General features: G+C 40.2%; 1 protein-coding gene across 1 annotated transcript; it reads left to right on the top strand.

Moving 5' to 3' along the window:
• Positions 1–12,198: 12,198 nt before the first annotated feature.
• Positions 12,199–50,632, top strand: LOC310854340 (polyunsaturated fatty acid lipoxygenase ALOX15B-like; the record flags this gene model as incomplete). The annotated part of the gene is made up of 24 exons (XM_083758938.1): positions 12,199–12,313; positions 13,509–13,634; positions 15,535–15,591; positions 16,254–16,325; positions 16,767–16,862; positions 17,299–17,375; positions 17,537–17,594; positions 18,547–18,684; positions 20,398–20,595; positions 21,248–21,393; positions 28,419–28,586; positions 29,166–29,364; positions 31,772–31,853; positions 35,377–35,499; positions 36,784–36,878; positions 38,185–38,351; positions 39,365–39,508; positions 41,241–41,444; positions 42,778–42,864; positions 43,722–43,891; positions 45,263–45,384; positions 45,535–45,635; positions 45,822–45,992; positions 50,453–50,632. 24 exons carry the CDS (start codon positions 12,199–12,201, stop codon positions 50,630–50,632), a joined length of 3,096 nt encoding a protein of 1,031 aa, XP_083615064.1.
• Positions 50,633–72,089: the final 21,457 nt, after the last annotated feature.

Here is a 72,089-nt window from a genome sequence, read left to right as displayed (position 1 = left end):
ACCCCCAGGGTTCATTTATCATCAATTAACTACCAGTTAATTAACGTTTAGTTAAGGTTTAGTTACTAGATGCTTGTCCTCCAAAGTAAAGTCACTTTCATTTCATCATTAACTACCAGTTCATTAATGTTTAGTTACTAGATGCTTGTCCTCTAAAGTAAAGTCACATTCATTTTAGCATTAACTACTTGTTAATTAACAATTAAGTGATGTTTAGTAAATACTGAAAACACAACAAATCAAGCATATTTGTTTTTATTCCAAACTGTCTCAATGCATACCAACAAAACACAAAATGCATGAATGCACACCCACATACACACACACACTTTAGTTTTCTTGTCACAAACATGATTAACTTCTGAAATAGCTGCTTGATTATTTTGTTACTGAACAAGGCTGTAACAAGGTAACAACACAACACTACAGTGCTTGTAACAAACTGACATTCAAACAAAAAAATGGCACCACATTTTCACAAAATGCATGAATGCACACCCACATACACACACACAATTGTGTTTTTTTTAGTTGTTTTTTGTAGAGCATTAAGTTCAGAAATGGCTGCATCATTCAATATGGCATAGACTATTACCCACTACTGTAAACCAAAACTATTATTGCTTTTGTCCCTGAACAAGGCTGTAACAAGGCTGTGGTCTGTTACACACACATATACCCGATAAAAGGTTTCTTCAAATCAGTGCTTGTAACAAACTGACATAAAAAGGAATACAATTAAATAAAATACCTTTGGCTTAAAAAAACAAAACAAAAAAATGGCACAACAATTACACAAAATGCATGGATGCACACCCACATACACACACACACTTGTTTTTTGTTGTCCCAAACCGCTCAGTTTGTAGAGCATTAAGTTCAGAAATAGCTGCATAATTCAATATGGTCTAGACTATTACCCACTACTGTAAACCAAAACTATTATTTGTTTTGTTCCTGAACAAGGCTGTAACAAGGCTGTGGTCTGTTACACACACATATACCCGATAAAAGGTTTCTTCAACTCAGTGCTTGTAACAAACTGACATTAAAAGGAATACAATTAAATAAAATACCTTTGGCACAACAATTACACAAAATGCATGGATGGACACCCACATACACACACACACTTGTTTTTTGTTGTCCCAAACCGCTCAGTTTGTAGAGCATTAAGTTCAGAAATAGCTCAGTGCTTGTAACAAACTGACATTATTATTGAAAATACAATTTTTTGTACCGTGTACAAAAAATACACAGAATGCATGTATGCACACCCACATACACACACACACACACACACTTCTGTTTTTTTGTCCCAAAACGGTGCAGTTTGTACATCATCTTGAATTAAAAGACAACTTTCGTTTTTTTCAACTAAGGTTCATGTTTTAGGTTGTTATTAGAGAAACTAAAAGGTGAGTGTTCATTTTCTTTCATTTGCTGCTTTCTTTCGTTTGGGGGATTTTAGCAGTTTTTGACAGGGGGGCATTCGAGCATGGGGCTAAATATGTATTTTTTTACAAAATATTATGGCGATTTATTTTTTTATTATTTACTATAGTCCTAATAAACCACAGGAAATTACATCTGGCCACAAAAGATCACAGGATCTATTGAATGTGACAAACTGACATATTGAGCCTATACACACACAGTATAAGCCTTCCTCCAGTAGGCTACCTTCACATTCAGTAGATCCTGTGATCTGCTGTGGCCAGATGTAATTTCCTGGGGTTTATTAGGACTATAGTAAATAATAAATAAATAAAATTTGGTAAAAAAATACATATTTAGCCCCATGCTCGAATGCCCCCGCCCCCCTGTCAAAAAGAGCTAAAACTAAAGAAAGCAGCAAATGAAAGAAAATGAACACTCACCTTTTACTTTCTCTAATAACAACCTAAAACATGAACCTTGGTTGAAAAAAACTAAAGTTGTCCTTTAAGCAGCTATTCCAGAACTTAATGGTCTATTACACACTACCGGTACTGTAAAACCATTCTAATTTTTGTTCCTGCACAATGTGCGAACAAAGGGTTTTTTTCAACTACAGTGCTTGCAACAAACTGACATAATTATTAAAAGGAATAAAATTAAATAAAAATGCACTTTTGGCTTACTGGCACAAGTTCACAATAACACAAAAGAAATTACTTCTTGCTAATGCCAAGAAGTATATTCTTCTGCTTTAGATCCGCAATACTGCTGGCGTCTGGTTCGAGTGCACAGAAAGTGTGGCAGAGCTGAGCAAAGACTTTAAGACTATCGTTGGGTTTGAATTTGCTTCTTAAATTATTGTATGTTTCCGGGTTTACCATTTTAAGCTCTGCAATAGCTGCCTGACTCACGATGGTATTGCGATCAACACCAAAGGTTTCTTCAACTCAGTAGTCTGTGTTACAAAGTGGCTCACGTGTTTCATCGTCGAATCACCGTCTCCCACTTGTACTCTGAAATAATTTAAATAGCGAGTCCGGGTTCAATGTCTATAGTGTTGTCCCAAAAAGAATAAAGGTTCAGGTTCAGGTTCAGGTTTATTTGTCATTTGTATAGATACAGAGTATACATACAATGAAATTTATTTTGCTCAGAGCACTCTCCGTCTTACATACACAGGACATAAACAAACATCTATAGTGCAAGAAAAGACAAAAAACAGTAAAAGAAAGTGCAAGTGAAGTGAAGTGCAATACAGTTCAAGGTCAGCTGTTCAGCAGCCTGACTGCCTGGGGGTAAAAACTGTTACTGAGACGGGTGGTACGAGATTTGATGCTCTGGTAGCGTTTTTTGGAGGGGAGTAGTTTGAACAGGGTATTTGCGGGGTGGCTGGTGTCTTCCATGATGTTATGGGCTTTTTTCATACAGCGAGTGGTGTAGATGTTATGGAGACTGGGTAATTCTGTAGTGCCGATGATTTTAGCTGCTGTTTTAATGGTCCTCTGCAACCTGTTGCAGTCCTGAGCGGTCGTGTTACCGTACCACACTGTGATACAGCCAGTTAAGACACTTTCAATTATACAGCGATAAAAGTTCACTAGTCCTTTTGTACTTAAGCCAAATTTTTTAAGGCGCCTCAGAAAGTACAGTCGCTGCTGCGCCTTCTTGAGGATGTACTCGTTGTTGAGTGACCATGTGAATGTGTCTGTGATATGTATGCCCAGGAATTTAAAGTTATCAACTATGTCGACAGATGACCCTTTGATGGAAATGGGGGTGTGGATGCCTTTGGACTTCCTAAAGTCTACAATGATTTCTTTGGTCTTATTGGTGTTAAGTGAGAGGTTATTGTTATCGCACCATAGAGTTAGATCCTCTATCTCCCTCCTATAGGCCCTCTCATCACCGTCGGTTATTAGTCCGATCACTGTGGTATCATCCGCAAATTTAATTATGATGTTATTCTCGTATCTGGCGACACAATCAAACGTAAACAAGCTGTACAGCAGAGGACTGAGGCAGCAGCCTTGGGGCGCACCGGTTCTGGTGAGAATTGTGGATGAGCTTCTCTCTCCTATGCGAACACACTGGGGCCTACCCGTCAGAAAATCAAATAGCCAGTTACAGATGGAGCTGCCCACACCAAGTCCACTGAGTTTCAACACTAATTTAGATGGTACAATAGTGTTAAATGCGGAACTATAGTCTATGAACAGTAGTCTGACATAAGAGCTTTTCTTGTCTAGATGTACCAGGGCAGTGTGTAAAGCAAGAGAGATTGCATCATCCACAGATCTATTTGCACAGTAAGCAAACTGTAAAGGATCAATACTAGCAGGAATTATGCTCTTGATATAAGAGATAACCATTTTCTCCAGGCATTTCATGAGAACAGATGTCAAAGCAACAGGTCGATAATCATTGAGACAGGTAACAGGTTTTTTCTTGGCAATGGGTACAATTATTGTTTTTTTAAAACACAATGGCACCACGCACAATGACAGGGACAGGTTAAATATGTCTGTGTATACCCATGACAGCTGGTTATAGCATGTCTTAAGGACACGAGAGGCTATCCCGTCTGGCCCTGCAGCTTTATGAGCATTAACTTTTTGGAACGCTTTACTCACAGACCTCTGCGTCACCTGCAGGTCCACCGCCTCCGGTGCGCTCTGCGCAGTGGCTGGGTCCGAGTTGTGAGCCTCGAAGCGGGCAAAAAAGTTGTTCAGCTCGTCTGGTAAAGACGCGGAGGTGTCAGTGATATTACCTGACTTGGGTTTATAGCCCGTAACCGCCTGCAGTCCGCTCCACATTCGCCGCGAGTCACAGCCGCTGTAGTCGAGTTCTAATTTGACTCTGTACTGTCTCTTTGCGGCTTTGATAGCCTTTCTCAGTTCATATCTGGATCGCTTGTATAGTTCCACATCCCCGGATTTGAAAGCGACGGTGCGCTCCCTCAGTTTGATGCGAATGTCACTGTTAATCCATGGCTTCTGGTTCGGATAGGAGCGAACTGAACGTACTGGAATGCAGATATCCACACAGAACTTGACGTAGTCGGCGACAGAATCCGCATATTCATCCAGACTCGTGGCAGAGTCCTTGAAAATGGTCCAATCTGTCGCATCAAGACAGCCCTGGAGTTTAGTAACGTGATCTGTGGACCAGCTCTGTACCGATCTCACTGTGGGCTGCTCACACTTCACCTTCTGCTTAAAGGCAGGGAGTAGAAGCACGGCCAGGTGGTCGGATTTCCCAAAGTGAGGGCGCGGTAGCGCTCTATAAGCAGCCTTGATGGTGGAGTAACAGTGATCGAGAGTTTTATTCCCTCTGGTTGGGCATTTGACATGTTGGTAGTATTTTGGTAACACAGTTTTCATGTTACAGTGGTTAAAGTCCCCCGCCACAATTGATACGGCCTCCGGGTGTATAGTCTCCTGTTTGCTAATAACGCCATACAGCTCATCCAACGCCTCGTCTGCCTTGACTTCTGGCGGGATGTAAACAGCCGTTAGCAATACACAGGGGAACTCCCTGGGGAGATAGAATGGCCTGCACCTTAGTGTGAGATGTTCTAGTACTGGCGAGCAGTACTGTGAGGCAATAACCACGTCTGTGCACCATTTGTCATTTATGAGGAAACAAACACCACCTCCCTTCGACTTGCCCGTGACCGTCCTAGAACGGTCGGTGCGGAACACAGAGAACCCCTCCGGTTGTATCGCCCTGTCGGGTGTGTTTGAGCTCAACCACGACTCTGTGAAGCAAAACACACAGCAGTTCTTTATATCCCGCTGTGAACGTAAGCGGCTGTGGAGGTCATCCAGCTTGTTCTCATCGAGAGACTGAACGTTAGCGAGCAGCATACTGGGGATCGGGGGTCTGGTAGGTCGTCCTCGTAACCTCGCTAGGACGCCACCTCTCTTTCCCCGTCTGTGTTTGTTGCTGCTCCGTGGCGGGGTATCCGCGTTGTTGTTGTTGTAGAGTTCTCTCGGTAAATACCGCGGCTTCCAATCGCTGGGAACATCCAATCTTATGTCCAGTAGTGTCTTACGGTCATAAACAACAATGCACGAAGAGACAGAGACATAAAACATGAAGACAAACAATAAGACGAGAGCTGCTCTGAGCGTGTCGCCATAGTACGGCGCCATCGAGCTGTCAGCTGTCAGACCACGTCACCGCCACGTCAGACAGCCAGTCAACCTGCACAGGTGGTTAAACTGTTGTGTTTTACCACCATGTGTCTTTAGCTCATTTATTATTATTACAATACTTCTATTCCTGCGTCGCATAACTCACATTGTGTGAAACTCAACCCAGCTGCTTGCAGTATTGTGATTATGGATCCTATTATTATTGAAAGGAATACAATTAAATAAAATACCTCTGGTTCCAAAAAAAAGCAAAGAAAAAGGCACAAAAAATACACAGAATGCATGGATGCACACCCACATACACCCACACACACTTGTTTTTTTGTCCCAAAACAATAAATAAGTAATCTAATGACACATTACACCCTTTTCGTCTTTCTTTCCTCATTTAATTCTAAACTTTTGGCGGATATCCTTAATTAAACGGCCCAAGGGACCATACTTATGCCTCCTGCCTAGCCAATATGTCCATTCGATAAAGGTCAAATGCTCCTTTAAAAGACCTTCATTTCTGTTTCCTCTCTGTCGCCACACTTGGGCTTTATAAATCCCCCATGCCCTTTCAATATTCTGAGTGTGTGCTCCACTTTCAGGTTCAACAAAGGTCCTACTATGGTTAACCGAGTAATGATTGTACCCTGCAGCAGAAAGAGCTCCTACATAGGCCCTCCACTGATCACTGATTATTGATGCTCCTGGACGTACATGCCTGGTGATGATTGGCAATAGATGGCGCCTGGAACGTTTCTTGACCAGTCTCAGAACTGGCAGGCGTCTCTCTCGTTTGATGCCCAGCATTCCAAAGACCCACTTGCGTCTCCTCCATGTGCTGCCAAACCGTCCTCGTCCATACTGTTGACATATTAAACAATAAGAGCATGTCAGAACCAAAAGCATAGGCTACATTTCATTTACTGCTCATCAATACAAAGAAAGTACTAGATAATGATTGGACTTTGACTCTTCACCATGTCAATATGATGAAGTGAGGACATTTGTACACTATGGGCCTGATTCTTCAACGTGTTTCCGCTGATATATTGCCGTGACGCTGGCGGAAAGGCATTTACGTGGATTTCCCACATTAATTTGGAATTCATGGAAATGGCCGTGGACTTGACGCTTACTTTGGTTCGTCGGAAACTCCGCTAAATCCTCCGCCACCTCTTTAGGTGGCGGAGAAATTTGCGGAAGCATACACTTGCATATAGATTTATTCAGAAGGCTTTAGTCTTCATGCTGAATCAATAAATAGTCCCCAAATCTCAGATAAAATATGTAGGCATGTGCCCCCAACATATTGGTCGATCAGCACATAAAAAAACGATATATATATATATATATATATATATAAAAGCCGAGTGCACTTGTATGCCTAATGCATGCATTCTAGAGGCAAGTTAGCCTATAGAGTCCCATAAGGAAACTGCCCCTGCAAGCCCCGACACCTTTTTTATTTGTGCTGCCGATCCGATTCACATTGGAAAATGAATAGGGCTAATTAGCCCTATATAAAAAATAGAAGACCACATTTATAGCCTAATGAATGCAGCGTGTTTGAAAGTCGGCCAGTCATATCAGTTTTAAACCAGCTCACCTCCACTCGTGAACATGACGGACAGACAGACAGAATTTATAATAATGTATATTGATATTGATCACATGGATGCCACACACAGAATAGTTTAACTCACTGGATAAACTCACTGGATTATAATTTCTTCAGACAAGAGGATCCCAGGCCTACGAGGTAGGCCTATAATATATTTACTTATGAATGTATGGGGCTATGGGCTACTGTTCTTTATCGCGCAACAGTGTCGAGGGCCCATGTGCAGCCCCCTCCCTCTCTCGTCTCTCTCTCTCTCTCGCTCTCTCTGAAAAGACGACTTTTGCATTGACATATCAGATATTTTAAATATCGGATATGTTTTACCTCTGCATAGAGAGCACCCGCCTTGGTCCCGAACTTAATTAAATAAATTATAATTATATTGCTTCAGCGGAGCACGCACCGTTGCAAGCTTCGATAGCAGTGACCGCGGCTGTGATCTCAGACAAACTGCTGTCTGCTGAGTCATGCTTGAAGCCTTTTATGGTATGAAATTGGGCGTGGATCAATGCAGATGAGGTTGTCGGGTGCTTTTCCGATCACTTTGCACCCGCTGCATTCAGTATGACATACACCTGCGATACACCTGCGCACCTGTGGTACACACCACTCTCTGAATAACACGTCATCTCAACGTAGCTTGATCGGACGGATAAATACGATATCTGTTTCCGCCACCGTTACACTCTGGCGCATTTCGTTTTTGAAGAATCAGGACCTATGTTTGCACAGCCCTGATAACAATATCAATGTAGTGGCAAGTCTGACAGAGAGAACCCCAATTACCTTCCGTTTGTGGCAGAAGTAGCTCTCATCTATCATGACGAACTCATGAGGCCCACCTAGTTGCTGTCCTGTCTTCCTCCTCTCTCTCCTCATGGCACGGAAGCAGATACTGCGCAGTTTGGAGTTCATCTTTGTAAGGGTGAGTGTACTGCCTGCAATGCCATCGTCCATCATGTCAATTTGCCGCAGCCTCAGCCCCTGGACAAATCTGAAGAAGAAAAGTGTAAAAAGCATTAGTTGTTTATTAGCCTTTGAATTAAAAGCAACTTTAATGTGTTTGTACTTTGTGTTGAAGGCAAATGCAAAATGCATCCACATTTGACGTACATACTTGATTTGAATTGTATGTAGTACATGAGATCAAAAATATAAATTAAAGTAAAACAAATGTGGCCCTATTACCTGTACATGAAAGTTAAAGAAGATTTTAAGGGTCGTCTAGACCCCTCAAAAAAGGATCCAGATCTGATAGACGTGTATGTCTGATGTCCTCTGTGGCGACACTGCCTGGAGGAATATTAAAACAGAGTAATCACAATGTAGGATGCTGTCTGGGTTACATTAAAACCTTTTGGTTTTTAAAATTGTATTAAAATAAAGTGATATTTGACTTTTAAAAAATAACTTTTTGATCGTCTAATCATGCAGGCTTGTGGGAACACATGGGACAGTTTTTATGTTGCTTGATTCAGTGTTTAGATATTTGATATTCACCCCCTTCCTATACCAAACCCATTTTAATTTCGATCTCCATTTTGAACCATGATAGATTCATCTAAAACACCAGTCCTTGGTTCTGGTGACTCGTAAAGTCTAGGACCTGATATGTATGAACTTCATTTAGGAGAGAATATCTCAACTGTTCTTAGCGAATTTGACTCAAAGGAACATCATAAGAACTTTGAGAAATTCACTATCCAGGACAAAATACCCTAACATTTGTCCCAGATGTAACCCAGGGTACACTAATGATTACACTAAAGTTTCCCAGCAACTCTTCAGGCTCATCATAGTGGCCAAATCCAAAAAGGTTTTTTCTAGACTAGATGATATATAAATGTGAACTTGGTGTCTATTTTGTATTTTTTGACCATTGTAAATGGTAAATGGTAAATGGTGCATTTATATAGCGCCTTTATCCAAGGCGCTTTACAGAGATTGTGCATTACATTCACCCATTCATACACCGATGGCAGCAGTAACCATGCAAGGCACCAACTAGCACATCGGGAGCAATTAGGGGTTCAGTGTCTTGCTCAAGGACACTTCGACAGTAACTCTGGGGGAGCCCGGGTTCGAACTGGCAACCTTACGGTTACCATCCAGGCACTCTACCCCTGAGCCACCGCCGCTCCGTAAACAAACATGTTGGAATGCTTATCTTTATGATTGAGTGTGTCCGGATTTGCATATCTCAGAGACAGTGATCATAGTATATAAAAATTAGTTTTATCAATCAAATTAATCAACTTGATGTTTGTCATTTTGTTTACAAATGCTCTCCTTATTTGTTTTATTTTTTGAAAAACCATGTACTCCTCACGTATTAGGAGGGCAGTGTGAGTCATCAGAACCAAGGACAGGGGTTTGATGAATCTAAGGGCGCTTTCACACCCAAAGTTCGCTTAGAAGGTCCGGATCAAGGACCAAGGACCAAATATTAGCATTTTGATTTTGGTCCGTTTGGCGTTCACACTGGACTTTGTAAAGCGTACCAAATATGTAAACAAATGACACGTGGACATGTTAAGCGAACCAAATAGTGAGGGGGAAAAGAACATGAGGGGAAATCACTGTCTACAAATTTTGGGGCAACCTTCAGTCACACAGAGAGAAGAGAACAGCAACATGACAGGCAGCAACAACTTGCTATTGCATTCATTCATATTAATTATTTTATTAGCCAAATAAGAGCAACAGATGAACAGAGGAGTAGGTGTTTGAACAATAATGTGCTTGCTGACAATTCACGGAGATGTATAGCCTACAACAAGGTATCCCTGATAAAAAGGACTTTTCTTCCATGTACCTTAACCCGATTAGATATATATTTCTGCGCATCAAATCGGCGGGCATTTCCATGTCATCTTATGGTTTAAACTTGAAGGTGGTCAGTTAGTATTGAGCTTCAAGTCAGAACAGCTCCGCTGCAGCTAATTGAGTAATTGAGTTGACCTAGTTTTACGTCTTTTGCTATAGTGATCGTGATGTAATCAATGAATCATTTGGGACCACCTGTGTATAGCCTATTTAACATTAAATATTTCTCTGTCTCTCCCCCTCATGTACACACACACACACACACATGAAGACTCACATGCTTTGTCATAACTTGCGTGGCGGCGGCACATGCTTAAAATAAAACAGCCTGTCGGAGTGGACCAATAGCAGCTAGCTGCAGCCTCGCCAAAAGCCAAAAACAACGAAGCCTGTTTAGCAGAAAACACCTCCCGAGGCAACAGAACAGAGAAGACAAAAAAATATATATAGTTTGATTCACACCGTCAGCTTGTTATTTTGTTGTTCTCACTGTCTTTGTCATTGCATCGCTTTGATTACGTTAATGGACTTCTGGTATCGTCGCATTATTATTAGTAGTCTATTTGAGAAAGCCCATCAAGTCAAGGGTTGCCTTTAGTCTTAAAGAAAGAGAATAATGACTGTGCTGGCATTATATAGCCTACTGTATAGCCTAGGCTATACAAGTCAAGCATTATAGCCTAGGCAATACTATTTTGATCAACTCACATCAATAATACCGGGTGAAAGAAATATGTCACATATTGTACAATAGCCTATGAAGTTAATATAGGCTATATTTAATGGTTTGCACTGCAATGACATGACAATGATCTGAAAAATGAATGAAAATATATTGTGCCGTGCCGTCGCCCCGGATCGCACACAAATAAAATAAATTGCCAAGACCACTAACATTTTATTTAGGCATATCTCGCTCATTTCTTATGCGATTTTTAAAATTTAAATATCACCATAATCCTTGGGAACTCTACTTTCAATTGGTGTTGTCAGCCAAGACTGTATTGTCTTCCAATCTAACGATATAGTCACATTACGCACAGGTGCGCACAGGGGCTGCATGCGTCTTCCTGTGCTGTCATTACGAGAGCGAGAGAGCGAGAGAGCGAGAGAGCGAGAGAGCATAGTCTGATATAGGCTATATTAAAGGCCTGTAGATATAATTGCTTGCATGCGCTGAGAGAGAGATGCGCTCCAAATTTACCATACCGTACATACCATTCCGTGTACATCTGTACAACTTGTACATCTGTTATTTTTGCGCATGTGAACCACGCTGCCATTACATTTGCGCTGCGCAGTGCGCCTCGACATATATGCGTCTACTATTAAAATCGGACTGTCAGCTCAATAGTGATCCCCGTAAAAAAGACATGCTTTTATAACTAATTATTAATGCAGCCTCACAACTGCCGACGCCCGGCGGCTATTTTGGCTATCGTACTGTATTTGGTCCTCTATAAAGTCCGAATGCGTTCACACCAGTAACGAACCGCACCGTGGTTCGTTTGGAAGCGAACCGAGTTCGGCCTTTTTTAGCGGACCATGGTTCGTTTCTTTGAACCGCACCAGAGTTCGTATGCACGTTCACACCAACCGAACCAAAGGGGTAAGCGGACCATGGTTCGTTTAAAACGAACCAAACATGTCCGGTGTGAAAGCGCCCTAACATTCAGGAAGGGGGCTTGTCTGATAATATGAATATAAAATATCCAATTATTAAATCAAGCAACTTAAAAAATAACCCAGACGTTTTTATTTCCAGGGAGAGAAAACAAAGTCTGGGACCGAGTCCACTTCAATTCGGCATAGAGTAGCGCAAACGTTGATTACTCTGCTGATTTCTGATCATCTGCACCTTTGTTAAATTGACGCGCACGCACACTCCTCTCTCTCGGTCTAATTAATAAGTCTCATGTTGCGCAGCTGCGTCTAGATTCTCCCGGCAGGATTGCTTATGCCATAGAAAGCATAGGTGGACCCCAGGCTACTTAAAAACTGTCCCGGGTGTTCCCGAAAGCCTAAGTAGACGATAAAATATCAAAGTGTTTTTTTTTTTTAAGTGAAATATCCCTTTTAAGAAATATTGATTTCATCAGTAAGTTAGAGGAATTAATGCTGAATTAATTTTAAACTAATAGTTAATTAACAAGCATTAACTACATGTATGTTTCTTTGATACTCGGGATCAACAAACAGTGCGGGACACCCTGGCCCGGGGCGAGCGCAGCCGCCTGCGCCTCGCCAGCCCGAGTCCAGAGAGGCCTCCCACATCCCGGTGCGACCCACGGTCCCGGAGCTATACGGCCGTTTAAGCGCTCGAAAATAGCTGATGTACATTCGCTTTTTCAGGGGTGTATGGCCGGCCACGGCGTGGTCCGGGGACATATATTTTTATTCAGGTGCCAGACAATTAAATATAATCACGAAACATGATGAATAGAAATTATAATCATGAAACATGATGAACAGAAATTATAATAACGAAACATGAATAGAAATTATTTCCTTCATCCTTCTTCTCTTAGCATGCATATGCTAATGTTGTGTAGCTTACCATCGTACCCCGTCCACGCCTGTTGTTGCTTGTAGTTTCATTTTTGATTTGCAAATGTTGCATCTGACCTGGTTTCTTAAAAGCCTTTTCTCCATTAGCCACTTAACGACCTCTTTGGTTGGTTTTCCAACACTGCTTAATAATAAAAACTTTTTTTCTAAAGTCGAGAACATGTCTAGCTGTTTCCGCAGATGAAACCATGCAAGCAGACGGCAACGCTAGTTGTTGGGCGGAAAGGGAAGTAGTCAAGATGACACTGTGAACCGGAAGTTCTCGGACTGTTACCTCTCGCAAATTTCCGCCTGCTTTCATCATATCTCAAAAATACAAATAATGTAAAATGTTTAACTTGTTCACTACAGATAGAATAACGAAATATATTTTGCCCCTAATAATTAAATACAACCGCCAGCATGGCTCGAACTGTTAATTTAACAAAAATATAAATAATTATTTAATACAAATAAATAAATAAACATTAATAAACAATGAACATTATTTTTATCTAAAATAGTATGTCAAAAAGGTGACATTGTGTGATCCTATAGCACGGTTAGTGTTGTTTACATTTTCATATTATTTGTTCTTTTTTTCGTGTAACATTAAAGTGTGTGGTGATTTGTGCTCTTACACTCTGGCCAATCACAGCCTGAGCCTTAGAGTACTCTAAGATCACAGCGCGGTAGTCCCGGAAGTGATGTAGGATCCATAATCACAATACTGCAAGCAGCTGGGTAAGCTCCATGGGTTGAGTTTGACACAATGCAAGTTATGCGACGCAGGAATAGAAGTATTGTAATAATATTAAATGAGCTAAAGACACATGGTGGTAAAACACAACAGTTTAATCACCTTTATTCTTTTTGGGACAACACTTTAGACATTGAACCCGGACCCGCTATTGAAATTCTTTCAGAGTACAAGTGGGAGACGGTGATTCCTGAAACACGTGAGCCACTTTGTAACTCAGACTACGAGGCCAGGATGCGTCCACGGACTAGCAGGCGTACCCGCCGGCAACCAAAGAGACTCATTACCGAAGGTAATTCTATTTTAATTTAATTACGTATTTGCTGTTTACCTTCGTGTTTGGAACATATATCCTTCACGAGATGCGTTTATTACAGAGCGCACAACATTACCTAAAGCTAGTACATTTAGCTAGATAGCTAAATGTATTAGCTTTAGCAGCTAGTTAGAGTCTAACTAGAATCATACTAGCCTCGGAAACCCAGAAGTTTTTATTTCCAGGGAGAAAAAGGCGCAAACGTCGATCACTCTCTGCTGATTTCTGATCGTATGCACCTTTGTTAAATTCACGCACACACTCCTCTCTCTCTCTCTCTCTCTATCGCTCTAATGAATTAGTCTCATGCGCACAGTTTCTCCCGGCAAATCCCTATGCCATAGAAAGCATAGGTGAGTTCCAGGCTAGCATCATACTTACCATAGAAAATGGTAGCAGAGTAGATGTATTTTCCAGTATTCTGCTGGATTTTGTGAGGTTGAAACTTTTACCAACTTTTACTTTACTATGGGACCCATTACAAAGCTAAAAGAGGCCTGTTTGATCATAAACGCATAACTTAAAAGTGACTCTCTGGTCAGAATCAATGTGTAACACTATCCTAAGCGGTCATTTCATACAGGTAATTAAGCTTAGTTCATGATTTCTTTTTTTTTTTTTTTTTTTTAAGATATTTTTTTGCGGCTTACGCCTTTTATTGATTTTTTAAGGGACAGATAGTAGGCTGACAGGAAACGGGAGAGAGATGGGGGGATGACATGCGGTAAAGGCCGTGTCGGGTTCGGGAGTCGAACCCGCGGCACACCGCGACTGGATCACCAGTCCGGTGCCCAGACCGTTACGCTACGGCCTGGGCCTAGTTCATGATTAACTAATACATCACATAATCATTAATTTATGATTAATTAATTGTCTTAATTGTCTTCAATCAATTAATGCTTAATTAACCATTACTTAACCATTATTTAATCTATCACTAGTTAAAACTAGTTAAGCCTGTTATTTCATATGCGCTCATATTATGGTTTGCAGATCTGTTATCAGGCATTCTGGTAGTTGGAGTATATGCAGTCGAACACAGCATGACATTGGATACTAAAATATCTAAAAACAACCCAGGATTGTGTTTATTGTGTTGCAAACAACATTAAAATAAGATGTTGTTGTCTCTGGGGTAAAGTGTCCCTTTAAATACTGCCATGGCAATTTGCATTATCACGTGGGCCTTTGACACATGAGTTGCCACGCAAAAAGGGTGAAAATCCCCCAGGAGAAATGCCCCAAAAGTAGACTCCTGCAAAAAGCAGGAGACTTGACAGGCATGAACACTGCTCTAGCAGCCTGCTGAGTTAATCACTGTACTAGCTCAAATAATTGTTGAAATGTAACTAGATGCCACAATTAACATTTTACATTTTGCATGCATGCTTTGTATCTTTCTCTACAGACAATGCTGCAGCTGGGAGAACTGACCATGAAGGCAAGTCAATAGCATTTTACCAATTATGTTGCCTTATTTATTTTTGCTTTTGTGCTGCCTACAGTATGTGAATTTGCCATTCTACATATCTTTAATTGCCATGCATAATGACTGTAAAAAATAAAACAATTAAATGTATTTTGTCAGGGGAGGTAAGGATTTGATTCAAAGCCTATCCTTTTTTTGTATAGTACTGTATTTGTCTGGCATTTAATGTTTGTATGAATTGAGTACCTAATGACCCCAATGTAAACAAGCCATCATGCTTTTAATGTGGTTTAAATCCTATTAGTAGACCGTATATTTGATCTGTACTGTCCTGTACTTTTCCTATGCAAACTTCTAAGAAAGTATTCAATCAAGTATTCAATCAATCAAAAGCTATCATATTCTAATCTAGAATAATAATGTATACGTTTGTATTTCTCTTCATAGACATAGCTGGCGAAGATAATGGATCAGATAGTGGATCACTAATGGTGCATCGTGCAGGCAAGTCAATCTCCTTAACACACAGGTGCAGTGTTACTAATGCAGCAGAGACACCCATATAAGAAGACTTTTACAACTATAGCAGTACATATCTACCATTTTAACCCCCAGTTTGATATGCATTAGGCCAGGGGTTCTCAACCTGTGTGTTCCCACATGATTTGGAGGGGGGGTTAAATTAAATGAAAATAGGCCTTTACTGCATCAAAAGTAATCAACAAACTATACTATGAAACTGGTCAAACATTGGACAAATTGTCAAATAGCTCACAGTTGCGAGGCATTATGAGCTTGTAGATAGGCTATTTTCACAATATTTATCTGTGACCGAATCAAACTAAATGTAATGCCTCAATTTCAAGTGCTTGCCAGCGTAGGGGGTCTCCAGTTCAAATATGATTTATTTTGCGTGTTCACGACCTGAAAAGGTTGAGAACGACTGCATTAGGCCATGATTTGATGGTTTGGTTTTAAAAAAAAATTGGGGGGCAACTTATAACAATTAGGTTTCTTTTATTAGCAGATCTACAAGCTACATTTAATTCATAATTATGTATGTTAATTGTAAAATGGGAAATTATGCATATTTTTGTTTTGGAGCCCACACAAATGGTTGGATAAACAATGTAGTCAGTGCATATTTGTTTGTGTTTTCATTACAGAGACTGTCGGTTCAGACAGTGATTTCGAACAGGATGGACCCAGAACCCATATTTCCGGCAAGAATCGAAAGGGTATGCTTGCCCAAGTTGTTGACTGAATCAAGCCACATTACGTAGAATAAAATCATTCTAGACTTTTGCTATGTATTGATGAGTTGCTCAAACATCACTGTGAAGTTATAGCCTTTATAATGTATTTAAATTTGGATGGTTTATACGAACTTATAGCTATTGATTAATAGCTTTAAACAGAATAGGCTGTTATTGCAAAGACATACTTGCAAAGCTGAAGTGAGTCAAATAGATCAATATTGACGTGTCAATTTGACTGTTTCTCAAGCAGAAGTGTGCTTCTCAAATTCCACCAGTTTCAAAAGTGGACTTTCATTAGGTGAGTCTCCAGGTGACAAGATTAACACATTTTCAATCATGTAGCCTAATATGCATCAGGCTCTGTGCATCACAGAATTCATGTATGTTGATGTGACCCGCATCTTCTAATTTGTTTTTCAGTCACAGAGTCCTCAAGCGTTCAACACGAAACTGTCAGCTCATCAGAGGCAGAAATGGCAGAGACAACTGTTGAGACTGCAGGATACCACAACAGCGGTGTGTTGATTTACTGAATGATACAGAAAGTAAAAACAAGTTATTGATGAAAAATACTTTGGAAAGTTGCTGAAACATCACTATCTATAAGGTTAAAACCACATGATTTAATATATTTTGGGGGGATGATGAAGACCTCTCCCTCCTTTAAAAAATAATAATAATGGGGTTTAAAAAAAGTCTTAACATAATAGTGAAATGGTCTACAATGTACTTCATTACTTCCAATGTAATACTTGGAATGTTAATGCCCACACCCAAACAATATAGAACAAAGAAGAATAAAATCTGCACTCTCAGCAGCAGCAGTCCTAACAGACAAACACGTTTCGGCACGCAGGCCTTCGCCAGTGTCTGAAGCACACCCGAATTGTATTGTCAAACAATTGCATTTACTCAATTAACACATCACAATAAATTTTTCTTTCAATTACAGGGGTTTCATCGGTAACTGTTGAAATGGTCTCGTCATCGGAGACAGAGGCTGTCCGCCGTCCAGTCCAGAAACGGACTGTAAAGCGCGGGACACCTAAGTACTGTATTGCCAGCAGATAAATCCATAGTGTTGTGGGACAACTCAACCCCCTGTGATAAATGCATGACAGAAAGTGTACAACATTTATGTACAGTAGCTAGCATGTTGTGATTTATGTTTGCATCTCATTGTCTTTCAGCAACAGCACATGATACACCTGTGCATGGAAGTCCCCATGGACCAAAACTCCATAAGAGGTGTTCATCTGAGAAGAAAGGTATTGTATTTGTAGGATGTGCTGCCACAATAGTCTGTATCAATTAAAATCAAATACTTTAAAAAAAGCAGTGGAAAGTCTTGAAAATTGCAAACCATGAACTACACTATTTTTATAGCCACATATGTTTTTCTAGATATTTGTCAGCACCAATAAGATGAAGTTTGCGTTCTCATTAGCAAATAGTACATTTTGATACATTTTGTTTAGATTCACTACTTTTACCATAATGTAAACAGTTTGGAAGAGCATGTTATTATAAAAATAGACCATTATTGTCTCCACCAGGGAGAGAGTATGTTTTGCACTCCGTCTGTGTGTGTGTGTGTGTGTGTGTGTGTGTGTGTGTGTGTGTGTGTGTGTGTGTGTGTGAGTGTGTGTGTGTGTGTGTGTGTGTGTGTGTGTGTGTGTGTGTGTGTGTGTGTGTGTGTGTGTGTGTGTGTGTGTGTGTGTGTGTGTGTGTGTGTGTGTGTGTGTGCGCGTCCGTCCGTCCGTCCGTCCGTCCGTCCGTCCGTTACCAACTAATCTCCAGCACCGTTGGCCCGATCCATGCCAAACTGCACACACACTCCCTGGATGCCAACGACGAACCTCTGCCCCAAATATTACAACGGCCTGTTATAGCGCCACCATGAGGCCGATTTAGGCAAAACACATATATGTAGATTACTCATACACATTTTATCCATACATCACACAATTCGTAATAACACCAGATGGTACAGATTCAATTCAGCATGTTTTCAAAAATAAATTGTGAATTGAAATGTGCTCTACCAATTGGCTGACCAGACTGTTGGGTTCGTGAAACATGCATAAAGGTGTAGGTAATTTGTAAATTACAGAGCATATGCTTGGTAGAATAGCTTTAGACCAGGCAGGTGGTCAACACTTATGTGTAATTTAATTGTTACTTTCTTGGCTTGTTCCAGCTGCTCCCACTTTGGAGATGGCCCTGCAGAAAGCACGATCGACTGTACAGCTTCAAGAACAACAGATCCAGCACTTGAAGACTATGCTGAAAGAAGTCAAGGATGACAAAGACTACTTGAAGGACCAGCTTAAGAGTGGTAATTCAGATTCAGATGTTGCATTATAATCATTATCAGAATTCAAAAAAGCTAGCGAGGAAGTCCAAGGAAGCTTGTGCTTATGCTGAACTTATTTAAATTGGAGATCCTCAAAATCATTCACTTCATCATATCATAATACTGTATATACAGATCCATCTCAGAAAAATACAATATTGTGAAAATGTTTCATTTTCTTCCATAATATCATTTTCAAAAGTGAGATTTTCGTATATTCTAGATTCATCAAACTTTTTTATTTTATTTTTATGGCAAACAGCTAAAAGAACTTCATAAATGGGGCGTGGCATGAAAGTGATCAGCCTATGGTGCTGTAGCCTCGTGTCGCCAGACTACATCACTGCTTCTGGTACTTCTATATGGACGTTTCGGTATAGCACTTTATAATAACTATACATTATTAACCATTAGTTGATGCTTAATGAATCATGAATTCATCAATACTAAGCATTAGTGAACACACTTATAAGCATTTCATCTGTACACTATTAAGCATTTGTTAGGCATTAATAGAATACTTCAGTCATCATTAGTAAAGCATTATTCATACATTACTAAGCATTGTATTGCACACTGAACCTACTCGTGAATGTGCTTAATCATTCTATTCTCATATTTTTGTAAATCAATTTGTATCAATTTACAAACCAGTTATTTATGAGTTAACACAGATTTATACATGGTTAGCACATTCACGAGTATTATCAGTGTGCAATACAATGCTTAGTAATGTATGAATAATGCTTTACTAATGGAAGTTTAATATTGTATTAATGCTTAACTAATGATTAATTGTGTGCAGTTGAAATGCTTACAACTGTGTTTACTAATGCTTAGTAATGTATGAATCATGCATTAACTAATGCTTAACTATAGTGTGTAACTATAATAACTAACTATAACTGAACTATAATAGTGTATATTTATTATAATGTTTTTTCAATTTACAAACCAGTTATTTATGAGTTAACACATATATTTATACATGGTTAGCACATTCACGAGTAGTATCAGTGTGCAATACAATGCTTAGTAATGTATGAATAATGCTTTACTAATGGAAATTTAGTATTTTATGAATGCTTAACTAATGATTAATTGTGTGCAGTTGAAATGCTTACAACTGTGTTTACTAATGCTTAGTAATGTATGAATCATGCATTAACTAATGCTTAACTATAGTGTGTAACTATAATAACTAACTATACTAACTATAATAGTGTATATTTATTATAAAGTGCTACTGAAGTTTATTTTCCAAGGCATGGGTTAAAATGGCTCTGGACACAATTAGTTAGACCAGAACAATACTGAGCCCTGATTAGACTCGAATCAGTTATCATTTCCGGGTGTGAGTTCCGGTCAGGAGCGGAAATAACCTACGTCATGTTGTAGCTGGAACAACCCAACCGGAACCAGTTTTTACACTAAATAATTAAAATAGTAATTGTAGGGCTCATCATCCTCTTGACGATACAACTGTGAGGTTCAGGTCACTAAAGCACAGTAACGCAATGTTTAGTACACCAGGTACTGGTAGTTTTCACTCTGTTTTAATTATATTGCAGAAGAAAATTAACTTTTCCACAATATTCACATTTTCTGATTGATCTGTATATATTATGTTTTTTATGCTTGCAGTGGACTGCAATTATGCATACTTATTTTAATAAAAATATTGTATTATTGCAGCCCTGAGTAAGAGACCTGGCGATGCACCCTCAACATCGGATCAAGCACCAAAGAAGACTGAAAAGACAGCTCCAGTCTCCTACACTGTGTCCACCTCAGTCTCTTCGACTTCTTACTCCTCATCCGAGGGAGAGAAGAAGAAGAAGAAGAAGAAAAAGAGAAAACACAAGTCATCAAAACAGGTGTCTAAGCACAGAGGTATTAGCCTTAGACAAAGTTAATTGATACGTAGATTATGGCATTTGTGTATATAACCTGCCCACAAAAAGTTCGGAAACTTAACTTCGGTCCATTTTTCATTGAATGAGGTCCCAAGCTGTTGTGGCTGAGTCGGAATCTTCCACTCGCTACTGAGGTCAATGACACTGCAGTGTAAAAATGGCCAATATGTGTTTTTCATTTTCTTTATTGCAATATATATTATGTATAATTGAATGCACCAAGCAAAAAAGGTGAATACCACCAGAACAGCATTGCAGGCCATTTTGACGTTTAGATGTGCTGCTATTTCCACGAATGCCCGATGCTTACAATAATTAATTCAAAGAAGTTAAATTGAAAAAGAAAAAAAAAGTCACTGTGAGCTTGTAGATCTGCTATTTTCAAATAGCTGATGTAAAGTGGTAAAACATCCTAGTTGCTTATTTTGGGCTTTTTTTCATAGACCTTGACACTTGTTTCTCTTACAAAATATGGTGCTGTAACACTGGTTACAGCACAGGAAATGGATGTGATGTGCAACTTTCATGCAAAGGCTCATATGGGACACTGGAAACTTGTGGATACAAAAACGTTGGAGGCATGAGGGCTTGGCGACAAGTTGTACTGAATGTGTGCTTTCTTTTCACAGTGAAAACCCCAGAAGCATCCATTGAGCGGTACCGGGCGGTGTTGGAGCTTGTTCAGAAGGGAAGAAACATGGCAGAGGCTTACCAGAGAACAAATGTTGATCGCAATACCATCGTGAGTCAGGCAGCTATTGCAGAGCTTAAAATGGTAAACCCGGAAACATACAATAATTTAAGAAGCAAATTCAAACCCAATGATAGTCTTAAAGTCTTTGCTCAGCTCTGCCACACTTTCTGTGCACTCGAACCAGACGCCAGCAGTATTGCGGATCTAAAGCAGAAGAATATACTTCTTGGCATTAGCAAGAAGTAATTTATTTTGTGTTATTGTGAACTTGTGCCAGTAAGCCAAAAGTGCATTTTTATTTAATTTTATTCCTTTTAATAATTATGTCAGTTTGTTGCAAGCACTGTAGTTGAAAAAAAACCTTTGTTCGCACATTGTGCAGGAACAAAAATTAGAATGGTTTTACAGTACCGGTAGTGTGTAATAGACCATTAAGTTCTGGAATAGCTGCTTAACCCTTGGCCTACAATTCATGGAAAAAACGGAATTAATCAAAAAATCTAAACCTCCCGTTAACGGAAAAAACGGAATGACAATCAATATCAGTTATCGGGGGGTCAAAAGATCAAAAATTAATATTTTTTCGCTAATATTAATATTTTTGGATGTAATTTACTAAAAAACGGCCGAAATCCGCGTGATCGTGCGCTATCGTGCACGCGCGCCGTCTCTATGTGCGTCGCTGTAAAAAATGTGATATTTTGCGATCTTTTGGGGTTGATTTGAGGTTAATTTGACTTCGTTATGAAAAATATAGCATTAGCTTAGCAATCCGGACCAGCCAAGCTATTGACTAGGGTCAAAATACTACAGGATGTTGTTGATCGTTCAACCGGAAGTGATTTAGGAAGATTCGTCTATTTTGGCCAAAATCAGCATCATGGTGCTTTCCCGCCATCTGGTGGCGAATCGAGAGAATTAACCTTCAATGAACAAAAAATGAAAAAACATCTTTTCAAGCCACCAGATCTTTCTTGTATGTTAAAACGATGAATTAAAAATATGCCAATTTGTTACCCAAACAAAAGAATTGGGACTGGTAGTCCAAGGGTTAAAGGACAACTTTAGTTTTTTTCAACCAAGGTTCATGTTTTAGGTTGTTATTAGAGAAAGTAAAAGGTGAGTGTTAATTTTCTTTCATTTGCTGCTTTCTTTAGTTTCATCTGGCCACAGCAGATCACAGGATCTACTGAATGTGAAGGTAGCCTACTGGAGGAAGGCTTATACTGTGTGTGTATAGGCTCAATATGTCAGTTTGTCACATTCAATAGATCCTGTGATCTTTTGTGGCCAGATGTAATTTCCTGGGGTTTATTAGGACTATAGTAAATAATAAAAAAATAAATCGCCATAATATTTTGTAAAAAAATACATATTTAGCCCCATGCTCGAATGCCCCCCTGTCAAAAACTGCTAAAATCCCCAAAACGAAAGAAAGCAGCAAATGAAAGAAAATGAACACTCACCTTTTATTTTCTCTAATAACAACCTAAAACATGAACCTTGGTTGAAAAAAACTAAAGTTGTCCTTTAATTCAAGATGATGTACAAACTGCACCGTTTTGGGACAAAAAAAACACAAGTGTGTGTGTGTGTGTGTGTGTGTGTGTGTGTGTGTGTATGTGGGTGTGCATACATGCATTCTGTGTATTTTTTGTACACGGTACAAAAAATTGTATTTTCAATAATAATGTCAGTTTGTTACAAGCACTGAGTTGAAGAAACCTTTTATCGGGTATATGTGTGTGTAACAGACCACAGCCTTGTTACAGCCTTGTTCAGGAACAAAACAAATAATAGTTTTGGTTTACAGTAGTGGGTAATAGTCTAGACCATATTGAATTATGCAGCTATTTCTGAACTTAATGCTCTACAAACTGAGCGGTTTGGGACAACAAAAAACAAGTGTGTGTGTGTATGTGGGTGTGCATCCATGCATTTGGTGTAATTGTTGTGCCATTTTTTTGTTTTGTTTTTTTAAGCCAAAGGTATTTTATTTAATTGTATTCCTTTTTATGTCAGTTTGTTACAAGCACTGAGTTGAAGAAACCTTTTATCGGGTATATGTGTGTGTAACAGACCACAGCCTTGTTACAGCCTTGTTCAGGAACAAAAGCAATAATAGTTTTGGTTTACAGTAGTGGGTAATAGTCTATGCCATATTGAATGATGCAGCTATTTCTGAACTTAATGCTCTACAAAAAACAATAAAAAAACACAATTGTGTGTGTGTATGTGGGTGTGCATTCATGCATTTTGTGAAAATTTGGTGCAATTTTTTTGTTTGAATGTCAGTTTGTTACAAGCACTGTAGTTTTGTGTGTTGTTACCTTGTTACAGCCTTGTTCAGTAACAAAATAATCAAGCAGCTATTTCAGAAGTTAATCCTGTTTGCGACAAGAAAACTAAAGTGTGTGTGTGTATGTGGGTGTGCATCCATGCATTTTGTGTAATTGTTGTGCCATTTTTTTGTTTTGTTTTTTTAAGCCAAAGGTATTTTATTTAATTGTATTCCTTTTAATGTCAGTTTGTTACAAGCACTGATTTGAAGAAACCTTTTATCGGGTATATGTGTGTGTAACAGACCACAGCCTTGTTACAGCCTTGTTCAGGAACAAAAGCAATAATAGTTTTGGTTTACAGTAGTGGGTAATAGTCTATGCCATATTGAATGATGCAGCTATTTCTGAACTTAATGCTCTACAAAAAACAACTAAAAAAAACACAATTGTGTGTGTGTATGTGGGTGTGCATTCATGCATTTTGTGAAAATTTGGTGCCATTTTTTGTTTGAATGTCAGTTTGTTACAAGCACTGTAGTGTTGTGTTGTTACCTTGTTACAGCCTTGTTCAGTAACAAAATAATCAAGCAGCTATTTCAGAAGTTAATCCTGTTTGTGACAAGAAAACTAAAGTGTGTGTGTGTATGTGGGTGTGCATTCATGCATTTTGTGTTTTGTTGGTATGCATTGAGACAGTTTGGAATAAAAACAAATATGCTTGATTTGTTGTGTTTTCAGTATTTACTAAACATCACTTAATTGTTAATTAACAAGTAGTTAATGCTAAAATGAATGTGACTTTACTTTAGAGGACAAGCATCTAGTAACTAAACATTAATGAACTGGTAGTTAATGATGAAATGAAAGTGACTTTACTTTGGAGGACAAGCATCTAGTAACTAAACCTTAACTAAACGTCAATTAACTGGTAGTTAATTGATGATAAATGAACCCTGGGGGTCCTCCTGCGACCCCCAGGTGAGCCAGTCCAACATGTGAAACCCCCGGGAGTTTTAGAACCAGTTTCGGAGACCGAGTCAACTCACTAATCCTACCCGCATATGAGCACTCATCCTGGGCATAGAACTGACCGATAATAACAGATCTACAAACACACCACATTAAGTAACAGGCTTAACTACTGATAGATTAACGGAGGTTAAGTAATGGTTAAGTAATGGGTTACTTAAACATTAATGGATTGAAGAAGACAAGGAATTAATGATGATTTAATGATAGTTCATGATAACTAATGAATCACCAAAGGCTTAATCAAGCCTTAATTAACCCTTAATCAAGCCTTAATTACGTGTATGAGTTCGTCCCTTAAAGTAAAGTGTTACCGATTTGTTAAGTGTGTGGCAGTTCAGTGCAAATTATTTGACAATGCATCTCAGGCGATTTTATGGAGTAACGCAAAAGTAATGTAACGAGTAATGTAACTAGTTACTTTCTCCAGGGAGTAATAAAGTAATGTAAGGCATTACTTTTTTCAAAAGTAATATGTAATATGTAGTGCCTTACTTTTAAGAGTAACGGACCCCAACTCTGTGTACTGTATAATGATATTTAGAATCAAAGCACTAACCCACATATCTCCCAGACAGAAGCCAGGGTGTACTTTGGTTATAAATGTGAGTGGACTAAATGTCTAAACGTTTTGTACAGTATAGCGTTTTTGTATATAAAAACTCTTATCACACTTCTGCTGTTCTTATCTCCTGAGGGCTGAGTCATTCCCCCTTTAAACATTGACGTGTGTGTGCATGCGTGTGCGTGCGCGTGTGTGTGTGCGTGTGTGTGTGTGTGTGTGTCAGGTCAAAGTACCACATGGATGTATACGTTCGTCATAATGTACACCACCTCCAGTATGATTATTATTTACACATTAGTAACACCAGTACTCAACATTCATGTATAAAATATAAAAGTCTGAAATACAATAAAAAAAATGTAAAAACCACAAATTGTATATTAATGAAATCAACTATAACTGAAATAAATTTTAAAAAATACAAATAAATAAATAAATGGGTAAATAAAGATGAAAGGGGGGGGGGGGGGGGGGGCAATGACTACGTAGAAAATACTACGGTTGCCAAACTGGTATATTTCTTTTTTTTTAATATATATTTTGTATCCCACGATTTTGTAACCCATTTTTCATCCCTGTGTCAATCATCTAATGTGATCCTGGGCTCTACACACCCTCCGCCAACCTGGGGAGAGCAACGGACTTAACTCATGCTTCCTTCATGCTTGAGTGTCCAAGTTGCTCCTTTACACCTGACAGGGGGGAGTTTCCCTGGTTGGACGTAGCACGTGGAAGGAACACGTTATTCCAACCAGTTCCTTTCCCCTCCATCAGGCAGTTTAGAGACCAGGATTACTGCATGTTTTTGTGAGGGTACCTACCCTAGGGGACACGGGGAGAACATGCAAACTCCACACAGAAAGGCCCTTTCGCCAACCCCGCCTTCGGGTATGGGCACTGATGACGCGGAGGAGGAAACACGCCGCCAGCGCCCACAGCTCCCCGAGCGGGAATCGAAACCAGGAACTTCTAGCTGTGAGGCGACAGCACTACCAACTGTGCCACCGTGCCCCTAAACTGGTATATTTCTGAGTGGAGCCCCTGATTGTATATTTAAGTTCTTCGAGTTTGAGATGTGACGTCACACCTCCAGTATGACAGAACTACAAGTGTGTAGATTCACAGTCAGCTGAAGCGTCTGGACTCCAGTATGACGGTATTATAGTCACACCTCCAGTATGACAGAACTGTAAGTGTGTAGATTCACAGTCAGCTGAAGCGTCTGGACTCCAGTATGACGGTATTAGTCACACCTCCAGTATGACAGAACTGTAAGTGTGTAGATTCACAGTCAACTGAAGCGTCTGGACTCTATTTTGTTTTGTCACGTCGGATCCATTAAAGCATAAAGATTATTGCAGGGTAAGTGATTTTAAACCATTCACTGTAGCAATAATCTCTCTAGTCTGGTGTTAAAGGGATAGGGATAGGGAGGGATTTATTTATATTGCTTCGGAGTCACCTGCATGCATTGTGCAGTGACATGCGTGCATGTGCGTGCATGTTGGTGCAAAGCTGTCCGTGCGTGTCCTATGTTATACAGGGTGAACAAGTTAGTATGTTAATGAGTATCTATGTGTTGATCCTGAGACAAAGGGAAAATGGGGCTATAGGCAGTAATCTGCCCAACAACAGTATAACAGGCCTTTATTCCCATATGTAGACATTTATGCCTCGTATCATACACATAAGACATCATGTATATAAAATCCCCTATAGTTCCCAGATTGACAGCCACCATATATGCCGGAGACACTGTTACTCTTACCCATGGAGTGCTGAGTGACATGCCTATTGTATCATGAAAACGCATGCCATGAGTTTGTGAATGTAACTGTAGTGGCAGACCGTATCAAACTAACTTTTCGCCACTCGGCTGGTCACATAGAAACCGTTTGTGTTTCAAATAACCAACTGTCCAGACTTCAAACTGTTGTTGGGTGTGTTTCCCATTCATTGCACCTGCCCTTATCAACCTGCATATTGCTATACCACACCCTCCTCCACCCCTCTTATCACAATGTGATAAGAATGAAGGATAAGATATGACTGACTCTCTCTCTCCTTGGGCTGTCTCTGTCTCTCTCTCTCTCTCTGGTTCTATCCATCCCTCTGTCTGTCTCTCTCCCTCTCTCCCTCTGTCCCTGATTTTGATTGATTGATTGATTGATTGATGGACCCTTACAGGACTAACTCTGAGAGGGTACAAATGGAGCCACATGGACCCTTACAAGAAATTGAAATTAAAACGTTTGAGAACCACCAATATTGTAATTGTGTATACAGTAGCAGACGTATAATATAATATATAATATAACCAGCTCTGACAGTGTCAATCAATCTCGGAACCGGGTCTGAAAAAGAACCGGTTTCCGGGACCCTCCTGTTGAAGACCCATGGTGGTTTGACATTTTTCGACCGCGGTCGAGATCATAGATTTCACAATGCCACGGCAGACAGCCCGGTCCTTCATTGCCATCCCCAGTTCCTGCTGATTCCTGTTGATTTCGTCGACTAAAACTAAGACGAAAAATGTTCGTCGACTACCTTTTTTCTCTGACAAAAACTAAATGGAAACTACATGAAAACTAAGCCATGATGACTAAAACTCAGTCTAAATATATTGACGATTTTGTCAACAAATAAAAACTAGACTAAAATGTTAGGAAGGGACTAGTGGAAAAGAGATCCAATATAAGTCATTTTACACTTGGTTGCATGCTGAAAATGGCAGATCTACAAGATCGGCTATTATCAGCAAGTATGTAAAAACAGTCATTATGACAGCATCAAGGCCCGCCAAAACACATCTTAGTCGACTAAATCACCTGTACATTTAGTCGACTAAAATCTAATGATATTTAGTCGACTAAAACTACACTAACACTAAAACATTTCGGGTGACTAAAATGTGACTAAAACGAAATAAAAGCCATTAAGAGACTATGACTAATACTAAAATAGAAATTTGCTGCCAAAAACAACACTGCTACTGATGCATGTGTCCCTAGCGATGACAGAAGAAGGGAAGATATAACCTCATGATCAGCTCTGTAGCAGTGGCCGACAAACTGTGTTCTTCTGGATCGGACTATAGTGAAGAAACACAGGGAAGGTTGCCGTATATTAGAGAAATCGATGGGTGGCTCTTCCAAGAGAGAGATTGACATCATCGGAGCGACATAAGATGGGTTTGTCTAAGGCCCTCCTTCTTCTGCTCCCCCAGACAGAACATGGTGAAATACAAAGTGACAGTGTCCACTGCTGGCACCACTATGGCGTTCACCACCAACACTGTTTTCATCAAGCTGGTGGGAAGGGAGGGTGAGAGCAAACGCACCAAGCTCACTAGCATCATTGGAGCAGTCATTGGAGCTGTCGACTTCTTCCAAGGCACTGTAAGTCTGACGTCTGTCTGAATTAAAGGGGGGGGGGGAGGGGGGGGAGTAGTTCAGCCATTTTTGATAAATCTATCTATAAATAAATGCACTCTGTCTCTCCGTACGAATGTCTGTACGTGTGTACGGCTGTAATGCACGTAACTCGAGAACCGTTCGCCTCCACCCCACGGACTTTACATTCGACACACGCCGTTCCACACCCCCACAGGGAGTGTAGTGCCCGGTGTCGAGTCGGTCGGACCCACGGTTGTCCAGAACCGCCACAAAAGGCCTCTGCCCAGGCTCTGCCCAGGCTCTGGACAGGTCCATATATGAGCTGGCCTTTTCTGACATCACAACACTCCATATTTGGCGATGCCTGACATATAGGAATAAAAGGACACAGAGAGACAGATACAGAAATCTCCATATATGGGCATAAGAGGGACACAGACAGATGGGTGGAACGTGTACTCTGACACGGGTACAACGGGTATCGCATAGCCGGGTGGGGCATGGATCTCCAACTTCCATCGTTACCGACTCGGTGCGCTACAGCCGGTCACCGGTCTAGTATTTCTCAATGTGTGTTTTCAGGCCTCCACCTTCTCAGTGGATTGTCCTGTAAGCCTTGGTGAGCTGGTGCTGATAGAGCTGGAGAAGAAGGCCCTCCTCATGTCGGTCGACTGGTTCCCCACTAAGATTGAAATCGAGTCTCCAGAAGGAGACATTTACCACTTCCCCATCTACCGCTTGATCGCCAATGGACAGACACACCTGTTCAAAGAGGCGAAAGGTTAGTGGGGGTTTACTTACTTACTTACTTACTTACTTAGGCTACTTACTTACTTAGTTAAGACGTCTGGAATTCAAAATGTACTTCAAAACTTCAATGTATGTAAAAAAAATATATTTTTTGAATTAATAACCCAAATCTACAACTGGTAACTAGTAACTAAAGTTTTCAAATACATGTATTGGAGTCGAAGTACAATATTTGACTCTGAGATGTAGTGCACTAGAAGTACAATTATTGGAAATACACTTTCCACCACTGCCTCTAAATTCCATTTGGAATATAGGCCATTGAGGAGTCATTTCCACCCTCGCCTGCATGGGCCATCCACTCCAGCTGTTTCCGTGTCAGTCCCTTTTGTTTAACATCTGGCTCCGTGCTCCTCCTCCTCCGTGTGGCAGCGGTGGCCGAACGGATTGCGGAGCGGTCTTGATACCGGAAGGTCGCCAGTTCGAATCAGCGGTCCGACACGTTAAAAATTACCACTGCTGAAGTTCCCTTGGACAAGGCATTGAACCACTACCATGAAATGTTCTATGAAATAAGCAGGGCCTGGCTGTAAACAAGTATCTGATGCTTAGTCCAGTTACCCTGGGTAAACATAGTACCTTTCCTTTCCTTTTCCTCCAGGTGTTTTGGGGTCTCTCTCTGCTCCGTTTTGCCTTGTGGGTTCTGATCCGTTAGTACTGGGGTTCAAATAAAGTCCAATAAAAGGCTGTAGACGTAAACTCTATGGGACCTTAAGAAATGGCATCTTTAATGATTACAAAATGGGACCACGTGATATGAATAGACAGCAAATGAATAAAAGCAGATACGACCTGTTATTTTGCGAGTCCATCGATTCGCTCCATATCAGTCCGTTGGCCGGGCGGGGCCGCCCCTTGAAGCGCATGGCCAGCGCTGTCGTTGCCTGTCCTGGAGACTGGAGAGCTCTGAACGTGTCTTTACTTTTTCAGACACTATATATAAATCTTTCTGTCTCTCTGTGACCTTGATAAGCACAAAGTAATGGTTGTTGCTCCCAACGCGGTACACCAAAGGTCTACTTTTTACCATCAGTGCCATGTTAGTGCCTGTTTGGATATTGCCGTGTAGCTTTTTCGTAATGTGTGCCCAACCCAGCTCCATTTTCTCCTCATCAGCTGTACCTCTACTGGTTCTTGTTTGGTGCGTGGGGGCTGTAAAAATGATTTGGCTTCAACGTGAACTGTCTTGTCACGGGTGTATTCCTGACGAAGACCCGCAAGGGTCGAAACGTTCTACCAAATAAAAATTGCCTGGGTGCAGAGAAACAGTGTGCGGACATCCCTTCCTTTTCATGTTTACTCCCACCACCACCCCAGCACCACCGGTGGGCTCTGTTATTTATGTTCCCCAGGATACGTTTAAAAAAAAACTTTATTTGGGAGTGATGGATAATTTAGCCTCTTATGTAGGCCTACAATAATGAGTCAGACTGACTAAGGGCTTTAGAAGCTATTAGTGACACCCTACCAGGGGTGTCAAACTGGTGAGCCCGCTTGCCTTTTTTTTTTTTTTTTGTATTAGCTAAAATTTAGGCTAATAAGTAAGGCTGCATGATATATCGAACATGTACCTTCATCAAAGTGGAGAATATAAGTATAAATCAAGTTGAGCAAAGCCACTCTTCTCTGCCCCTCTCTCTAACAGACACAGTTAACGATCGCTTGTTAAAGGACCACTTCACCACTTTTCAACCTATCTTCATATAATAGGTCCTCACTAATAATCATGAAAAAATTGCGCAATTTTTTTCTACTCGGTCTGTGTCTCATAGGAGGACTGTGGGCAGATCAGAAACCGTCTTCCAGTGACATCATCGATGGGGAATACAAGCTAATAAAAATGGCAGGCTTTCTAGTCCTGACAAGTTGCAATGCGAAAATGGAAGCCATCATTCTCACGATAATGAAAATCTAAACATTTTTGTAAAAAAATCTTGTTTAAAAAATAATCTGCCTAATGATGATGTCACTGGAAGACATAAGTTCTTCTTTTATTTTCTGTTACTTAGTTTCATATTTCGTTTGTTTAAGATGGAACTATAAAGATATTTGAATGTAGAACATTGAATAGTTACTTTCATTTTCTTTGCCTATACCCTATTTTGAATTAGTCTTAAAGCAAGATTCAGTTAACATGCACCTTATTTCTTAATTATTATTGTATTGTAAACTGAGTGCCTTTTTATCAATACAACTTTGATACAACATAAGACTGGAAAAAACTCCCCGCCTGGATTCGTTGAAGAGCAAGACAGAACCGTTGATTCAGATATGACCCCCTGCAGGTCTAAATGGGTTGAGGTTCTAAACCTACATATTATCAACACTGAATATCAGATTTAAATCTATTCTTATCTTTTTTTTAATTTTTCTTTCAGCTTTGAGACACTTTGAGGATGAACATCCTTTGTCCAAATTATGCAGAGAAAAAGAACTGGAGAAGAGAGCAAAGGACTATCCGTGAGTCTGATCTGTAGCATACTAGTTCTATCAACGTTGGGTCTGCGTCGGAATGCCACTCTGTTCCCGTGCAGCAGGTGCTCCGAGGGTTTGATTAGGCATCGGTCTGTTATAGAGCGGAGTGGTCATTATCAACAAATAACAGACCACCGAATGCTGCGATTGACCAATCAGAATCAAGCATTCAACCAAGCCATGTAATAAAAAGACATATCAGACATTTTTTTCCCAGCAGTTGTGGGGAAAAGTACTCAAATGTTAAGTAAGAGTATCAATAGGCCTACTGCAATGTATGCAATGCTATACTCCCTTACAAGTAAAAGTCCGGAATTCAAAATGTACTTGGTTAAAAGTACGAAAGTATTGGCATCAAAATGTACTTTAAGTAACAAAAGTAGTCATTGTGCAGAATGTCTCATTTCAAGTTTTCAAATGTATAACAATCTTTTGAAAATTGCAGATCTACAAGCTCACAATGCGACGCATTCTAAGCTTGTAGATCGGTTATTTTCAAGTGGCTGAAATGTTTAAAGGACTGAAGTGGTTAATGTATGTTTTGAAATAATAATAAAAATCTACAACTAGTAACTAAAGTGTTCAAATAAATGTATTGGAGTAAAGTAAAAGTAGAAGTAAAAGTGCTGGAAATTGGAAGTACTAGTAGAGTCCACATTATCTCAAAATTGAACTGAAGTAGCACTTAATTAAATCTACATAGTTACTTTCCATCACTGTCAAATATGGGTCCATATGGCCTGGCTACACACGTCAAACTCAAACTGGGGTGTCCTGGAAATGAAGAACAGGACACAGGAAAAAAATGGTTTGTCTGCATGGTGTACGTCTCTAAATGTTTTGATGAATTGAACATGGTGTTGTAAACAAGTGTAATGCTTAATTGGGTCGTCCACTCACAGTTAACAGTCTTTGTATTGAGTTTGTGCTTGAAATGTACTGTAATTCTGCAAACTGTTAATAAATATTTCAATCAATCAATCACATTACCCAAGTTCAAAATACTACACACTAAACCCAAGCGTTTAGGTTATAAACAGTATTAAACACTTATTTGTAACACTTTTGAAACGTGTCACAGTGTTTGGATTATAAACAGAAGAACATGTTTAATCGCCTGTAACACTTTTTAAACACATAAACGTGTTTAGTTTTTACAATCAAAGTCAGTCATAGGTATTTAGAATTTGAACACTAGGGGGTCGATTATGCAAGTGGAACAATATTACATATAATATTACAGTTTTAAGAGGTGGGGGCGTGTGGAATGTCATAATAGCAATTATGCAATTAGCAATGGTAAGAAGCGCTTTCGACACCCCGTGGAGTGCGCAAAACGGCCTTGAATTAGTCATGGGAGTGTTTAAGGAGTGTTTGAGACGTACCCAATCAACATGTCCGTACTATTCTCTTTACCAGTCAGCTGATGTCACATACGGAATGCGCCCTTTGGGGATCGTGGTATTACATTTCTTCAGGCTGGCACCATAGAAGACATGACATGCCTTTGTCACATTTGGGTTAATTATTCCTATTGCACTGCATGCTATCACCTTTATGCCTCAAAAGAACAGACCCACCTATACCTTTCAGATCGGAATGGAACTGCGAGTAGATAGCAGCATATTGGCAAATTGGCAATCCATGCGTAATGTTCCCAGAATCGTCTAACCCCCGAACATGCAAGTTAGTTTGATATTGTTTAATTCGATAACGATAGAACCATGTACCATACAGCGAATGAAAGCAAGATTCCTAAGGAATATGGAGATTTTTACATTTAATAAAACTGTTGAGAAATGAGAGAACCATGTGTGTTTATAGGCTAATATCAACGTTTTTTTATGAAAGACAAAAGGGCTGTGAACTTAATTGGAAGAGCTCAATCACCATCCCGACACGGAAGAAATATAGCCTAGTGCATGCATTTATATGCACTGTTGCACTTGCACACAGTAGCCTACACACGCTCTTTATTTGTTTCTATTGAAAAACACCAGTAAAATAACGTTTATTATATTTTATTTCATTCAAGTCACGACGAAGGAATGAGTTGAATGCGTGCTGCGTAATGCTGTGGCCCCGATGGTATGGTCTTCGCTGAGTTCGCTCGTAGCATTTTATTGAAGAAGACTTGAATCGGGTGTGATACAGCGTATGAAAGCAAACTTCCCAAGGATTATGGAGATGTTTTTATTTTTTTGAAAGGTTGAGAAATGTAAGAATTATGGCCGTTTCTAATCTCAACATTTTACCAAAGAAAGCCTCTCTCTTTGACGCAGCAGAGAGCTCTGTTGCCATGTCCCATAGAAACAACTAAATAGGTCTATAAAAATAATCCCAAAAGAAGCGCATATAACAGGGGTCTGTAACCTATTTTAAATGAAGTGCCATGTTTTTATTTTCTAGATAGTGAGTCTGCCATATCCAGATTAATTTTAATGACACCACATTAAAATAAAAAAACATATTTTGATTGTCCACAAATATAAAGTTCTTCCTTCTTTTTAAATATTTTCTTGCACATTGTTATAATGATCATTATATATCCCCCTGCAGTCAGAGTTCATAGTTTTAATGAATGAATGTGATGCATTGTGAGCTGGTAGATCTGCTATTTTCAAAAGTAATCTTGGAAAAAAGTGACAATTGTGGAATATTTTTTAAACATTGTATTGAAACATTTTAAAACACAAATCTGTCATGGGGGTCACTGGCCCAAAATATTTTTGGATTAGCCGTCCTTAGTTGGGCAAATGCATTCATCTGGGGGTCCTTGACATGGGAATGTGCTGTGTGAGGATCACTGGTTTAAACAACATTAGGAGAAAAGCCCAAATAATCACTTTAGAAACAAGAAAAGCAACCAAACTACCAATATTTACAAGCAACTTTACAGAAAAAGAAGCCGCTTATAATAAACAGACATGGCAACACTCTAGCAGCCTCCCAGAGCCGCTCAAGTGTACAATCAAACAGTGCTTTTTGCGTTTATGAGGTGGTCAGACCCACGTCTAATCGTTATGCGCTGAGTGTTTTTAGGTCAAGGGGCTTAATAGCAAATTGCGCAAAGCAAAAATAATTAACATATGGACACTCCCACAATGCTAAAATATTCAGGAACGCCGTATGCCATAATGTGTGTGCGTTCAACACGGGCCGAGTGCGTTCAACACGGGCCGATATGCCTTTCATAATACGAATGTGCACAGAGCGAGGGCAAATTATGTATTACCCCATTGTAAAACGCATCTTCAAAATCTGGGCCTAGGTGTTCTCGTGAGGTGAACTCGTGTTCTACTGTATTTTATGAACATTAATAAACATTTGGTATTTTATTATTACACACTGGCGTTTATGTTTTAAACGTGTCACATGTTCCAGGGATTTACAGTGTAAGTTGGTCACATTACCCAAGTTCAAAATACTAAGTGAAGTTGGTTTGCCGGTTTGGTCATTACCCAAGTTCTTCCAAGCCAATTGACTGCTTTCTATTCTTCCTCCATAGGTGGGATATAGCTGAAGAAGGCATTCCTCACTGCATGAAGGCTGGTAATCCTCTGGACCTGCCGTACGAAGTCCGTTTCACCGTCACCAAGAGCACAGAGTTTCTCTTCACATTATCTACAGGGTGAACCAGTTACTATTGTATGAGGGGCCATGAGGCCATTGTTAAAGGAGAATTCCATACTAAAAGGCTTTCTTACCTTTCTTTTGTAGTTGTTACGTCCCCACCAAAGAGGTCCAGGTGCTATTTTTTCCATCGCTCAAAATTATAATTTCTTTGTATATATACTCTCTTCATAATGTAAATAATATCCCAAGCGGCACACTTTACTACTTATTTCGATGGAAAAACCTGGACCTCTTTGGTGGGGACGTAACAACTACAAAGAAAGGTAAGAAAGATAAGAAATCATTCTAGCATGGAATTCTCCTTTAATGCTGCATTACAATAATAATTTGATGTGAATATTTTTTAATGTTAACCCATTCCGTGCTATCCTCGAGATATCTCGTGGAAAGTTATTAATTCCATCTGAGCCATCCACGAGATACACGAGATTTGATTACAAATTATTTTAAACATTTTACCCTTTTTTTTGGGCCTCCATTACTTACATGCATGTGCACACGCACAGACAGGGTTATTAGTGGTATTTATGCTCAGAATGGCATACAATGCCCTGTTTACTAACTCCATGCCACATGACGCCTGTCCCGTATAAGATTAATCCCAGCCGCGCTAATCATGCTGCTGCTCTGGGGGGGCGATAGAATGTCCGTTCCCATGGTCTACACTACAGATCCAGACTACATCACTTCCGGCTCGGGCAGAAGTGACCCTTTATCTCTGCTTATTTAGCAGAGAGGATTTCACCATGATCTTGCCTATGGCTGGGCAGTAATGTTTAAAGGGATATTTCACTTTCAAACATGGGGTCATTTTAAAATCTAAATGTAATGGCTAATGGTGCATTTTTTTTATCCAAAGCACACCCATTGTAACTTCAAACTCCATTTTAATCATGTTCATCAAAAATACCCTCATCTGGAAACTATTAAATTCTATACATATTTTAATTAACTGTAAAAAAATAAATCCAGCTTACTATGGACACGTATGCTTGTACTTCAAGCATACACTTTGTAGATGATGTTTTATAGTTTGCTTTTTAATATTTAACTTTTAAAACCTAAGTGATAAAACTTTGAAACCTCCCAATTCCTCCATACTTTCACACAGAAACTCGATTCACAATACATAAATACAAATCCACGTTACTGGTGGAAATGCACACTTATGAGATTTTTACTTTGAAATAGGTACCAGTATTTAATTCAATATGCTAATTGACAGTCCTCTCCTCTATGTTAAACTGTCTTGTGTTCGTCTCACTGATTCACTCCCCAGTCTGGTAGAGCTGAACCTGAAATGTCTGGCAAACTCCAAGGACACGTGGAAGACCATTAACGACATTGCCTATGTCAAAAGCACTGACATTTCAGGTTGGCAATTCCAGTGGTTCTCAAAGTGTGGTCTGGGTGGGGGGGGGGGTCACTATTAACCGTCTGGCCGCCAGGATTAATTAATCTATCTATCGCTCATTGCCAAGGTTTTATCGTTCGTAAACCCTTATTTTGAAGAGCCAAACCGGATGTTACAATGACAAAATGCTGTGTGTGTGTAGCTTCAGGGCTCTATACTAGTATATAGTATAGTATAGTATATACTATAGTACTGTAGTATAATAGTATATATTCTATTGTGTGTGTGGTGTGTGGTGCTTCAGGGCTCTATACTAATAGTGTCTTTTCTGTTTTATAGTTCTCTGAAAATAGCAGATCGACAAGAGCTTGAATTGCCCATCTGCTATGTTAATTATTATTATTATTATTAATTATTATTATTATTATCTGCTATGTTCTGCGAAAGCTTTCCTTATGCTTTGCCCATGCTAGGGACAAAGTTATTTTCAAATGGAGGTCCCACAGCATTTAATTATCAATTTGAGAGTTTTCAAAAAGTTTGAGAACCACTTATTGAAAACCAAGTGTGTCAATCATGGAGTATAATGAAGTTAGACACAAATAATACAAATTCACATAATCAGGGCCCGAGCACTGCACCAGTGTGAAGCCCTATTGAAATTGCAATGCTTATTATTATTCTTCCCGATAATGAATCACATTTGTGAGGCGCTAAACATACTGAAAAAGGTGCACAACTTTGCACAAACAAACAATACAAAATGGATGCCTCTTGGCTGAACAGTTCACGTAAACCTAGGGAGTGCAACAAACCATGTACAACCCAGATTCGGCACAAACAAGGGACTAAATTATTTTCGCTCCTATGCCACCAAAATGTGGAATGCCCTACCAACAGTCATTAAGACATGTGAATCCCTTGACTCCTTCAAAACTGCTCTCAAAGGGCACCTACGGACGGCTGCAATTCGAATACTGCATGGCCCCTGTAAAATCTGAATCCCCTCCCACCCCCCTTTTCCCCTCACTGTATAATGTATCTTTTCCCTTTTTGCTTCCTTTATGATGAATTCCTGTTCTGTTCATTAACTATATAGAAGTGTCTATTTGTATGTCTCTAAATGTTTTGATGAATTGAACATGGTGGACCCTGTTGTAAACAAGTGTAATGCTTAATTGGGTCGTCCACTCACAGTTAACAGTCTTTGTATTGAGTTTGTGCTTGACATGTACTGTAATTCTACAAACTGTTAATACATATTTCAATCTATCAATGAATCAAACATAAAGCAGAGAACAAAGCAAAGCTCTATCTGTCTTGCAGACTACGTGCGGGAACACTGGAAAGAGGACGCTTTCTTCGGCTACCAGTACCTGAATGGTGTCAACCCCATCCTGATCCGCCGCTGTACAGCCCCGCCGGACAACTTCCCTGTGACCAATGACATGCTGAGCATCCATGGTGGGCGGAGCTTAGAAGAGGAAATTAAGGTGCTTTGTGTTTTTTTTTGGTTTTAAATTGAATACTTTAATGGCAGAAATGTAATCAGTGCAGGGTACAGTCAAACACACGTCCAATGGGATCACCGGAAAAAAGTCCTTGCGGTCTTGTTTCCATTGAGGTCCTGGGTATTCAATTCATAATCATGACATGAAAAATAACAACAATAAGAAATCATAAAAAAGTGGTTATTAGGAGCGGAGGTATAGTGAAGTGATACTTTATTCATTGAGACACCAATAGTGTGGGAACTGCTACAACCTAGCCTGGCTCCAGCCCTTGAATTGCTGGCACTCGGAGCTTGTAGATCTGCTATTTTTGAAAAATCATGGAAATGTGGTGCAAGAATGAATATATATTCTTTCAGAGCGAACTCAAATATTTGCCTCTGGGGGGAGGGGGGTGTTCCCTGAAATGGGGTCGGCGACTCGCCGACCAAATACAGGGGGTCCTTGACATGAAAAAGGTTGAGCACCACTGACATAGAAACATAGGTTTTTAAGAAAAGGTTTTTTTGTTTAGAAGCCTTTTTTGTAATCGACCTCAGTCCAAAATGGGGTTCTGGCTATTCAGGGTCTGGTGACGTACACTGTCCGGCGGGGTAGGACTCGTTTGAAAATCTACTGCCAATCAGCGCCGTTTCAACTCGGTGACGTCAAAACAAAAGCGCTGGACACTGCAGTAACTTGTGACCGTGTCTATCTGGCTATTAAATCGCCCTATATGATACAGTAAATAGTTCTTTACAGAAACAACAGGTTTTAGAAACATCAAACACATAATATACATTCATCATCCAACATATTTTACCGTGTTTGTTTACATGCTATAGCACTCGTTGACCGTGTGTTTGTTTGGTTAGCCACATTGACAAAGACGTAATTTGCTTTGCTACAGTTTTGATTGGTTGGTGTGAACCGATCGTTGAAGACTGCCGCTTTGGCAACGATGTATGTATGTATGTATAACTCTGTAATTCTAACATAGCTAATGTTTCCAACAGAATGGCAACATGTTCCTGTTGGACTATAAGAATTTGGACGGAGTGGAAGCAAACATCATCAATGGTAAGCAGCAATACCTGATGGCTCCACTGGTGCTGCTGAACTTAACACCTGAACGCAAACTGAGGCCCATCGCCATCCAGGTGAGAACAATTAAGCTTCCAGACTGACACATTAAACCAATAGAAGCCATTGCGCATGACATCATCCAGAGGTTTTCGTGTAAAACTAATGCTTGGAATTCAGAGTCATGAAAACCCCCTAGTTTGATTTGGAAAATGTTGCCTTTATAGGTTGTCTATGGTGTGGTATACAAAAATGGCAATAGCTTTCTTTCCCGGTGTTTCCGGCAGAGCAGGCCTCTCATTCTGTGGACCTTAATGACCAAATGAATAGACATAGAGAAAACACAAATAAAAAGTACGGCATGACATCACAGGTTAAACTCTATTCCTTGAGCTTTTGGTCCTGTGGCCCCCGGCCTGGCTTTAATGTAAAATAAATAAATAAATAAATTCCATGCGCGACCAAAAGCCTCTCTTAGCAGGTGTCTCTTCCTGGTTTTTAGACAGCTGGTGGATGGAAATGAAGCTCAACCCATGCGGCAGAATACCGTGTGGTAAAAAAGCTTGCCCCCGTGGCATTTCCATCCATCAGCTGTCTAAAAATCCGGAAGAGACGCCGGCCACGAGCGGCTTTTGGCATCTTCGTGACGCTCAGGTGTGCCTGCGCTGTATGTTAGCCCCTGTTAGTAGTTGTGGTGGGTGTGTCTTTTATTACCCTGATTATCCTCATTGCAAAGACAGCTGGTTGACTTCACACGCCTACATTGTTGTATACTCATTCCTGAAGAAGACCCGGAAGGGTCGAAACGTTGATTCTCATCTCATCCCTTAAAGATGGAGTGCCACGATTTTTGTCCACCCTAAAACATGATCATCAGTATTATTACAATATAAGGGGGAAGAAACTTTTCCAAAAACTGTACAGTATTTGTTAAAAGCATGCTTTTATGTGGACACGCCCACCAGTTCATTAAGTATGCCTGGTTTACCTGGTGGGTGGTGGTGGGTGGTGATCCACCTGAACTGAAGCCACACCCACAGCTGTAGTTGTATGATAAAGGGGCTGATAGTGTGGTGTCACTATATCACTGTTTATTTCATTGGCCTGCTTGACTGTCACTATATCACTGTTTATTTCATTGGCCTGTTTGACTGTCAAGGGTTCAGCCTCCAGGAAGAAACCCAAAATACAACCACACCATTGCACATAAAAACAACTCCAGGGTGTCTAATGAAGTAGTGTCACCACATAGACACATGAAAAACTGGAGAAAAAAAAATATATATATGTTTAATAAACATACTGGGAGCATAACAGACGGTGTGCGGAATCCTACCTTCTTCTGTACTAATGCTGCGTTCACAGATACAAACGATTACCAAAATAAACATATATAACTTTGTATAACTTATAGCTGAAGATAGAAACTAGCTCAATGTTTATTGTAGCTGTTGCAGCTTTTGTAGCAACTACAAACATTGGATGTGTGTTTGTATCTTCATGTTGGCTTCCATTGAAAAATAATGGTAGAAGCCCTATCTTAATAAAATAATAATAAAATAATGGTAGACTTAGGGGCCCTATCTTTATAAAAAATTATAATAATAATGGTAGACTTAGGGCCCTATCTTTAAAATAATGGTAGACTTGCTGATCTACATCGACATGTTGTGAGCTTGTAGATCAGCTATCGAACTATTTAAAAATAGTAAAACATGACAAAATAGTTTAGGGATAAGGCCGGGAGATATATGGCCCTTATTAGTCTGTATCTGTATGTATAGTAGTAAATTGTTGTTCCTTATACAGTTGAAGCAAAAGCCATCAGAGGACAATCCAATCTTCTTGCCCACTGACTCCGAGTATGACTGGCTGATGGCCAAGATCTATGTGAGATGTGCCGATTTCAGTGACCACCAGCTCAACTTTCACCTGCTACGCACTCACCTACTGGCAGAGGTCTTTACACTGTCACTGCTAAGGAATGTCCCCATGGTCCACCCCCTGTACAAGGTAACTGTCACTGTCATTGCTATAAAGGAACAACCTAACCCTATCTCTAACCCATCAGAATTCAATCAAAAAAATTGTTTCAACACAACCAATAAATGCTATCATATCCAGTTCACATTATGAATACATTACCTCATGTCATATTCACGTATGAATACAATTATAAGAGGTTTAACATTGACAGTTATTATCGACTTTTCAACCTATCCTACTATTAATGTGCCACCTCACGTGTGTGTGTGTGTGTGTGTGTCTGCGTGTGTGTATGGTTGTAATGCACCGCGTAACTCGAGAATCCTTCGCCCCACCGTCAAATTCAACACACGCGTTCCACACCCCCACAGGGAGTGCAGTGCCCGGTATCGAGTCGGTCGGAACCACGGTTCTCCAGAACCACCACAAAGGGCTCTGGTCAGGCTCTGCCAGTGGGCCTAATGAGCCCAGGTCCCCTCACCTGTGCAATGTCCAGCCTCTGCCTCAGCCAATTGATTGCCATGGCAACCCCACAACTGCCAATTGATTACTTAACCAGTCCACTTGTGCAGTCTTCAGGCACAGGCAGACAGACAGATACAGAGATCTCCATATACAGTATGGGCACAAATACAGAGATCTCCATATACAGTATGGGCACAAAAGGGACACAGACTAAAACGGGTGCTATGACAAGTTGACAACGGGCATTATTAGGTTTCCAAGTTGCATCGTTCTCAAGCTTGGCCGACGGGCACGTACAGGTCTAGTTAAGTATAATCTTAGATGTGCTGTCATGGACATTTTCTGTCCTGGAAATCTACATTTGCGCACGGGCATTGACCATTAGCTTAATATGCAAGGGCGTCTCAAAGCCCTTTTTCACTTTGTAGTTTGTACACTATTAGTGTTGTTGTGAAACTATGACCGTGGGTTGCCTGGTTCGACAGAAACAAGCAACTCATGGGTCAGTGTTTCTAGCTTGCCAAAACAAGCAACTGGGTCAGCACTTTTACATAGAAACAAGCTACGAAAACAAGCCCAAGCCCTTTGCACATAATATAGTGTCTATTTGAAAATGACAGATCAACAACCTCACGACGTGCCGGCACGCACTTGCCTGCACGTACAGTATGTGTAGCATACTAGTATGTGAGTGGCTTCACATACAGGGATGTGTCATATAGTCATATAGGGATATCCCTTTGGGTGGTTAAGATGTTTGCTTTCCACTCGGGAGACCCACGGGTACGAATTTCCAGGCATTACATGTGTTACTGTGGCTATTGTTAACCAACGGGTATGGACTAGTAAGAACTCATTTCAAATTCTGCCAATCTCTCTATTTTTGCCCCCTCAGCTCCTGATTCCTCACACCCGCTTCACTCTGCAGATCAACAACCTGGCCCGAGGATTCCTGATTTCTAAGAAGGGATTTTTCAATAATGTAGGAAACGCTGATTAACAGCTTTCAATCTCTTTCACTCTTAACTTGACTTTCCCGTACTATTGATAAAGACCTCTTTCCCTGCTTTTGGTTTATTTGTTTTATTGGCCAATTTTGATAACTTGTAATAAGACATACAAGGTTTTATGTTTGGATCACATGACAGGAACAAAACCACTAACTGGGTTTTCGCCGCATGCTCTGCTGCGACGGCACGATCTCTTCACACTGATCATCCTCAGTATCGACTCTTTAACCTCATGCCATCTGGACAAAGCCATTGAAAAAGGTCCGTTTTAGTAGGAGTTTTGTTAAACAAACTGCCGTGCCCATAGGATGGTTCTGTATACTGTGGGATCCTCATGTTTCTGTATGGTCTTGGTGTTATGTGTTGTTTTTGATGTGGGTGTTTGAACAGACTGTGAAGACGAATATCCTTTGGGACAATAGAGATCTTTTTCATTTTATTATTATTATTATCAACAATGTAAAACTTTATTTTAGTTTTTCTCTCAACACAGTTTGAGAACCACTGATATAGAAACAAGGATTTAGAAGACAGTATTTTGTAGAGTCGGCCTGCAGGTCTTAATGGGTTAAACCCTACAATACTTTGCTGACAGGGGTCCCGCAGGGGTCTATACTTGGTCCCATCCTTTCCCCCCCTCCTATCTCTACATAAAATCCTATTAGCTGAAAACAGCCTACATATCTACAAGCATGTTTGCAGCCCCATCTACAGCCTATCAAGTTGCACCATTTAGATCTACCATGAAGTTGTTGGGAACTTGTCTTTTACTAAATGCTCTGTATTTTTGCTGAATGCTTTCCTATTTCTCCATGTGATTCTCTTCCAGTATGCAGCTTCAGGTGGAAAGGCTATGAAGACGATCCTGCAGAGGTCCACGGCCTCCTTGACCTACAGCTCTCTGTGTCCTCCTGATGACATCAAGGAGCGTGGCATGGACTCTGTACCAGGATACTACTACAGGGACGATGCACTCCAACTGTGGGCCATCATTTACAGGTATATAGGGATATCTGATGATTCTGCTTTACTAATGGCACATTATCGCATACATATCAAGCCACTCTGGAGCAGTTGTTCCCAAACTTTTTCATGTCAAGGACCCCCAAATTGACACTAATTTAGCTTGCGGACCCCCATTTGAAGAGATATGCCATGCAGGGACATTCTCAACCCGTTTAATTTCAAGGACCCCCAGTTACTTTTATTACATTATGAGCTGCTATGTGTCCGTTAATAATGTTACACATTATTACATTATTACTATATTATAGTACTATTATTATAGAAAAATCTGTTATTACGTTATGCGCTCACTTTCTTATATGAGCTGAATATCACATTATGAGTTTCTATTACATTTAAATGATTACATTATGAGTTTTTATTACATTTAAATGGTTACATTATGAGCCGTAATTGAGTTGCTACACATGCATTAGTCTATGGACCCCCATTGAATGGCATTTCTATCTCTGGGACCCCCAATTTATATTGTAAAATTAATGTTAATGTTAATCTGAGAGCTAAACTATAATTTAGCTGGGGACCCCCTGGAACTCCTTTAAGGACCCCTGGGGGTCCCTGGACCCCACTTTGGGAAACACCTGTTCTATAGAGTGTTTGACAGGAGTCTCCATGTCTCTGTTTAGTAAACACAAAATGCATTCTCAACTAAATTTTATTTTTTATAGCACATTTGATTTAACATGACCAGGTTACAAAGAAAACACTGAGCAAACAATGCTCACACACATTAGCAGACACAAGTACAAACAAGCAAACATTTGCCCCAGTGAGTTAAAAACAAAAGGCGACCTCAGCTGACACTGAAGGCCAACGAAAAGAAGTAGGTCTTTGGCAACTATTAAAAAGTAACTATCGACAACTGGGCAGCTCTGATGTGTACGGGCAAATTATTCCGAGACTGCATGGGGCCTACCGTATATATCAGTGTTTTGTGTTGTGTAAGGCTTCGTACACACATAAAGAACAACTGTTCTGTGCTCTGCCTGTGTTTCATGGCCGCCCCAATGCTTTTCCAATGCTTTGATTTCCCCCCTCCCCCCAATCAAACACAAATGTTTGGTCAGGCTTCGTACACACATAAAGAACAAATGTTCTGTGCTTCTATTGGAAAAGCATTGAGGCGGCCATGAAACACAGGCAGAGCACAGAACAGTTGTTCTTTATGTGTGTACGAAGCCTCAAACCACGGGACTTCCATTGGAAAAGCATTGGGGCGGCCATGAAACACGGACAGCACAGAGCATGTTCGTCTGATATGTGTGTACAGGGTCTTTTAGTCAAAGATATTAAAAGACTGTTGCTGAGGTCATCGTGCTGTGCTGTCCTGCGCTGTCTGTGCAGGTTTGTTGAGGGAATCCTCGGCTACTACTACCACACTGATGCTGAGGTCCAAAAAGACAGTGAGCTGCAGAAGTGGATCAAGGACATCTTTTTCCACGGGTTCCTTGCCGAAGCAAGCACAGGTACGCTTAGAGGCTGAGCACGCAAAGCATTGTCTGAGCTGAACACCCGTCTGCCATGCATTGCCGTGGTTAAGACGCGGTGCAGCGCTCCTCTATCCCAGCACCAGAGCATATTGCACTTCAACACTCTCATGCTTTTCGTCCATATAGGAGTGCCTCAAAGTCTAAGCTCAGTGGGTGAGTTGGTAAAGTTTGTCACCATGGTGATATTCACTGGCTCCGCTCAACACTCTGCCGCCAACTCTGGACAGGTGTGTCTTATTAGATTCCCCTGTCATAGAACCACTGACTGACTGACACATGCATGATGAATGCATACATGCATACATGCATAAAGGCGCTATATAAATGTACCGTATACGTATACATACATACATACATACATACATGCATACATACCTGTGTAGTAGTATCTTAATCTATTTCTATTTTTGTAGTTTGACTATGGTGGTTGGATGCCCAACACTCCCATCACGTTGCGATGTCCTCCTCCCACCACCAAGGGGAGCTCAAGTCAGAGCAGCATGTTAGAAGCCCTTCCTGACGTCGCCGCCACGTCCAACGGCCTGTCCACCATGTGGCTGCTCAGCAAACAGTCCTCTGACTTCGTAAGTGTCCCTTCCTCTATTAAAGGCCACAGTATAGAGCGCCACAGTCCCGCCCCCTTTCAGAACGACAAGTGGCCCAGGAAATGATTCTCCATTCATTTTCTCCATAGGCTTTTCAAAAAGTATTTATATAAAGACGGTTACGCCGCGGACAAAGCCAACTCGGATCGTAACAAATCATGACAACAAACACAATATTTTGGGCCAATCAAATAATTAGAAAGAAGAATTGGCGACAACACTATTTGTTTTGTTTTTCTTCTTATAATAATAATAATAATAATAATAATAAAACTTTATTTGTATAGCACCTTTCATGACATGAAATGCAGCTCAAAGTGCTTTACAGAACAATGGAGAATAAAAGAAAAGCAAGGCAACGACATTAAAAAACAAGCAGTAATGCAGTACAGTGAGGACATGAAAAAATAAAAAATAAAAGATCAATTAAAGGCAATGTTGTAGAAGTGGGTCTTGAGCTGAGCTTTAAAAATGTCTACAGAGGCTGCCTGACGAAGGTACAGTGGGAGCTTGTTCCATGCCGACGGCCCGTAGAAGCAAAAAGCTGCTTCCCCGTATTTTTTTGTTGCCATTTTTTTGGGCAAAGCGAGCAGGCCGGCGGTGGAAGACCTTATGAATGATTTGATCGGTAGACGAGGGCTGTGCTCTCAATGAGCCAAACAGTGTAATTACCTACAACAGAGAGCCAACTACCGGCTCTCTGTTACATGTATCTGGTCTCGCGTAGCCAGACAACTATTCCACAATCTCTGAATGCTACACCTCCCGAAATCGAGTAAGGAAGCTGCCATTTCAGTTCACGAAAATATATTTAACATTTAACATTTTATTTCCATTTCTGCTAAGCAACAAGCTATATACGCTTATTTTATTTCTATTTATATTAATAGGATAAATTTGCGCGACTCTAAAGACGAAACGGAAGTGGGGAGGAGGCTCCACTTCCGCTTTATCGCTGACTCACGATAGAGATTCCGTTGCTCCAGACTGTATGACGGAAGCATTTGTACATAAAAAATAGGAGCCAAAATTATCAGGCTATTAATGCAAGGATAGTGAACATGAAATGACACAATGCAAGGGAACACTCTCAGACTCGGTAAATAATAATAATAAAACTTTATTTATATAGCACCTTTCAAATTGCATTACAAAGTGCTTTACAACAACAACAAACATAAAATATACAGCAAAGACATTTCAATAAAAAAGCAGGAAAATATATATACTAAAATGTTAGATTTGGCAGTGAAGGCTAATCTATAAAAGTGGGTTTTTAAAAGTGATTTAAAAGAGGACACTGATTCAGCACGCTTGAAGTCCTTTGGACTTTAGCCGGCAAATTTGAGGGTTGAGAAAGTCTTTGGATGAGGATCTCAGGGAGCGGGTTGGGACATAGGGGGAGATTAGATCGGTGATGTAGGGTGGAGTGAGACCGGACCTGGCTTTGAATATGGTGAGAAGGAGTTGAAAATTGATTCTGAAGGAGATTGGGAGCCAGTGCAGGGATGCTAGAACGGGGGTGATGTGGTAAAGACAGAAAGAATACCTCAGGGACCAACAGCGACCCCGATGTTTTTGGCCGTGCAACCCCTGTTAACTCCTGACCTAGCTGACACCACCCCCAACGCTAAGTCTCGTCATATTTGGCTGAACATTATACATTTTTAATATGATAGCTGCATGTCTCTCAGTGTCACTGCACTGAGAGACATGCAGCTGCTGTATACTCCCACAGCTGCTCTATATTAGGGCATTCACTTCTAGTCATTTTTACTAGTTGACTAGTTGCCTATAGTTTACTAGTCGACTAGTTGTTTAACTACCTATTATGTAAAAAAGAAAAACTGTGTACATTGGTTACTATAACTATAATCTACTAGTGTATTTACTAGTGGACTAGTACTAACGAGGTCGACTAGTGTATTTACTAGTGGACTAGTACCAACAAGGTCGACTAGTGTATTTACTAGTGGACTAGTACTAACGAGGTCGACTAGTGTATTTACTAGTGGACTAGTACCAACAAGGTCGACTAGTGTATTTACTAGTGGACTAGTACCAACAAGGTCGACTAGTGTATTTACTAGTGGACTAGTACTAACGAGGTCGACTAGTGTATTTACTAGTGGACTAGTACCAACAAGGTCGACTAGTGTATTTACTAGTGGACTAGTACCAACAAGGTCGACTAGTGTATTTACTAGTGGACTAGTACTAACGAGGTCGACTAGTGTATTTACTAGTGGACTAGTACTAACGAGGTCGACTAGTGTATTTACTAGTGGACTAGTACCAACAAGGTCGACTAGTGTATTTACTAGTCGACGAGTACCAACAAGGTCGACTAGTGTATTTACTAGTGGACTAGTACCAACAAGGTCGACTAGTGTATTTACTAGTGGACTAGTACCAACAAGGTCGACTAGTGTATTTACTAGTGGACTAGTACTAACGAGGTCGACTAGTGTATTTACTAGTGGACTAGTACCAACAAGGTCGACTAGTGTATTTACTAGTGGACTAGTACCAACAAGGTCGACTAGTGTATTTACTAGTGGACTAGTACTAACGAGGTCGACTAGTGTATTTACTAGTGGACTAGTACCAACAAGGTCGACTAGTGTATTTACTAGTGGACTAGTACCAACAAGGTCGACTAGTGTATTTACTAGTGGACTAGTACCAACAAGGTCGACTAGTGTATTTACTAGTGGACTAGTACTAACGAGGTCGACTAGTGTATTTACTAGTGGACTAGTACCAACAAGGTCGACTAGTGTATTTACTAGTGGACTAGTACCAACAAGGTCGACTAGTGTATTTACTAGTGGACTAGTACTAACGAGGTCGACTAGTGTATTTACTAGTGGACTAGTACTAACGAGGTCGACTAGTGTATTTACTAGTGGACTAGTACCAACAAGGTCGACTAGTGTATTTACTAGTCGACGAGTACCAACAAGGTCGACTAGTGTATTTACTAGTGGACTAGTACCAACAAGGTCGACTAGTATATTTACTAGTGGACTAGTACCAACAAGGTCGACTAGTGTATTAACTAGTCGACGAGTACCAACAAGGTTGACTAGTGTATTTACTAGTCGACGAGTACCAACAAGGTCGACTAGTGAATACACTAGTCGACGAGTACCAACAAGGTCGACTAGTGTATTTACTAGTGGACTAGTACCAACAAGGTCGACTAGTGTATTTACTAGTCGACGAGTACCAACAAGGTCGACTAGTGTATTTACTAGTGGACTAGTACCAACAAGGTCGACTAGTGTATTTACTAGTCGACGAGTACCAACAAGGTCGACTAGTGTATTTACTAGTGGACTAATACCAACAAGGTCGACTAGTGTATTTACTAGTGGACTAGTACCAACAAGGTTGACTAGTGAATACACTAGTCGACGAGTACCAACAAGGTCGACTAGTGTATTTACTAGTGGACTAATACCAACAAGGTCGACTAGTGTATTTACTAGTGGACTAATACCAACAAGGTCGACTAGTGTATTTACTAGTGGACTAGTACCAACAAGGTCGACTAGTGAATACACTAGTCGACGAGTACCAACAAGGTCGACTAGTGTATTTACTAGTGGACTAATACCAACAAGGTCGACTAGTGTATTTACTAGTGGACTAGTACCAACAAGGTTGACTAGTGTATTTACTAGTGGACTAGTACCAACAAGGTCGACTAGTGTATTTACTAGTCGACGAGTACCAACAAGGTCGACTAGTGTATTTACTAGTCGACGAGTACCAACAAGGTTGACTAGTGTATTTACTAGTCGACGAGTACCAACAAGGTCGACTAGTGTATTTACTAGTCGACAAGTACCAACAAGGTTGACTAGTGTATTTACTAGTCGACGAGTACCAACAAGGTCGACTAGTGTATTTACTAGTGGACTAGTACCAACAAGGTTGACTAGTGTATTTACTAGTGGACTAGTACCAACAAGGTCGACTAGTGTATTTACTAGTCGACGAGTACCAACAAGGTCGACTAGTGTATTTACTAGTTGACTAGTACAAACAAGGTCGACTAGTGGATTCACTTAATGCCCTACTCTATACATCTCCTTACAACAGTGTATTACCAGATTTTGCGTTTGTGCTAAATAACACCATTACCCTTTCATGTCACGCACCAATTAGAGGGCATTCACACACCACAAGGCGTGGACAGTTTGTGAACCCCTGATCTACAGAAAGCATGAATTAAGGCTCAAATCTTCATTTAGGCCACTGGGTTCTAACTTCTAACATGTTACGATTATGTATCCACAGTGCTTCTCTGCAAAGCAATTCATTTATTATGTCACCCCCCCTGTGGTGAGGTTGGGATTTATTTTTAGACAGACTGCAATTGTGTTCATATGTATACCTATAGTATTATAATTATGTTTCTATTTTCTCAGCATCCTCTTGGCCATTACAAAGAAGAGCATTTCCGTGAGGACATTCCATGCAAGTTCATCCTCGATTTCAAAGCAGAGCTTGCAGAGTTCGGTGCAGCTGTCAACGCCAGAAACCGGACTCTGGACGTCCCGTACACATACATGGACCCACAGCTGGTGGAGAATAGTGTTGCCGTTTGACACCAGTGTGTTTGACTTTATTCTCAGGAAGTCGGTTCACTATTGAATAACTCACTGACAACTTGAGGTTATAATAGTTTGGGATATTTCATTACTTGCGCAAGCAGAGCGCGCAAGTAATGTTTTCGCCCGGTCTCTTCCGCCGTGACATTGTGCCTGATCTGCTGGGACCAGAGTACGTGGTGTGTATATGTATGACTAGCTCTTAATGATGACGTAAGAAATATTGTGGTCGTTTGGTCCCAGCAAACCAGGCACAGATTTGTTGTTTTCTTGCATAAACATCAAATGGCGGGACAGCTGTCACGGTTTTTGGCGCAAAGTAACCACAGTATACCGCTAATCAACTTACAACTACACACTCTATATAGTATATATGTATACATATATAGTATATGCCTATATACTATATATATATACTATATGTAGTATATGCCTATATTGTATATGCCTGCTTTGCTGGGACCAAACGACCACAAATGACCATATCTCTTACGTCATCATTTAGAGCTAGTCATACGTATACTATATACATAAAAATATATATAAAAATAAAATAGCAAGTTGTGCCTGATCTGCTGGGACCAGAGTACGTGGTGTGTATATGTATGACTAGCTCTTCACCCAAACTTATATAGATAGAAACTTGAATCATACTTAATAATACTAGGTGTTTATATGCATAAAGTAGGTAGGTAGCAAATAGTTACATCTAAAAATTATACATTTCAAACGTTCCTTCACAGAGATACTAAGATTTGACAGTATACAGCGGTCGAAAGGACTTGCGCGCTCTGCTTGCGCACTAGTTGGCCATTTATGGCCTACTAGTGTGCAACAAGCAAGTATGCACTCGACAGAGTGCAGTTCTAGTTATAGTTTAGTTTCAGTTCGTTTGACATTTTCATTTCTTCTAATTCTAGATTGTATTAGTTTTTAAAGTGGGTTTGCTAGTTTTTATTTTTGTAACAAAGCTTATATTAGATTTGTTTAGTTTGTATTGTTTGTAGTGTTAGTTTTAGTAGGCCTATTGTGTATTAAAAACTGTCCCTGGCTGTCCTCCGTGTCACTCATGTATAAATAAAAAATATATTTGTCAAAATCCTTCTGCAGGACATTATGCTTCATGTGAACATACTCAAGATTAAAACATTTCATTCCTCATTTTTTTCAGAATTTTCAACCAAACAGCAAAACTCATATGGTGCGACTGTCCCGGCCTTGTTTCTCAAAGTAGGAAAAACGAAGGAAAAAAATGCTAAAATTCTTTAAAATATTCCATAAATATAATATAGATGTCTATTTGTGAGCCTAATCTTTTCAAAGTCCAAGCATAATGTTTTCAGTAATTTCTGATCAAAAAGATTTTGTCCCCCAAACCAAAATCATATTGTGTGACACCATTTTAGGAAATTTCAACAGGCAATTGTTTGGACACCCATTGGGATAGAGAGGTACTTCTTCAGTAAAGGGCAGTCCATAATCTCTCTGACCACCGGACTTTTCGTCGGAAAGCTCCGGTACAACTACAACATGACGTCACTCGCAACTTCTGAAACGCATTCCTCCGAATTTTTGTTCTGAAAGCTGCACTCCCAGATGTTGTGACTCTCCGAACTCTACTTCGGAGAAAAAGTTAAAGTCTGAACTTTCCGACGAAAAGTTTGGTGTATGGACTGCCCTTAAGGCTGTTCATGAAATATGATCTTGTTGGAACAATGACCAATGCGACTCTTCCAAGTGTCTGTGGGTGTGACCTTTTTCATTAAAAAAGCTAAAGGTATTATATTTTTTGGTCATAAATACATGTAAATCTATGTTGCTTTGTTATAGCTAGCATGTTGTTAGCATGCTAATGTTTAGCTAGTAGCTACAGAAAACATAGCTACAGAAAACGTAATATGGTGTGACACTTTATCATAATGGTGTGACTGTTTTACTGTCACGCCATATGACTTTTTTGTCACACCATATTATACAAACTGTATTTTCCTACAGATATAACAATAAATAACAAAGTCCCATGTTTCTTTTGTCCATTTAAACATTTGTTTTAAGCATTTTCACCTAAAATCTGCAACTATCCACAATAAATTGTGTTTAATTTCGTTTTATTCAGTCATTGCCATGTTATTCAATGTTAAAGCAATTTTCCTGTTGCTGTTTTTCCTGAGTAATTGTTTAATCAATCTGTAAAGTTCAGTACTCACTAATAAGTAGGTTAAAACACAGTTTGCTTTGAAAAATGAAGATATGATCATACGGTGTGGCACTAAATCATTTGGTGTGACGTTCCAAATAGTGAAGAAATCATACCTTTATTAATGATGAAACCGTTAATGTTTATGGATTACATAGCAAATAGTATAAGGAAGAGTCACAAATATTTGTGTAATTTTAGAGAAAGTTTTTTTTTTCACAATAAATACAAAATATATTGAAAGACCGATAACATGGACCTCACATTCAGTGTTGATTACGAAAATAATATACAGATTTAATACATTTTCACAAAACTATAGTGGATCACAGGTTAGTTAAAGGACTTTGATAAAGTGAGCAACTTAAGAAAGGTGTACTCCATTGGACGGTATTAGGATGTTGATATTCATTCATCATTTTGTATTCATCCTTAGCTAAGGCCCCCAAATCCTTAGAAATAATTTGAGTGTCTATTTATTTTTACTTTTACTTTAAAAAAACCCCTCCTATTTGCAACCCATTTTTTCACCCAGTGTCAATCTAATGTAATACTAATCCTGGGTGCTACACTTCCTCTGCCAACCTGGGGGAGGGCAGCATACTGACCTCATGCTTCCTTCTATGCATGAGGAGTCCAAGCTGCTTCTTTATACCTGACAGGGGAGAGTTTCCCCGGCCGGATGTAGCGTGTGGAAGGAACACATTCTTCCGACCAGTTCCTTTCCCCTCCATCAGGCGCCCCGGCTGGCCAGGCGGAGGTTTAGAGACCAGGATTACTGCATGTTTTCTGTGAGGGTACCTACCTTAGGGAACACAAACTCCAGTCCACACAGAAAGGCCATTTCGCCAACCCTGAGTTACAATATTATATTGCTGAGCCATTGTAATAGCATTAACCAGCTCAGTGGCCTTGTGGTTAGAGTGTCCGCCCTGAAACTGGGAGGTCGGGATTCGATCCCCGGCCGGGTCATACCAAAGACAGTAAAAATGGGACCCAATGCCTCCCTGCTGTGTGACAAATCCTACGACTTTGACTCTGATTTTAACTTAGATTGATGTATCCTTAATGTGTGTTATTCCTTGCATTCTATTTTGGTACAATATCCACGTATCTAACGAACTGCGTGGAGAGTAATTCATGTTTCATGTTAAACATTGACGTGTGTGTGTGTGTGTGTGTGTGTGTGTGTGTGTGTGTGTGTGTGTGTGTGCGTGCGTGCGTGCGTGCGTGTGTGTGTGCGTGCGTGTGTGTGTGTGTCAGGTCAAAGTATCACATGGTGTTGTCATAATGTACACCACCACCAGTATGACAGTACTGTGAAGCAGCGACGGCTCCAGACATTTGTGCATGGGGGAGCTATGGGGGGGCTGTTTTTATTTAGCAGGGGCTACTGGATTTTGGCAAAAGCTATTAATAATATATCACAGATTAAAATAGGGTGCATTTTGCATCTCAAAACGCAGTTTATAGTTAAGGGACGCAATGAAACAACAACCTCTGCATCCACGGGACGCACTACTGTACTGTTTTTTATTCTAGTTTATTTTGCTAGCTTTTGTTATAATAATAATTTATTCTCTATTCTTTTCTACATGAATATAACCACATTATCACCATATAAAATGGAAATTAAATGCTGCAATTTGTAAAAAATGGCAAATTATGACTCGTCGTTGAAGTGGGACTCATAAAATGTCCCTGGGACTCATCTAAAATTCCATCCCTGCATCCCGGGACTCATTACATTGAAAACATATTTACATCACTGATATACTACGACTGTAATGATATGCTTAGGTATTCCAGGCCACTAGGTGGCACTGTTGTCTGTGAGAATATACTGCTGGGTATTTGGAGGGAGAACGCACAATAAAGATTCATTCATTGTTGACTAGTCCTGAGTGTCAGACGTAGCTCATTACCATTACAACGAGAAATGACATCCCAATGATTCAGTGGTCCTAGTTTATAGGCCACATAACGTGAATACATATTAATAAGTGTGACACAACAATGCAAATCATTATTGTGACACTGTCACCGGCTAATTTCCAAATAGAATGATTCAGGTCGAGACAGAAAATAAGGTCGAGTTCAACTTTATTCCCTATTAATATTACAGATAATCTATTGAGTTTGTGCTTGAAATGTAATACTGTAATTTTGCAAACTGTTAATAAACATTCCTTGGGCTCTTCGGGGCACAGTGACAACACAGCATACACAGACCGCAGTTTGAGAGATCTGCAGAGTGTAAATGGACACACACACACACACACACACACACACACACATACGGAAAAAAGTGGTTACGTTACCACCATATAATGTAAACGTGGACACTGCATAAGTGGATTAATACAAAATACTGTGATCAAAACTAGGCTAGAATCGAATACTACTACTACTAGTAGCCTACTACTATACGTGATCTTGCCATGGAGACAGGAATATACACAAGTAGGCGTGCAGTCTATACTCACACAGTGAGGCACAGCGGCCAAACATTAACATATGATTAGATATGAACAGATTGTTGTGGTGTACTGTACTCACCAGTTACAGAAGAACGATCCGCCTGTTGCTGTGGTTGGCTGCAAAGCGGTCAATCACTTTTTCCACATCCAGTTCTTTTGTTCTGCTAGAACTGATGGCCAGTACTCCCAGGTTGCTGGTTCAGGCATCTCCACTCAGCCTGCGGAGGCAGGAGAAACTCCTCTCACAAGCAGCCAATGTGACAGGCAGTGTTATGGCGATGCTCACAAGCTTTTATAGGTCTGAAAACGCCTCATCTATACAGTTGTAATAGCACCCGCACATCTTTTGAGCTGTTTACAACCTCTCCATTTCTTCTTTTCTTTCAATTAGTCTTTTTCCTTGGTGCAGTTCAGCAGAGAGGTTCTCTTCAGTAATGCCTCAATGTTTAGCCATTGGCCAGAGGGACTCTTTATCCATGAATGTTTTGTGTTTGGGTTCGAGGGCTGTTGCTCCTTTCAGAATGTCACTGCTTTGTGAAGAAAAACGTGTTTTTAATTCACTCAACAATTGGTCGATTGGGTCAATATCAAATTGCGGGAGTTTTGAAGTCCGAGGGATGTAACTTGTATGTAATTTTAGTAAAATAAAAAAACTAATGCTACTTATGATCATTATGATCATGTCTTTACAAATACCATAATTATTTATACAAATTTTATCATTAATTAATACAAAAGTGGCTGGATATCACTCAAATGTCAACTAAGTTACTGTCCGAATGTAATAACAACCATCTTCTAATTAGTTAAACAGCAATAAAATGAGCTTAATCAAAAATTGTTTTGATCATTTTATTTTTATACGGCTAAGATAATCATGGCATATCTAATGTTTTTGGCAATATATCAACTATTATATGGAAAATAACACATTTTATCCGTGTCCGAGAAGTCACTGTCAACTAAGTTACCCATTACAAAAACACCTCTCAAGGGGGTGTGTCATTTCCAAATCACATGACCTGCTCCATATTATGTCATTAACTACTGATGAACAGACTGGCATGGCTCCAATGTATGTTCTTTCTCCTCTTTCTTCAATATTTAACATAATAATAATAATAATAATAATAATAATAATAATAATAATAATAATAATAATAATAAAAAAACTTTATTTGTATAGCACCTTTCATGACATGAAATGCAGCTCAAAGTGCTTTACAGAACAATGGAGAATAAAAGAAAAGCAAGGCAACGACATTAAAAAACAAGCAGTAATGCAGTACAGTGAGGACATGAAAAAATAAAAAATAAAAGATCAATTAAAGGCAATGTTGTAGAAGTGGGTCTTGAGCTGAGCTTTAAAAATGTCTACAGAGGCTGCCTGACGAAGGTACAGTGGGAGCTTGTTCCATGCTGTTCCAACATGAAGTAGTGTGTGAGTCGTGTGGATTTATCGCATGTCAACAGTGTTACTACAATATTGTTATAAATAATTTGTAACTTTCAATTTCAACTTTTCTCAAACGTGGATCTAATATTTAGAAGAATCTTTCTGTAAAAATGCCATGTGGTGTTTGGTGATAGGCAGCCATGTTGATTTTAGACCAGAAAACAGCAAATATGTCAACTATGTTACTGTCAACTATGTTGCCCTTGTATTGGTAACTTAGTGGACTAAGAGTAACATAGTTGACACTCATGACATGTTCTTATATTTTTCTGCAGTTAATCTACTATTCTAACTGTACAGTAAATAAAAACACTGTTTTAAATATTAAATAAATAATATTATAAAAGACAAACATATTTTTTCAGGAAAATGTCACAATTATCACCTGCAGAGAAGCAGCGTTGGTAATTTGTGCCCGACGAGATGCCGACCCTGCAAAAAGGGAGGCATACCCAGGATGCAGACATGCCTCTATAGTAGAGTGTGCCCTCAGACCCTCTGGGGGCTGTATTCCTCTCTATGGCTCCATAATCCATTGTGAAAGTCTTACCTTTGATATGGGTTTTCACTTGACCTGAGAACCCCATGCCACAAATAACTTATCACCCTTCTGAAGGGAGCAGTTCTGTCTGTTCAATGCCCTAACCGGGCAGATTCAGCCTCCTGTCCTCCACCGAGGAGAACGGAGGCGGATGGAACGCTACTAGGTCGACTGGAGCACTCACAGAGGGGAAATTATTAGGCACGAAAACCAGGTTCGGCCTAATAGACACCCTGAGTTCCCACTAAATCTCATGCAGCTCGGGCTGACCAAGAGTGCATGCATGTCACTAGCACGCTTTGCAGTTGTCAGGGCAACCAATAGAGCGGAAGAAACTTCAGGTCCACTTTCTCCAGCAGCTCAAAGGAATGATGTGATAGGGCATCCAGTACCAGAGTCAGATCCCAGGACGGGACCAGAGAAACCGCACAGGCACGCTTGACGCCTCTCTTGAACTGTCGAACCAGCAGGTGTTCTCCCACCGTCTTGCTTTATGCCGACGTGGTATGCCGAAATGGCTGCCAAGTTGACCTTAACGGAGGCCTTCCAGGCCTCTATCCAGGATCTCCTGCAGGAAGGTCAGAATGTGCACCACCGAGGCCTGGAACGGGACCATCCGATGAGGTCTAGCCGAGCACCAACGTTCAAACATGTTCCAAGCGATGCTGTACCGTTGTCTATGGGTATCACAGACATGGAAGATTGGGCACTGGGCAGCAATGATTCGTTTTGTAGAGTTTTAACTTTTAAAATGTAGAAATATTAGGCCTGAGATGTCCAAGTGTGTTCTGATCATGACCTATAATTTCTTAATAAATATCATTTACAAAATACTTATATACTTAAATACTTATTGGGGGGGGGGGGCAATGTTCCCCCTAACGTGCGCCCGTGCGCGCGCGCGCACATGGCCAAATGCTCTTGCGCACAACTGAAATCTGTCGCGCACAGACACCGACGCTGATGTAAAAAAAAGTTTTCTTTAAAAGAAAAAGGTGTTCCCCCCGAGTATCATCTACATTACAGTAATAATACCTATCCCGAGTCGACATTTGCCCACACTTTATTTCTATTTACTTCACATTTTAATTAGATGACACACACAGCACAGGCGAGGCGACAGACAGGTCTCCTCCCCTCCTTTTTTTACTCTTTGCTCTCCTCTCCTCTCCTCCTGTGTATACTGCGCCGTCTGCGCGGCGATTGAGTACCTTAGGTGGAGACGTAAGGAGCAGGCAGCACTGCAGTGCAGTCAGTGTGTGAAACCCCATGAACCAGATAAGATCGCGTTGCGCCTTGGACCCCTGCGTTGATGGGACATTCAGATTTAAAAGGCGAACGGATGGAAGTGCGGCTGTGCGCAACAAGGAGAGGGGGAATAACGTTAGCTTCGCATTAGCTGGTTAGCTAACGTTGTTGTTATCACTACAGCACAACAAGCCTCCGCAGTCCAGTGTGTACTTGTGAATGAAACAACATGTGGAAGTTAACATTAATCTCTACTCTAGCGGTCTAGTCCCATATGGAACCTCTCTCTGTAATTATCCAATATGTTAATACAGCTTTCTTCAATCAATCAATCAATCCCTCTGCTATGTAGAGCTACATATAATAATAGCTCATATCTGGCGTACTAGTAGGGGCTGCTGACGTTCGACAATCTGAGAAACTATAGGAGTTGACACACCAACAAATTAACTCGGTTTTATTGTGTGTGTGTGTGTGTCCCAATAAAGTTTTTACGGTTTCTCATGCCCCCCATGTAATGCACAATTGAGTAGGCTATTCATATACCAGTCGTTCTCAACCTGTGGGACCCCAGATGACAGTGAAGTGACAATTTAAGCACTTTTAAGACTTTTATAATGCCTCAAAGGCTCTAAAAGAAAAAATACCATTACTGCATCAAAAGTAATCAGCAAACCATGCTATAAAAACTGGTCAAAACTGGTGAAAATAGCCGATCTACAAGTTCACAACGAGCTTGTAGATTGGATTATTTTCACAATATTTATCTGTTGAACCATTCTGTTGCTTGTCTAGGTGGGGGGTCCCCAGTTCAAATATGATTACTTTGGGGGGTCACAGCCTGAAAAGGTTGAGAACCACTGATAACTGAATATTTCTAAAATTGCTAGCCTATACCACCTTGATATAAAATAAAAATGTTGTAACTTGCGTAACCTTATGTAACTATTCATTGATTCACTCGTATACCAAAATCCATTTTGAAAAAAGAAATAAAATCACACCTGTGTGAAGTGAGGGGCGCTCACTTCGCATTATCTAACGTTTGGATAGTTGGTGTCAAGGTGACGTATGTTTGCTCAGTAGTTGCTGATGTCTGCTCAGGAGGTTTGAGTGTTTGCTCAGACCGAAAAAAAATTAGAGGGAACATTGGGGGGGGGGGGGGGGGGGTAAAATGCAAATTTTACATCAAGGTGCCATATAAAGGTGCCATAAATGTATAAACAGTGTATAACCAAAAAACGAAAATCGTGTGCTGCTGTTTTTGCTTGTAAAATGTGTTTTTGGCAACACAATTTTTTTCTCAAATGTCAAATGCATATACATAACATCTGACATAAGTATTGGTGCCTTTAGTTTACTCATATGTGAATTTATATCATGAAATGTAGCATATTTGTTAAAGAATATGCTTCAACTTAAGTGTTTGCCACACAGTACAATGAAACCTACACAGTAAATTGTGCCAAGAGCTTATGTTTCATACATAGAAAATGTCTCAACCTAATGTGTAATGAAAGGTAGAAAAGAAAATCAGGGCACCTTGGACCAACATGGCAGAAAATCTATCAAAATGTTACCACGCCCCCTAAATTGGAATAATGCAAAGAAATGGACAAGACTAAAAATTAAAGTACTAGAGGTCAGAATTATTACAACATATGGTATGAAACATTTATTTATTTACAAGTTCCGCAAAGTGTCACAGCATCTGTCATTTGTACATCCAACCCCCCCCCCCCCAAGGAAATATATGAAAATACAAAATAGCATACAAATGCATCACAATAAAAACCTTCTGTTGGCTGTGTAAGTAGTCTGTGCTGTTTGCATTTATGCATTGCATTTAAATGTAGGCAGTGTGGCAATTCTTTAACACCTTAATAATTCTTGAACAAAACAAGTAGTAGGCCTACATGGTAACATGTTGGGTTACTCATCCCTATCACTTTCATCAGTCATCATCCCATGTACCTCTTTCTTCTGTTTGCTTTGACACATTTTCACAGTCCTGGCAGTGACATAAATCAGTGCAAGACAGTTTTGCAGACATACATGAACATCTTTCAGTCTCACATTTGCTTTTTTACAATTACAGTGGACTACCTGCAACACACTATATGGGGCAGGATTTCTAGTCAGCCATGTTACTTTTAACTCCCCATCCTCCATGCCCCATCCACTGCCAATGGGTGAAGGAGCACACATCCTACTAGTCAGAGAACGTCTCATCACCGCTGCTTGGTAGTTTGCCCTTTTGCAATGTTGGTGGAGAGCATCACTTGTTGGGGGAATGGACAGTTCTGGCAAAGCTGATGATGCCGTACAGAATGATTTGTACCTTGCATCCTGAAACAAGTTCTGTGGCCCTTGTCTTTTAGACTGTGGATTGTGTTGAAGGTAGGAGGTGCTTTCAATGTGTAAACTGACTTCGGCAGTGGCTGTCTGTCTGGTCTAGACATTGTTTCAACAACAGAACTTTGTAGCATAATGCCATTTGTATGGTGAGTAGTTCCACAACCTGACAGTGTCTCCTCCCCAAAATCAATGTTATCCCACACCAGTATGGTAGGTGCCTTCTTTGAGAACCCCTTAGGAATTTTGTCTCTGCCCTCTAGAAGTTGTAGTTGAGCTAGGCTAGTGTCTAGACTGACAACTGTGTTCCATGAAGCACAGTGTCCTAATCTATTCAGTAGTGACAGAACATTGGATGAACCTGTTAAATGGCGAACAGTTAGACCAAGACACAGTGACTTAGGGGTCTGCTTCCGACCTTTAGATGCACAATGTTTTGACAAACAGATAAAACTTTTAGGTTCACATCTTCAGGAATATCAACATAACAGTCTAGTGTTGGTTCCTCTGTTGCACCTATAATCCAGGAAATTACATTGAATAGTTCAACTGGCACAACAGATTTTGCTTCAGAAACATTCAAATCCTCTGCTGTGGGAGGCCAAGGGCATTTCATACCGGGAGTTTCATTTACAAGTTCAATATCAGTCCTGCACTATACAGTGTCCTTGTGTGCTCTGTAGTTTGTCCAGATGTGTGTTCATTGTCACTTTCAGCTTGGCTTACCTCGGCTGACTCAGTTGTGGTCGTGTCTGATGGATAGCCTGTCTAACAGTGTATCTGCTGATAATGTTTCAACAAAAACTAGTTCAGAGATGTTGCACGTTGCAGCTGGGGGAAATCACGGGCCAACCGCCTTTTCAGTTTATCCTGCCTGCAAAATGAAAATATAGAAAAAGACGGGCACAAATGTATAAATAAAGGGATTTTTTCACAATGAGAAACAAATTAATTTAAACATAGTGTCATAGCCTTTCTTGTGAGCGAATAAATCAATAAAATTGAAACTTTTCATTATGAAAGAGGTTCTTTTTTGTTTACTGAACTGTCAAGGACACAGTTACCTGTAGTCTGAAGCATCAATGTCCTCATTCTTCTTAACAATGTCTATGAACTTCTTCCTTAGTTGGTTCATTTTCAGGATGACTCGTTCGCAGAATATGTTGTAGCTGGCAGCAAAGGGTTGTTAATTTCTGAAAACACACACACACACACACAGACAAAAAAATACTTAACATGTGCAAAGGTGTCTGCTGTCAACATTGTATCTAAAGACAGCCAAAATACAGAGTAGCCTATATATATAGTATCACACATTTACAATTCAAAATGTAGGTGAAATTTGTTTTTGTATCTTCTATCCATTATATGGTTATTACAAGAAAGAAATAGGTGAAGGGGGGGGGGGGGGGGGGGGCAAGGAGATCAAGGCAATAAAATAAAATGCTCCTCTCTCTCTGTACGTGTGTGTGTGTGTGTGTGTGTGTGTGTGTGTGTGTGTTGGGTGGGGGGCTGTAAATAACAGTGACCTGCCCCCTTGACCTCCATGCATTCCTAATAATGTAGTAATTCAATCAGCAGTGTTTCAGTCTCTGTTCTGTAGATGATAAGTATAATATAATATAATAATATATAAATGCACTACATCACAAGACCACCGCCTTTCTATCTGCAAACTTCCTTACCCAAAAAGACATGATATTCAACATATTCAACAGAGTGATCCCACAAAGCCTTGGCCTCAAACACAGCACATCAAAGACCTCTGATCTAATGGGAAAATGATAGGTCTGTATGTAAATACCGGTAGCACAGTTATCGTCATAATCAATATTTCACAGTCCAAAACTGGCATGCATTTTCCAGTCCAATGTTAACGTGTGTGTGTGTGTGTGTGTGTGTGTGAGAGAGAGAGAGAGAGGGAGGTCGCTTACCTGACAGCAGCCGCGTCACGTTCCTATAACGGCGGTGGGTGCCAAAAAAATAATAATAAAAAAAAGCCCAAACTGGTACACCCGATAGGCTACTATTTAATATTTCCCTTATTTTTGATACATTTTCTTATCACGTCTATGGTATGAAAACAATGCTAAGGAGTTGCTTCAATGAAATATAATTGCTTTAAGCTGAAAACGATATGTTTAATGATGTTTTTTAGCGTTGTTACATTTATCATGCATGCCAATTAATCCGACATGCGCAGCAATTGTAACACTGGAACAGCGTCCACGTTCGGTTTAATAACTCCCGACCTGTTTTATAAAAGAAATAACTTGAAGTGGTTTATGGTAGCTGACATGTGTAGGTCCGTTGCCTGAAAATATTACATGTGTAGATAAACGGATCTCTGAGTAAAAAAATGAAACGTGCAAAGTGTTACATCGTTGGCGGCTCTCCCCTACTTTATTTACAATTTGCTAATGAACACAGTGTTTCAGTTCACAACGAACACATTAAATTGTTTCAGTATTTTGTTTCAACATTTCAGCATGATCAATGATAAACAGCTAGCAGTCGCTTTCTGGCGGTCGCTTATTGACGTACCATTTAATGTACGTGATCCAGGTAAATGTCTCTTTCCAGTAGGGTTGATATTTTCGGGCATATTTTGCGGCTTTTGCTCGGCGGCTGGCTATTAGCTGCTCTTAAAAGAGCTGTTGTGTTGGCGCTGAAGATAGTGCTGTCAGCCTCGGCAGCTACTTGTAGAGTCGGTGTTCATCATCGTAGATTCGTAGTCAAATGGAAATGCATCCTGTACTGTAATGTATGTATGCGACATACTCTCTACCTGGCAGCAGAACAAAAGCCACCTTATTAGAATTTGAATGCCCATGGGCGGCGACCCAACACCTATCTGGCCCGCGCCCGACGCTGCACAAGGTATGTGACTACGTGACATTTCATTCAGGACAGTCACGACAGTGGGTGCATATTCTGCTATTAAAACAGAATGCCAGTGGGTGCAGCTGCGCTTCTGCAATCTGCACCCCCGTAGATGACGCCGGTGCCTGACAGACACTGTTTCTGCTTGTGAAAGCTTTTTCCGTTTTCCACCAACAGTAATATATTTGTCCACAAATGATGCAGATGGCTGGAAGGACATGGCCAGCAGAAGGGACGTGACTGTCCGAGGCAGCGTCCTCCTTCTTTCCCCTGCACCGTCTGTGTGCAGCGTTTCTCGGCCAAACACAATCGTCTTTTACAAATAAAGCGACAGTAACACGTGGCGTGAAACACAGCGTCCTCGTTAGAGTCCTTTGATTCCCTTTTACGCACTTTTCCCCGCTGTTTTGGTTTATTTTTCCCCTCTTGGCTGGTTGAACTGGTGGCCGCCATTGCTCTAATATTATTATGGGAAGGGAATAAAGCTGCTACGCGATTGGTCCACGTGACCAAAACAACACCACTCCCCTTGCACATATTATTACGCCTTGTAAGAAATAGTCCCGTTTTAGATCGCGGATTATAAAATAACTGCAGCGTCGGACGAGTAGAACTTTTTTATTAGTACTTTCTACCTATAAATCTCTTTTATGGAGAAAAAATTGTGTAGTCCCCCTTCCGTGGGAACGGACCTGAACGAAAAGGGACCTCACAATACGGCCTATACATTATCATTAAAAAATATATTTTTTCAGCGATTTTCTTATAACTGCAATATTATAATACAATGATAACTGCAATATTACACGTGATTATTGCCAATTCAGTGATGCTTGCGTTCCTTACCGCATCACTGTCGTGGCAATAATCATGTTAAACAACACCCTCTCGTGTAATATTGCTTAAATTAACTGGAACAAAATATCAAATATATGAAGACACATAACATAAATATAAACACACGTAGAATAGCAAACATTCAAATTGCAAACGCAAAGTACCTTATTCTGTCCCGCCGAACGCTCCGTCAGTGTGAACTGTGAAGTGAGTGTGGCTCTTATCTCAACGAAAAACAACACAGGGCACTAATAATAAAGATAATTAGTTACTTCCGCGGTACCTCGAAATACATGGGGAACCCAAATTATAAATATAACACATTACAAACTGTTATGGCAGTGACAGTCTGTTTGACAGACAAGTCTAATAGTCTAGTAGTCAAGTCACTATGAATGTGATCATCCGGAGAGTTTTAGCCAGCTAAAGAGTCAGTGGTTTCTTTTTTCACACAAATCAGAAGTCATGGGGTTGCCAGATCTACAGTGAAAGGAATCTGATAATATATACACCATGTATATCTGCATCATGGTTGCTGTGTTAAGTTTAAAGGGGCAGTTTGTGTCATATATTCATAAATTATTATTCATATCTTCATATCTTCATATATTATTATTATATATGTCATATCTTTGCGTGCATAGTTTTGTAGGACCTGGCAACCCTGTGACGTTACGTTGGTGTGTTCAACTTGATCTAGTACGAGAGTGACGACACTAGCGTTGACCAATTAAGCTTCCTTGGTGTTGATTCCCATGTAACAATGGAATGGAATGCTCAATATATTTCAATGGGTTAGTTCCAATGTTTGGAACTAGATCAAAGCGCTGCACCCTCTTCTTCTACAGCTCTGGGTGTGTTCAGAGCTAATAACCCTGCAGACTCAAATCACACTGTCGCGTAATCCACCAACGGCTGATTCGGTCTGGTTTATTAGCCCGGCTGGTTCAGAGCCTTTATTACGTCTGGTTCAGAATCAGACTAGTCCCCAGCTAATTCCGTTGCAGGTGATGGATCAACGAGACTATAGTATAGTATAGTATAGTATAGTATAGTATAGTATAGTATAGTATAGTATAGTATAGTATAGTATAGTTACAGTATAGTACAAACCGAAACCGTCATAGTATAGTATAGTATAGTATAGTATAGTATAGTATAGTATAGTATAGTATAGTACAAACCGAAACCGTCATTTTTTATTTCCCAAGTAAATGCGTTAGTGTTGAAAGCACGGACATTATAAGACCACCGCACAAACAAAAGGCAATAAAACAAATCACCGAAAGACCAGACCTTGAAGCAGACCGTGGCTGGATTGAGGTAGAGTTTTCAAAGAGAACAGGTCCAACGCAGATAATGCCTGCCAAGATTATTCTTTTGGGAGGTAAGTCGTGGTTCATAATTCACTGTGTATTTGTAATATGTGTGACGTCGGGTGTTGTTTCTCATAACCAAAATATCAGCGCTAAAAAATAAATTGGGCTTTGTTCTTGTTTTAACAATGATACCAATGAAAGCTCTGTTTCGTTCTGGTCAAACGGATAGAGTCAAGGTGCTGATATTGTGCTAGTTGTTTTATTGGAAAGACTCAAATTGGCGTCCATGAAAATTAAAAAGTTTGAGAACCACTAATGAAAAGTATCATATCATATCATTAACACTAGAGCCCGACCGATCCGTCGGTCGCACCGATGTATCGGTCATTTTCGGGTAATTTTGCGACATCGGACATCGGTGTTTATTTAATCGGATGTCCCGATGTTTATACAGGAGGGGGGAAATTATTTAATGTTTACTACAGTCCATCCTGCATATATCACTCTCTCGGTCCTGCACCGCTGTACTAAAGAAGTATATCACCTTTTCGGTTCTGCACCGCTTAGTGGAAAAGTCTATCACTCTGTCGGGTGCGCAGCGCAACTACGCCCCCCCCCCCCCCCCCCCCCCACACACACACACACACACACACACACACACGACACACCTCTACAGTACTACAGAGAGACGGAGAGAGAGGGGGGAGAGAGGGTTTTTGCCCAGCAAAACTATAATCCTTGTGTGAGTGTCCTTGTTCGAAATTGATTGGAAGTCATGTGCATATTGGTTGCCAGCAGGCACGTGGCAGCAGCAGCTAAGACGGTGAGCCTGTACATTTCACATAAAACTTGACCGCATAGGCAATCAAGACCATTAATTAATGACAGTTGTGAGGCTGTGAGCCTGTGTGTAACTGTTGTGTGTGGGGCAGGCTAATCCTTCCTTATAGTGAGGGACTACAGGGAGCAGGGACAACTATTATATTTTAAATCATATATATATAAGGATTCATATGTGGAGGAAAAAAACATCCCGCAGTGCTTGCCCGTTCCATTGATAAAAACATTGGACGTTCGCCTGACGCCCAGTGTTCAAAGAACGATCGTTCACGAAAACCCACCAATAAGCCCTTCAGACTTGGATGGTCAGAGCGGCGCGATTACATACAAAGGCAATGCAAAGACGAGAATTGCGCAAACGGGCGCAGCGCGACCTGCCGCAGTACAAACTGGACGAACCGAGGCGAATATATATTCAGGTCTGAAAATTAACTAATCTTTCTCAGCTGTACAATTTCACTGGAGCGCAGCGCGCATATCTGACTAACTGCATGATGATCACTTATTGTTTGATTAAACATATAATGTGCCACGAAAAATAGCTTCCAAAGCTTGTTATGTTTGCATCGAGGAGGTAGCCTGTGTCCATACATGATTATCGGCCAACAAAATACATTAATCTCCCTCCCAGTGAGTGAAGAGCGCTGATTTATTCTTCGTCGTACAAAGTGTGTGCTGAAAATAGCTGATCTACAAGCTCACAACGCGTCGCGTCCGCGATACGTTGTGATCTTGTAGATCAGCTATTTTCAGCATGCGGAGATATGCAGGCTCTGAGAACATTCAGAAACTTTTACCTTCACGATAAAAGTATGCAGCTTTCACAAGTTGGCCCATGAAGACAAGGAAAAGGATTAAGATTTTTTCCAAAATGTAAAAATAAATAAGGAATTAATTTGTATAATGGTAATGGTATATTGTACAAATTGTCACTTTATTAATCCCAAAGGTTTGGACTGCATTTAATTTTCAACACAAAACCTTAAACTGACTATGTGTGTGGAATATAAATATTTGCTTTATTGACTGAGTGACTTTGTGTTGGGTTCAAATCATCTACAGTGTTTTGAAGTATAACCAGGTAGGTTGCTGTTTTTTACACAGTGACCTTTGTAGGGGGTTTTATGATTCAAACCTATAATGGTGGAAACCACTACATAAATAAAAGGCATGATAAGAACATGTATTAATGCCATGCTATACAAAGAAAACAATGGTGCTACCTAATTTGTGGTGGCGCTACCAAATGAAAAGGTAGGTGGCACAGTGCTACCTGTGAAAAAGTTAGTCTGGAGCCCTGATCCTACATACAACTAATTTTTTTTTTTTTAAAGTGAGGGGTGCTAATATATTAAAGTCTAACTCATGTTGATTAGGTGATGTAATGGTGATTAAGGTGTCTATTGCTCAGACACTGACATTTTTTGTAGGACGGACATCTACACTAATAGCTGGATAATAGGAGGGCATATATAGGGGTGCATTTAATTTAGAAAAAAAAGCCTTATGTGCCAGAACATTTTATTTAAATGTATTCAATGTATTCTATTGTTAATTGAATTAAAAAAACGTATTTTGAAGTTTAGACGTTTTTAAAATGTATTTTTTATTATTGATAAATTGAAACATCGGTCCAAAACATCGGCATCGTATCGGCATCGGGGGTGTAGGTCTCTCCAAAATCGGCATCGGACCCAAAAATATGGCATCGGTCGGGCTCTAGTTAACACCTGCGAAGGAAGTAATCAAGGGGCCTTTCTTGTTGGTATTATAAGTGTGTTTTGTTCTTCCAGATAATTGCAAAGACATGGTTGATAAAAAAAGCTGTTTGAAAAACAACAGGACATATGGCTCACCTGGAAAAGAAAACCCAAAGGTTTGTAGTTGTTTTTTGACCAAGGACCCCCCCCCCCCCCCCCCCCCCCGCACACACACACACACACACACACACACACACGGAGTTACACCACTCACTTCACACGGGTGTGATTTATTTTGTTTTACACATCTCTGCTATTGTTACATAAACCCTCAATATGTAGTAAACATGACCTTTGGTTCTGTATTAGGTATGCTTTTTCCTTCCACTACAAAGTTGATCTACAATCTACTGCTGGCTGATCTACAAGTCAGAGCGGAATCGTAGACTGTAAAAAAAATATGGACAAAGCGTTCTCCGGGTCTGATATGGACGTAAGATGAAGCCTGTCAGTCCTTGAATTGTAAATCGCCATCTTTCTAGATCCGTTTGGGCCCAGCTGGCCATTGGCTGGCCCAGACAACGAGGCGGGACTTCCCTTCTTATTCGTTGGTTTTTATTTTGACTCGAACAGGGGGTGCCTCCCGATCATAGACTGGTAGCCACGCCCCTCAGAACTTACGTGACTTTATGGTCATTATTTTTAATAAATGGGACCATCATTTTCCAAAAAGAATATTATGACATGATAAATGAGACTTTAAACTAGTGACTGGAAGCAGAAAGTATTCATGACCATGTATATTAAGGTAATACAGTCTAGGTGAAGTTGGGCCCAAATACATGGCCCTCTATGGAGCTATGGGGTTTTTTGGGCCCAATGACAGCGCCACAACAGGCCATTATATGAACTTTCAGTAAGTCCCGATTTCCTTAGTGGCTTCACAAAATAACTGTGCAATGCGTTGTGAGCTTGTAGATCAGTTATATTCTGTGAATGTTCCCCCGAATAGGGATGATCTGGCTCAAGTGGTTCATGTGGTTAAAGTTGCTATCAAGGATTTGGTAGCCCTCATTTAGCAACTCTGTGAGGACCCCCTAGGGGTCCTGAACCCCCTGTTGAAGAACCATGTCATAAATTATGTCCATTGCTAGTATTTTGGTACCTCCCTGTTAGAAATGATGATTTGGACTTTATCCTTTTCTCCTACCTTTACCATTTTCTGTAGCCATCGCCATCAGCAATAAAAGAGATGACAAGAGATGCTGTGGTGAGAAAAATGAAGGACGACCTCCAGAGAGTGGTTCCTGACGACGATGAGACGCAGATTGACATGTTCAATGGTTATCCTGGTTTTCAAAGTGTAAGTATATTAAAGGGACACTTCACTTTCCTGGGGTCTTTATGTGTGTAATATGTGGTTTTAGATTTTAGCAGTGAGCCCAGTGCCAACTGGCCTAGACTTATGGCAGCAGCCCAGGGCTAGTCTAGCTGCCTTGTTTTGTTGCATTAAATATAACTTTCCAAGTTGACCTTTAGAAGCAGATGACTACGCTACCACCGGCCCATTATTGATTATGTTTATCAAAACAATAATGGTGCCAGATCAATAATGGTGGGATCTTTAACGTCCTTGCGGGCTTATGCAATGGCTAAACTGTAATTTAGATGGCATGTTATGTAGACTAATGCCAAGTCATCATTGTCCTGGCATCCTAAAGGTATAATGTGTATACTGTAGTTTGAATGTACAGATAGATTATTGATGTTAGTTATTCTACTGCTAGATGACAGTTTATCATTATCCTAGATCAGTGGCATTGGCTCAGGGCACCTGAGGTCCTTCAGGTTTCTCACTCACCATTGAACCTAGTATGCCAGACTTGGGTGGTCTCAATGTACCAACGTAGGCTCACACATTGTTACTTATTTATCTACAAATTCAGTATATTGCACAGACACAACTATATAAACAGGCCTCCGTGTTCCCCTGCCACCTCTGTTGCGTGGAATCACTTGCAAGACCGATCTGATGGCAGACTCCCATCGCCTGCTTCCCTGCCTAAATGTTTTTAATGAATTCCTAAAATTTGCTATTTCTCTTGCCTAAAATATGTTTGCTACTCTTAATTTAGCTGTAAACGGGAGCTCCATCAAGTTGATTAATACATACGTAAAATGCCCATATCCTTTTGTTTTTCTCCTCAGGTCAGCTGTCTAGAGGAGCCATGAATCAAATGAAATTGAAGTTGAAGTTGAAGAGAGTGAATTCCAGATTTCCCAGGCATGCTGGATTATAATTACTTTCTTTAGATGGGGGGGGGGGGGGGGGGGGGGGCATTTTAATCTGGGGGACAATAGACATACCGTACACAGAGGTGGCTCTTTGAAAGTTCTTATAACTCCTAACAACATTCAACTCAATACTGTGTGATTTCAAATGAAAGCTAAAATTCCCATATACATATTTTCTTAGGGGTGCACTACTACTACTACTACTACTACAGAAAAGAGAGACCTTGAAGAGGGAAAGATACCCACCCAATCCAAAAAAGTATGTTTTATGCATGTCTGTGTAACAGTATGAAGTGGGATCTTAAAAAAGATGTAATACTTTATACTACTAAAACATTTTAATAATTTTGAGAGGAAAGATGACTTTGTGTTTTTTTTTCCTTTATAGATAAGGGTCTTAGATGAAGAGGATGAGGCGGAGGATGAGGTCTATCGAGCTCTTGGTGGTAATGCATTTTTTACATTTATCATTTAGCCAATGCTACAGTATGTACTGTATAGCACACATATATTATTTCGCACTCAACACTATTCTCAGGGCCCCTCTCAGCTAAGTGACTTGGAGATCCCTGATGTGATCAATATTGACCAGCAACTCCACATCTGACCTCAAACCTGACTTAGATATCCATATATGGAGTTTACCTGTTCTGGCATTCCATATATTAACCCTTCCCCATCCATCCTTCCTCTTTGATGTCTCCCTTTTGACTGACTTAAACTCTAGACGGGCCTGCCCCAAAGTTATTAGTGCAGGCGCACCCGACAGCCGGCGAAAACTAGAGTTCTTAACAGGCCCGAAAATTAAGATCTTCCCCCCATACCAAAGCAGCAGCGCTCGTCCAGCAGTCTGCTGTCACCCAGGCAGATATGTTGATCACATTATTATTGTGGTAGGCTACTTCTCATTTGTCTTTTTTGTCACCAGTATTTTCCAATGAAAAACTGCAAGTAGTTTCGCAATATTATTGCGAAACTACTTGCAGTTTTTCATTGGAAAATACTGGTGACAAAAAAGACAAAAAAGAGAGAAGTATGAGTATGTGACAGTCTATAGTGATCATGTTGAAATGTGTTGTTCAGTAGATTCTATCACAGATTAGATTCTATCACATGAACTCAAAGGTGTCAATGTCATCCAGAGTCGTGCTGCTGCACAGATACACAATACACATAGGCCTAAACACTTTCTCACATGCACACTCTTGATATGCATGCGCGTAAAATCACACTTTTCGTGTTTAGTTTAGTTACCCACTCTAACCAAAAAGCCATCTGCCTTGCTGAGATTACTATTTGATCC

The sequence above is a fragment of the Protomyctophum parallelum genome, assembly GCF_964188405.1.
Source record: "Protomyctophum parallelum genome assembly, chromosome: 23".
NCBI classification, from domain to species: Eukaryota; Metazoa; Chordata; class Actinopteri; order Myctophiformes; family Myctophidae; genus Protomyctophum; species Protomyctophum parallelum.
The sequence above is the reverse complement of the archived record's forward strand: the minus strand, read 5'-3'. Positions and strand labels throughout refer to the sequence as shown.